General features: G+C 40.8%; 1 protein-coding gene across 1 annotated transcript; it reads left to right on the top strand.

The window, feature by feature from the left end:
- The first annotated feature begins 41766 nt into the window (after positions 1-41766).
- LOC147609853 (fe-S cluster assembly factor HCF101, chloroplastic-like) lies at positions 41767-57883 on the top strand. The gene is made up of 15 exons (XM_086787045.1): positions 41767-42010; positions 42095-42226; positions 46020-46171; positions 46259-46309; positions 46430-46585; positions 46714-46857; positions 47850-47992; positions 48184-48253; positions 48386-48481; positions 55493-55582; positions 55716-55769; positions 56324-56447; positions 56604-56728; positions 56885-57007; positions 57324-57883. The coding sequence occupies exons 1-15, from the start codon at positions 41956-41958 to the stop codon at positions 57537-57539; spliced, it is 1731 nt and encodes a 576-aa protein (XP_086643171.1). The 5' UTR covers positions 41767-41955; the 3' UTR covers positions 57540-57883.
- The last annotated feature ends 14206 nt before the right edge of the window (positions 57884-72089 follow it).

Below are 72089 nucleotides of genomic sequence, written 5' to 3'. Positions count from 1 at the left end.
AAATCCCCATGCAAGAATGCATTCTTTACATCCATCTGATGTAAAGACCATTTCTTTGATGCAACCACTACTATCACAACTCTCATTGTTGCCATCTTGGCAAACTAGGCTGAAAGTTTTCTCATAATCAATGCCATATGTCTGCGCATATCCTTTGGCTACCAATCTAGCCTTGTATCTGCTTATGCTTTCATCACTGTTATGTTTTACTTTGTACACCCACTTGCATCCAATGGCTTTCTTACCTTCAGGCAATTGCACTAAATCCCAAGTCTCATTTCCATATAGTGCATCCATCTCCTCATCCATAGCTTTCTCCCAACACACATTTCCAACAGCCTCATCAATGCATGTGGACTCTACAACCTGTACAACTTTTGCCATGTATGCATAGTGATGTGCCACATAACCATCTAAATTACCTGCATTCTCTAAATTACTTGCATTCTCTTTGAAATGTTAATGCATGGAGGTCTATCACTTAGAGGTACCGCAAAGTCATGCATGACTTTTAGACTAAAGGATCCCATCTATATCTGACAAATTTTGATTTTTGATTTAATTTAAATTTTTTTAACCATTAGCCCGTTAAAAAAAAAAGTTGACATGGCCTTCATCACCATCCCATTGAGCACACTTTTAAGCCAGTACTCACCATTTCCCTTACTCTTATTCATATTTTGCTATGTCTATTTGTAGTGGTTTGTGAATTTTTTGGGATAGCATAATGGCAAGACATAGTGATCTATTTGGCATGCTTATGGTCGAGGATAAGTTGTCCCATGTAGTCATACATGATGATGCGACATGGGCAAGATAGCTTTGGGCCTATGTATGGGGTTCAAAAGTGGGTCCTCTTTAAAGAGCCCATTTGAGACTATCGATGCTTTAAATGCATTGTTAGCTTGAGTTCCTCTTGCACCTCCTTCATAGGATAAAGTTAAGTGGGATGGAAAGGATGCACATGCACATGCATTGATTGCCCTGTCATGCGAAAGGCACATCATCCTGCACCTTAGGTTGTGTCCTTTTGGCCAAACATGCATGGGATGTACTTGCTTCATTGTATCAGGTGTGCAATGAGGCATATGTCACTTATCTTAGAAAATAGTTAGAGACAAAGCACATCACAAAAAATGATTCTGTTGGGTGATTTAGTTTCTTACATCACAAGGATCAAAAAGACCTCAAGGAGTAGCTCACAAACATAGATAGATCATTCCTGACAGTTCACTGGCATCCATAATTCTTGATGGATTATCCAACTCCTTATAGAAATTTACCACCACTACCCCCTACTTGGTTGCCAAGATAAGTGTCAACTTGTACTCCTTTGATGAGTTGGTGTCCTTATTGCTACAAGAGTCTTGAGTAAACCAATTGTCAGGCGTTTTTCTGTAAAGATGTTGTGAGTCCGTGTACATATGGAATGCGTGGTTTGCAAATAAACTTTGCTCTGAATGCCCTGGCAAATGTACAAGCCGGGTGGTTTTGCAGTAAGCTGGTGTATGCACGTGTTTTTTTTCCGGAGCAGATGCTTGAGATATGGAAGTTTTATGGCAACTGTGTGGTGTGCAGATGGTTGCTAAAAGCAGGGCACCGACTGAATTGGTCATGTTTGGTAAGTTGAGATGCTGATGATGGTGGCCGTGGGCAGCTCTTGTACTGGACGTATGGGCGCCACACGTGAAATTGAGGAAAGTAAGGTAATAAAGAAGAAAATGTGGCCATTCTTGAGGCTTTGAAGCTTTAAAGAATAAAATACAAAAAATAATATACGTGGCCAATAAAAAAATGGCCACTTGGAAGTTTTTTTGGGCCGCCACCTCGACATCTAGAAGACGGGAGAGAAGGAAAAGGTGGCCGCTTGGAGCCTGGCGATGAGTGTGCAAAAGGAGTCGGGGTGTTCTGTAGGCGCAGAGGAGGTTGAGGAGCCTGAGAAGAAAGGAAAAGAGGGGGTGTGTGGCCATCACGTAGAGAAGGACTCTTGGGCGCAACAGCACAGGTGACTGGAGCAGCGAAGTTCGTCGCCCCATGAAGAGGGTAATAACGTGCGAAGGAAGCTGAACTACTGGCGTCAAAAGGAGCGGGCTGGCGGACAGCGTGAGTGGGGGGCCCCCCCTTGTGAAGTGCAGAGGAAGTGTTTGAGGTGATGGCGTCAAAGGACAGGATTGGCTGGAGTGGGCGAAGCTGCTGCTGCAGGCTGCACAGAAGGCCGCCAGGGTGTGAGGGTCGAGGAAGAGAAGGCCAGGTGGTCGCGTAGAGTGTAGCTACTGTATAACGACGGGGGGCTTCTCAGGTGAGAGCGCACGTCAAGGGCAGCGGGCAGGAGACAGTCCGCTGAGTAGAAGGAAGGGCTCTGAAGGTTGCTACAGGCGCAAAGGGTCCGCCAAAGAGACGTGTGGGCTGGAGAAGTTGGTGAGGGCATTGACAGGTTGGCGCAGCTGCTGTAAGCGCTGCTTCTTGGTGGATAGGTGTGTCGTGTGCACCGCTGTTTCAAGCAAGGGGAATGAAGATCATGATGAGATATAAAGGTACAGGCTGTTGGAGCCTCGTATAGAGTTTCAGAGTTCTTGTGGACTTGTATGCCGCGTGAAATGCTGTTTTGTAGCAACAAGGGGAAGGAAGACTGTGTTGAGAAATCAATGTAGGGGTTCTTGAAACCTCAAATCTATTGCAAGATTGCAAGGTGGGTGATGCTGTGTGAGCTATGAGAGGGAGTGTGAAATGTGTTAATAACGGAAGTGGTGGCAGTTGTGAACTTGTCTTTGTGTGATTGCTCGCCTGCTGCTGATGTGATCAGGCTGGAGCTCGACAAGCTTCTATCACTATTTTCTGTGTTTGTGTTTGGACAATTGTAAGTTTCCCTCTGTACTCTGCCGATTGAGTTGCAGATTAAGCAATAGAAGTGTCTTGCTTTTCCGATTTGAGCCTGTGGTGTGTGATGGTGGTGGATGGATGAGGGTACAGGAGTAGGGATATGGGGAAAGGTGTGGTCTGCTACTGATTTTCTTTCCAGCTAGAGAAGCTGGTGGTGCCCCTTGTGCTTGTGAGTGTTCCGAAGGTGGTGAGTCGGCGAGCTATAGTGGCCTTCCTGTGTTCTTGAGCTGCCTCACACCAATCAAGCATGATTTCTGGGGATCTCTTTTGCTATGTCACATAGAGAACATAGCTCAATCTGATTGGGAATTTGTGGTCACATGTGCTTATGATACTTCAAAGCACATGGAATGCATGTCAGGGTAGAATTCAAACATTTTTAGTACTTTGATGGTGGTACTTCTAAACAAATTACCTCATACAGAGGGTTGTTTATCTCTTTATGGGATTCATGACAACAGTATTTGATGGTGGTTATACTAAGAACATTACCTCATGTAGATAGTTGTTTATTTCTTTATGGGATGCACCTAAGTGTTGAGAAATGTGGTGCTATTGAGCACAAGGATGAGATAGGTAGTGAATTGAGTAAGTCAATCAAGAACAAAGTCCAATATGAAGCCACATAAGCAAAGGCAGTTATCCCACATTGATGTACAAGCCCAAGGGTGTATCTCCTCATATAAAAGGGTGCCATTTCAAGTAATGAACACATTACTTCCTCTTTTCTAATGTCTCTTTATGTATTCAAGCTAATTCATCTCAGTGTCTAATTATACTTTAGTGCATTTTAATTAGCACACACTCATGATGAGTTTTCTTCATTTCTATCCACCTTAGATTAGTGTTATCTCATAAGTGTAGGATTATTTTATGATTAGGCAAATGTCTTGTCATTAGGAGAGCTTTATCCATGATTCTTAACATAAGGGGGGGCATTGTCATGTGTGCTAATAAGCTTCATATGCCATCAAAGCATTTCTCTTCTTGTTGCAATCAATGGAAGTGTCTTACTCTCAAGGATGTTTTTGTATATACTTGGCATTAAGAAAAACCTCATTTTGGTTTGGTGATTAGATAGGAAACCTTTGTTGTCCAATTGTTTAGTTTGTCGATGAGACAGATACATAGTGCATGATCGTGCAATGGGGATATTACTATCATTATCGGTACATTATGCCATGGCTTATAGAATTGGATATCTATAAGAGGGATACATCAAAAGATGATTTGATAATTGACAATGTAATTATGACCAACACAGACTTGTGGTCATCTGAACTTTAACATTATACTTTGCATGTGACTTGTCATCAGTTAAAGTTCATGTCAAACATGAGTGTGAAGGACGCATACTTGGCAAATTGCAATGCACCTCGTTTCCCAAGGATGGATCAATGAGAGCTACCTGCAAATTGTAGCTTATCCATAATGATGTATGCAATCCTATGATGTAGATCCCATCTATCATGGAGGGTTATCTATACTTTGCTACCTTCATTGATGATACAAATCCCATATAATGGGGGATATCTATACTTTGTTACCTTCATTGATGATGTACATGCCACACATAGGTGTATCCATTGAAGAATAAATTAGATATTTTTGCATGATTTAAAGTTCTCTGGCTATGTGATTGAAAATTTCAGCAGTTTCATAAGCTTTTCATGCTTTGCATAGAGCAAGGTGGGAGTACATGCCACATGAGTTCAATGCATTCTTCAAAAAGAGGGGTATTATACACTAATGTGCTATACGATACATACCTCAGGAAAACACTATGGTCAAATGCAAGAACAGGTCTCTTATGGAGATAGCACGTTGTATGGTTAAAGGTAAGAGCCTACCTCATAAATTTTGGATAGAGTAATCATATGTGTAGCTTATGTTTTAAACAAATGCCCCACCAAAATTTTGAACACTATGACACAATATGAGTCTTAGAATGGAAGGAAGCTAGTGGTGGTGAATCATATGCGTGTGTTTGGTTGTTTAGTGTATGCTCTTATGCCATTGTAACACAACACAAGATAAGATCATGAAATGCATATTTGTGGGATATAGTTTCGAAAGCAAAGGAAATCGTTTGTATCAACCTATGATGGGTAAGATAATAGTCAATCGGGATGTGGTATTTGTTGAATATTTAGTACAACTGTATGTTATTAGAATTTATGTTATTAGAATGCAAATCACAACCCATTGTGGATCCATAGGATGTGTTTGATTTGTTGTTGCCTTTGTTCTAGAGTGGTGCACTAATTATGACCATGTGAATCACCCTATTGAGGCTCAAACATTCCAAATCATCAACCTAATTTTCAGCCCATTTATCAAGTAGATGATGTGGTTGAAGAACAAGCTACTATCATGAAGGCCAAAGAAACTCTAAAATGGCTATCTATGGGGAACAACCAATTGTCTACTCCTATACCTTGTAGAACAAGATGAACTACTGGCAATACACATGGCTATTTTGTTGATCAAGTGCTCACATCTATAGCATGCAATGAGGAGCATGTTTCTTTTGAAAATACTTTAGAAAGTGAGGAGCATATTTCTTTTGAAAGTGAGCATTGGATGGCTGCCATGTAGCCAAAAATTATAGGAAGGAGAGAGTGTGGGAAGTTTTATTTTTTTATAAAAAAATATATGGCAGATCTCTATTCATGGGCATGATGGCTACAAGTCTTTACTTGGGCATCATTACTTTCCTTGTCTAGAAAGTGTACTCCTTGTTGGGTGACCTCCCTATTGAAGGAGGGTTCTTGAGGTTGAGGATTGGGGTTTTTTCTTTATCGTTACCTATGAGGTTTGGATCTCCATAATGGTTTGAGGGGGTGTGATCAAAGCGATGAGGCAAGAGGGTTGTTGAGTGTTGGGGGTTATCTGAGGTGGTATCTTATAAGTGGAGGAGAATGAGGCTTGGGATGTTGATAGGTTTTAAGGTTCCCTCATCCATTAAGGGTGCTGTAAACCATCCCATTGGGAATCTCAAGTGCAATCCTTTTCCACACCAATTAATTACATGGCTACTTACAAGATATAGGTTTAGTTCATAGGTGTTAGCATAGGCTTGTTAACATGGTGTAAGTCTAGGAGGCATGAGGGCCGAAGGAGAGATCCAAAGAGGTCCCTACCAAGTTGCCTATAATTCTAAGAGAAATGGAAAGAAAACCGATATAAAAATGTTAAAAGCATGAGAAAATTATAGAGGGAAATGATGCAATGATTTTTAAAACGCAGTTACTTGTTGGATGCAGTCACTTTGTGGACACCCAATGCGGAAGAAAACTTCTCGGACTCTTAGAGACAGACTTATGGAGATGAAGTTGACTTCCCAAACACATGGAGCAATAGTAGCAGGTGGCTACATCAAATCACCTACACCGACTTATGATGGGGTCGACATGGCCCACATTTTTGGCATCCCATGCTTGTGGAGCATTGATGCCATTATCACTATTTTTATGGTATCTAGAGGCCTATGTTGATGGCCTAGACTGGCGAACTTACCAACACGGATGGTAGCACACTTGAGTACCCATGGACAAGATCCTTAATTGGCATATTCTTGTGGATTCTACAATGGATTGGTGGAATCATCTTCCCACCATCCCCTTGGTCTACCATTAGTTTTATGTGGTTCTACATGATTATATTGTATGACTTGAAATGGCTTGCATTATACCTTCTAGTAGCCACTTATTCACACATTTTCATGATGTTCTTGGCATTGATAGATAATACACCCCCAATTCAATAAAGGGGAAGAGAGGTGTTGATAGGTGTGAACACCCCCTAGCATTTTGGCATTAGCTTGGGTGTGAACACCCCCCCTAGCATTACTAGAATTAGCTTCGGATAATGAGTTGTGGGATTTGGGCATTAAAAGATGTCATATCAAGAAGTGGTTACAAGAGGGCTAGTGGGGAGTTAGGATCTTGTGGAGGTTATGAGAGCCCAATAGTCACATGGGTATCCCAAGAGTCACATAGTTGGATGGCTATATAAAGCCCCTCTTGTATGCAAATTGGAAGAGAGAATACACCATGATTTTTTGCTTGTGTATTTATCTTGTTCTTGATCCATATCTTTTACTCCATGCTCATGTGTACATGTGTACTCCATGGCTATCTGTGTAGAAGCATGTGTTTTCCACCATGTTAGCAAGCCCATGCTAACACTTTGGCATGCCCAGTGAGTCCTAGAATCTCTTTACTACACCTTAATATTTCTTATTTTAGCTTTCCCATTTCACTCCCCTAAATTCTCATTCTAAGGAGGAAGATGTAGAAAGAAGAAGTAGAGAAGATGCAATCCCAACCCATTCTTTCAAAAACTATTGAATCATTCAAGAGGCATAACTCTTCATAGAATCATTGGATTACTTTGCTGTAAAAAGAAAAGTTATAGATCTCAACCTAATCTACAGCTTCTTGTTACCATATTATAGTAGTGATGTGTGTGAACACACTTAGGACCGCCGGGGCACTTTTTCCCTCACTAGGAGGTTTTTTCCCCCGTGCATTGTATATACGCCCATTATCTTCTAGGGCTTGTTATCTTTCATTTTGGCACTCATAATACACTACTGTGTTGTGCTCAAGCTTCCTCATCTTCTTGAAGTTGTGTGTGCATTCCTGCAACCCTAATTCCAACAATTGGTATCAGAGCAGGCTTCCTCCTCCCGGGCAGCATCACCGGCACCTGCCGCTTCATCTCCTCCGATTGCGACGAGGTTTCACGAGCGTCTGCAGGTTAGTATATGTCGTGGGAGAGCCCGTAGGGCTTGGTCGTTTCAGAATTTTGATCTGAAGTCATTTCGCCCTCCGTTTTTGCATTCCAAGTACTGCGCAGGCAAAATCGTCCTACTGTGCAGATTTTCTGTCAAGATTAAAATCTGCAGGACAAGTGCCCATTCGTCTGTTTAGGGCTGTGCTACATAGCACAGGTCGATTTTATACAGGTTTACCTCTTACAGACAGCATTTACATCTAGTAGTACAGTCATTGGCCATGGCTGACAACAATGATGTATTCCGCATGTTGGCTGCTGAGGATAAGTTGGATGGCACCAACTATCCATTGTGGGCATATATGATGCGACATGTATTGGTAGCAAAGGGGTTATGGAACATTGTGCAGGGTATTGATGCACGTCCTATTGTGGCTGGGAATGCTGCAAACACATCAGAAACAGGTACTGTTGATGATGGTGCAGGCACAAGTGCTGTAGCAGCTGTTCGAGAACCACCACTTTCAGCAGAGCAGATTCGTTGGGATGGTAGAGATGCGCAGGCTCATGCCTTGATTGCGCTGTCTGTCAAACGTACCATTATCCCACATATTCGCTCCTGCAGGACTTCTAAGGATGCTTGGGATGTACTTGCCACATTGTATCAGGCAAGAAATGAGGCTCGTGTTGCTTACCTCCGAAAACAGTTGGAGAATGAGCATATGAACGAAGGTGATTCTATGGATAGCTTTTTGACAAAGATCAAGGATTTCAAAGAGCAGCTCATTTCTGCAGATGAAATCCTGTCAGACAGTTCACTTGTGCAGACTGTTTTGAATGGTCTACCAGATTCTTATCAGGGTTTTGCTTCCACTCTTCGCTTGATGATGAAAGGCAATCCCAATGCCTTATCATTTGAGGAGTTAGTTTCTGTTTTGCTGCAAGAAGACCAGTCAAGGCAAAACAGGAATAATATGCGTGTCGCAGATCAAGCTTTCGTTGCTAGTCAGAGAAGCGGGAAAGGTAAAGCTGGCTTTTCTTCTAGTAAGCAGAAATCTGCAAATGCTACGCAACCAAAGAAGGAAGACAAAGATGAGAAGAAGGGTGACAAACAGAAGACATTTTGCAAGTACTGTAAGGGAAATGATCATGTCATCAAAGCGTGTCCTAAGCTGGCTGCGAAAGAGGCTAAGAAGAAAGAGGCTGGTATGGCTGTTGCAGATGCCTCTCCTTCTAACAATGAATCTGCTAATGTTGTGCTAGATACAGAATGGGCATTCAATGCGCAGTGCAGTTATGACCCATCTTTGCATGACACATGTATGTCTGCAGTAGATTCAGATGTATGGTACTTTGACAGTGGTGCCACTAAGCATATCACCTCGCAGCGCAGTTTATTCACTTTCCTTGAGTCTGCTCCCACAGGGAATACTGTCACTTGTGCCAATAACTCCTCTTATCCCGTTAAAGGAGTTGGACAGATTGTGCTGAATGTTGCAAATGGCAACACCTTTACACTTTTTGATGCATTGTATGTGCCAGGGATCAAAAAGAATCTGCTGTCAGTCTCCGCATTTGCCAAAACAGGTTTGGTTGTAAAATTTGTGGATGACAGATGTACTGTTCATGATCTCTCTTGTGGTGACATCATTGTAGCATCTGGTTCACTATGTCGAGGGCTGTATAAGCTCAATATGGATGGCAAATGTGTAGAGGATTCAGCATGTGCTATTATGGATACGCAGGCTATTTCAAATGCAAAACTGTGGCATGCACGTTTTGGTCATCTGAATTTTGCAAGTTTGCTGCGCCTGCAGAAATCTGAAATGGTGTCTTTTTTGCCTAAGCTTGAGGCACCTGTCAAGCATGTTTGTGAGGGCTGCATATTGGGTAAAATGCAGCGTGCTTCCTTTCCCAAAGATGGATCAGTGAGAGCTGAACGCAGATTGCAGCTTGTTCACAGTGATGTTTGTGGACCCATGCAAACTCCATCATTTGGAAACTACCTTTACTTCGTGACTTTCATTGATGATTTTACCAGGCATGCATGGGTATATCCTTTGAAGGCAAAGTCCGAAGTGTTTTTGTGCTTCAAACAGTTTTTGGTTATGGCTGAAAATGTGTCAGAAAGTAAGATGGGCACCCTCCGTTCAGATCGAGGGGGGGAGTATATGTCTTCAGAATTTAATGCATTTCTGGCTGAGCGTGGGATAAAACACCAATGTACAGTGCCGTATACACCACAGCAAAATGGTGTGGCTGAGAGAAAAAACAGGTCTCTCATGGAAATGGCAAGATGTATGGTTAAGAGTCAAAGTCTACCACATGGTTTTTGGCTTGAGGCTGTCATGTGTGCCACTTATGTACTAAACAGGTGTCCCACCAAAGCATTACAGGTTGTCACTCCATATGAGGCTTGGCATGGCCGCAAGCCATCTGTTGGCCATTTACGTGTTTTTGGTTGCCTGGCATATGCATTAGTGCCTGTGCAACATCGCAGAAAATTGGATGACAAAGCTGTCAAATGTATTTTTGTTGGATATAGTGCTGAGAGCAAAGGCTATCGTTTGTATCATCCACAGACAAAGCGCATTTTGGTTAGCCGTGATGTTGTATTTGTGGAAGATGCAGTTCAGCCCTTGGTTTCATGTACTAAGGAGACAGATATCAGCTCACGTGATGTCTATGATACATTGTTGCCTCTTTTCAGTGGTGCACAGTCAAGTGCAATACCTCATGAGGCAGTTTTTCAGCCTATGCAGGTTTTAAATGATGGCACAGATCAGCCTATATCTGATGCAGATGTGCATGATGCACTTGAGGATGAGAGACAAGAGATTGAGGGCTCTAGGAATATGCCTAGATGGCTGGTGCAGACTTTGCGTGACAGCAAGTTGGATGCCCCTTTGTCTAGTCGCACTCGTTCTGGCTCTCATGGTGCCTCTTATGCGTCAGATTGTTATGCATTGGCTGTTTCTAGTATGTGCGATGAAAGTGAGCCTGTTTCATTTGATGAGGCACAAAGTTCAGAAAATTGGATAGCTGCTATGCAAGCAGAATACGATGCTATTATGAAGAATGGTACATGGTCTTTATGTGACTTGCCCCCTGGCAAGAAGGCCATTGGCACTAAGTGGGTATACAAATTGAAGCGTAAGCCTGATGGCACAGTGGATCGCCATAAGGCTAGGCTTGTTGCAAAAGGTTATGCTCAAGAGAAGGGCATTGATTTTGATGAGACTTTTGCTCCCACATGTCGTATGACCACTGTTCGTAGCATCTGTGCATTAGCAGCTCATAATGGTTGGAATGTACATCAGCTGGACATAAAGACTGCGTTCTTAAATGGAGATTTGCATGAGGAGGTGTATGTATCGCAGCCTCGTGGTTTTGTTCAAAGAGGGCAGGAAAACAAAGTGTGCAGGTTAAAAAAGGCTTTATATGGTTTAAAGCAAGCTCCACGAGCTTGGTATGAAAAAATACATGCATATTTGACTGCACATGGGTTTCAAAATAGTCCAACAGAAAGCACTTTGTATGTTAAACGTGTGGATGGTGTACATCTAATCATTGCTCTCTATGTCGATGACATGCTGCTCACAGGACCAAATGAGAGTCATATTGCTGATTTTAAGGCTGATTTGAATGCCTCTTTTGAGATGTCAGATTTGGGGCATTTGCATCATTATTTGGGGATACAATTTAAGCAGTGTGATGGAGGTATTGCTTTGTGTCAGACAAAGTATATTGAAACATTGTTGCGGAGATTTGGCCTTGAAGACTGCAAGCCTATTGCTACTCCAATGGAGACAGGTTTGAAGTTGAGTCTTCATGATGCTGGAGATCACTTTGATGTCACACTCTATCAGACAGCTGTTGGTTGCCTCATTTATGTATGCATTACGAGGCCAGACATTCAGTTTGCAGTCTCACAGGTGAGCAGATTTATGCATAGCCCAGGCATTAAGCATTGGCAGGCAGTGAAGCGTATCTTTCGCTATTTGAGTGGTACTCGGCATCTTGGGTTGTTTTATCCCAAGGGGGGATCATTGCCGCCAGATTTACATGTTTTTTCAGATTCTGACTGGGCTGGTTGTTATGACACACGCGTGTCCACGAGTGGTTTTTGCTTCATGCTTGGAAGCTCATGCATATCATGGTTGAGCAAGAAGCAGCCTACTGTGGCCACTTCTAGTTGTGAAGCTGAGTACAGGGCAGCTTTCACAGCTACGGTTGAGTGTGTGTGGCTCAGACGCCTTATGGCTGATTTGGGTGTTGGGCAGCCATCTGCCACCACCATCTTCACTGACAGTCAGAGCGCATTGGCAGTTGCGCGGAACCCAGTGTTCCATGCTCGTACGAAGCACATTGAGGTGCACTACCATTATGTCAGGGAGAGACTCTCTGCAGGAGAGATCAGTTTGGCTTATGTGCCAACACAGGATAACCTTGCAGACCTTTTCACAAAGGCTCTGCCTCGTGAGAAGTTCGAAGCTTTTCGCAAAGCTTTGGGCTTACTCCCTTTTGTGGATTCGTCCACATAGCTAGACACTTCCCTATACATGAGTGCTAGCTCTTGTTCACCGCATCACTCCAGGGGGGATTTGTTACCATATTATAGTAGTGATGTGTGTGAACACACTTAGGACCGCCGGGGCACTTTTTCCCTCACTAGGAGGTTTTTTCCCCCGTGCATTGTATATACGCCCATTATCTTCTAGGGCTTGTTATCTTTCATTTTGGCACTCATAATACACTACTGTGTTGTGCTCAAGCTTCCTCATCTTCTTGAAGTTGTGTGTGCATTCCTGCAACCCTAATTCCAACACTTCTCTTAGATGTTAGGTGAAAAATATGCCTCCATTTCTTGATTTTTTTTTTTGCAAGAAGGTATAGTTAAAGGGACACAGTTCTGTAATTGTTTTCAAAACTGGGCAGCATTGCAAAGGTCATAACTCTTCATAGAAGTTGCGGATCGCTATGCTATAAAAAGAAAAGTTAAAGCTCTCAACCTAATCTATAATGTCTCTTCATAATCAGGTTCAAATTTCATATTATTTTTGTCCTATATTCCAGTGTAAGTAACATAGGTCATTATACAATACAATTGAATTTTTTATTTATTGATTTTTCTCATGCTTTTTGATGGGCGCTTTCTTCCCTTCCACTTGACATCTCAAGATGATTCAAGTATGATATCTTTCCATTCATGCTCTCTCATTTCTTCTTATTAGGGAGTCATACACCCATCCAACACAGATTACCACCAATAAAAATGGGGAAAAGCAGAAAGACATATAGTTTTTGTGGAGAAACTATTAGAACTTTAGAGAAAAAGTATGTTTTGTTTGATTCTCATATTTAATGCAGAGTTGTTTAATGTGGATGACTACATCCACATCCACATCCACATCCACAAAGAGGAAGAGGAGGACAAAGTTAGCCAAGAAAGCCAAGGAGAATTCTTGGATGCGCCTAACCTTGTGCAAGACATTCCTCAATGTGATGAGGGGACGATGAGGTTGCTTACTTGCAAGTTAAGGATCCTAATGATAAGGGTCTAACAGTGATTACATATGATTGATTTGTATGTGGTCATGTTTTGTATAAGGTTGATGTATGTCAAAAAGTCTGCCATGTAGGATATATTCTGATGGTTGCTTTATGTTGCACATGTTGATGCATATGATGGCATTAATGCACATGTTTTCTTGAGGTTATGCCACAATGAGATGATGTGGCTAATGTAGATTTTGTTTCATACAAATGGTGCATCCTAAAATCTCTTAAGTTGTTCACATGCTTTGCTCACAACATTAAAATGAAAGTTAAATGATAAAGTGAGGTTGGAGCTAAGCTACTTGTAAATCCAAGAAGAGATGAAGCTAGCTACCTGTAAATTCACTAAGTTTAGAGCTAGAGGAGAGGCCCAAAGAAGTCTCTATCGAGCTGCCTCTAAATCCAGTGAGGATTAAAGCTAAGATGCCCATAATTCTAAGAAGGTATGGAGCTAGTTGCCTATTAAAACACTAAGCTAAGCAAGACCTAGAGCTAAGTGATGAAAACTAAGCTACTTTATTTTTTGCCATTTGAATTTACCATCGTCAATGCTAGGTTTTCTGCTAACTTATTTGGTGTGTAAGAGAGGCTGCAAAGGATGAGAAAGAGAGAGAGTTCACCATCATCAATGCTAGGATTTCTGCTAGCTTCTTTGTTGTGTAAGAGAGAGGTTGTAAAGAGATGAGAAAGAGAGAGAATTGGAGATGAGAGAGAATTGGAGATGAGAGATGAGAGAGAGAGAGAGAGAGCATTGCACACACACACACACACACACTCATAAATCCTTGAAGAATAACATGAACAACAACCTCCTAAATGGAGAATGATCACCTTCTTACAAAAAAAAAGAGTGAGATTATATTTTATATATTTGAAAAACCAGTAAAATTAATGACTGAGTCACATATTTATCTTGCATTGGATAGAGAATATGTGAATAATCATTAGTGCTAAGAAGAGGTAAAAGCTTTGACATTTTTTGGCTTACTTAAAGAACCGTTCCTTTAAAAAACAAATGCTAGAAGAGACCACGTCATCATAAAGAGAAACAAATGCTAGAAGAGACCACGTCATAAGGAGAAACAACTCAAAATCTAACCCCAATTAATTAAAATTTAACATAATTGATGAAATGGGTAATGAAGGGCCACCTCTTCCACACACTTAGGTGCTTCTCGTGAGCTCTACCAACCATTTCCCTCACCATCTTCAGCTTGCCCACATTGTTATATAGTTGGCTTATGTTGCCCACCTTAAATGTGTGGGCTCAGATAAGAATAAATTACTAGTGTGTGTGTTGTTTTAATGATGTAGCCATGTCCATTAAGGATGAGTTAGGGATCCATGATATTGGTGTTGTCTATGTTACACGCTATCATGTCACAAGCCAAAATGTTGTATGCACTTCCTGTTCTACCAAAAGTATGGTAGGACCACCCATTCAATGGGATATTCTAAGGGTCCTCCATCTAGGATCCATAGTGAAGTGTGTTGACCTCGCCACCAAGATCTCCTAATAATCTTTGTAGGTAATAAAAACACGTAAACCTTTCTTTGTCAACCTAGTTTATGCTATGTTTATGGTTTCACCTTAACAGAATGATGTTTTTTAAAGGACCCAAAAAGCAGTGTATATTTCATTATACCCTATGTTTAATCCTTAGGCGACTCCTCGTCCTCATCCTATTCCTTCCTTGGAATTTCTCCCTCACTCACCTTTTCTCCATCCTTTACCCCCATCCTTTACCCAGTGGTTAACATATCCTCCTCCTTTCCCCTCCAAACATTCTACCTAAAAGTCATCTTAGAGACACATAAAGGGAAATCCAAACCAACAGAGAAAGGAGCCTTATCTTTCTTATGCATGTGGCATATCAAAAGTGACACACAAAGGGAAACATGAGTTAGTGTTAGTGAGGTTTTGTAAAGCAATAACGAAAACTAAGAGAGAGGGTTTCGAACATACAAAGGGGCATCTAACCAAAATAAAAAAATTAATTAAAAAAAGCCACGTAATTTTCTCCCTGAAAGAGGTTACATCAATGTTGCCTCATCTCATGAGAGATCTTGCCATTGTGGAGTCTACCACTATCATGTGCCTTTCAACTAGCCATGGTGTCTCTACAAGCCAAGCCGCACATGGGGATATGCCTAGCAGCCATGTCAACAAAGAAGAATTTTGGGAAGGGGTCCCATGGTGGTGATGGGTGAGTGGTTACCCAAGGGGATTACCAATCTTCAAGCACTTATAATGTAAATACCATTATAATTGTTTAGGGTATGAAAACATGTAGATAAGAATCAAGGCATCACTAGCATGATGATGGGCATCAAATGCATCACTATCACGATGGGCATTGAATGTATAAAGGGGAGGAAGGAGAGGAGGAAGGGCATGCACACCAAGGCATGATGGAATTAAGGCATGTATATGAAGATAAGGGGCAAGGAAATTTTTTAAAAATCCTCATGATCTTGAAAAGAGACCATTTTTTTAACTCATTAAGGACAATATGGGTATCAAGGCATGTATATGGGTTTCAATGAAAGTTGGGTATCAAGGCATGTAGATGGACAAGATGGGCATCAAGTTATTACTAGTAACAAGGAGGAGGAGATGGAGGAGGAGGGGTATGGGAAGAAGCTCCTCACATACATCTCTAATAATTTTCCAAATGGCTTGAAAATAGGCCTCATTGATGCAACCTACTTTCAAGGCACTTGGGAGTATTCTAGGGAGTATGTGAAGCTCCTTATATACCCCCCTACTAAAAGCACTAAAGTGCCTTATAAACACGTTGAATTATATATACATGCATACATACATAAACACATACATATATAAGATATCAAAATATTTTTAATTGAAAAACTCTAATGCCCCAAAGATTGTTAAATTATTTTTTTATTTGATTTAGTTACAAAGTTGACCACATTCTAATAAGTTATAACACTATTTTAGTAAATGGCTTGAAAAGAGGCCTCAAAAATGCACTTTTTAGGGGGGAGGGGGTGGGGGGATGAGGGAGTATGTGAAGCTCTCAAAAATCCCCCAAGTTCCTTGAAAAGGTGTCATGTCAACACGGTCTCTTTTCAGGCCACTTTAGTAAAATATTAAAGTGTCATCACATTCTCATACAATATCAGAATGTGGTCAAATTTCCACTCAAATCAAACAGAACAATCATTCTTGGCCCATTGGCATCATTATTTTTCAAATTAAAAAATTATTATCTTAAAATTAGATTTTTTTAATATATTATATTCTCTTTACAACATGTTTTCTATTCAAGGTCTCTATGCATGCCTACGGATCTCTATGAGCCCTATGCATGGAGTGCTCTATGTTGCATGCATAGGGTTCTCCATGAGCTCTATGCATGCAACATAGAGCACTCTATGGATGCAACATAGAGCACTCCATGCATAGGGCTCATGGAGAACCCTATGCATGCAACATAGAGCACTCCATGCATAGGGCTCATAGAGATCCGTAGGCTCTATGCATGCATAGAGGCTCTACCTTATGGATAGAGAACTCTATGCATATATAGAGTGATCTATGCACTCTACCTTATGGATAGAACTCTCTATGCATGCATAGAGTGCTCTATGCATGCATAGGGCTCTCCATGAGCTCTATGCATACATATGGCTCTCTATGAGATTTCTACATGCATAAAGTGCTCTATGCATGGATATAGCTCTATATGTATGCATGAGGCTCTCTATGAGCTCTATGCATAGAGCTTATAGAGGGATCTACCACCATAGTGTAGGGCCCTCTATTGATAGAGAGTATTACCTTATGGTAGATCCCTCTATGCATTGAGGGATCTACCTTATATGGATAGATCTCTCTATGCTCTATACATGCTCTATGATGCATAGAGCATGCATAAAGCACTCTATGCAAAAGAATGTGGCACTTCAAAATCAAGCCAATTGCAACTCACAACAAAATCGGTTAAGGGAAATCTACACCAATAGGAACAACATTGCATTGAAGTAAATTTTGACACTTCTCATGGAAAAAATAATGGAAGAAATTCTTTAAAATCTTTCTTGGATGAATCTAGTCAAATAGCAAGAGAAATGAGGAATTAAAATTATGGGTTATCAAGAATGAACATTTGCAACGTATTGAATGAAGCATGTAATATCTTATTTTTTCATTGGGATATAAAAAGTCTTGAAAATTTCATAGATGTATACAGAATTTAAGAGATTGTTTTTGGAACTATACTCTCAAGTGAATTGAATGATACAATTGATCTAATGAAACTATAGTGGAAAGCTAGAAATAGAATTCTTTCATAGTTGGATGGTGTAAGGCTTTGGAAATACTTTCTCAAAGGAATGGTATATAGGACATCATATGACATGATGATGCACACATGTATATGAATGCACAACGGGTTTATAAACACAATAGGATGCATGAGATAGATGCGAGCATAGGAAATCTGTAATAAAATGTCACAAGAATAAGTCAAAAAGCCACACTTTTCATAAGAGAAGAAGAGTTATAATATGAGCTAGCTATCAAGCTCATTAGATTGCTAAAATTTAAAACATGTTCTACATCAATAACACTTAGTCACATGGATGACTGTACATAAATCACTTTGATAATGCATATATGCAAATGGAAAAAGAAAAACATATATAGAGAAGGATGCTTGCAATAATTTATTCCACACTAACACTTAAATCTATATCAACACTCATATCTACATTGGTGAATGCACATCTCTAATTTGTTAAGAAGAAGAAGAAGAGAGGAAGTTTCTTTTCTTCCTCTTCATTGCATCAATAAAAGGAGAAGAAGCATTTCTTCCTTCTCTCTTCTTCTTGTTCTTCTTCCTTCTCCCTTCTTCTTTCTCTTGTACGTTAGAAAAAAACAAAGAAGAGAAAGATGATGTTCTTCTTCTTATTCTTCTTTATCTTTTTGTTATGTATAAGAAAAAAAAGATCAAGAATAAGTTCCTCTTCTTCTTCTGGATATAAAAAGAAGAAGAAGAATATGAATATAAGGGAGAAGAAAAAAATGTCCTTCTCCTTCTTCTTCTTCTTCCTCTTCCTCACATAAGTAAGAAGACGAAGAAGAAGAGGAAGGAAGAGAGAGAGAGAGAGAGAGAGAGAGAGAGAGAGAGAGAGAGAGAGAGAGGGTTTGTTTATTTACCTTACTTGATGGCGCTTGCTTGAGTTTGTGCTTTGATATTTAATTTGCTTGATGGCTCTTATTACATGTGTGGTATTAATCTTTACTTTCTTGCTCTAGCAGAAAAGAAAAAACCATAAAAGATAAATTTAAAAATCTTAAACAAATACTAAAACCGGATTAGCTTAGTTGTTTTCCATTCTTAAGCTAATACCTACATTGCCTTTCCTTGTTGCCCCAACCCACATTTAGTAAAATCACATAGGTGCTACCTTCAACATTTTACACTAGGACTTCTCACTTCAGACAAGGCCAAGTTATGTTTGTAAAGGTGTGTCCTTGTTCCCCATCCAACATTTAGTAAAATCGTGTAGGTGCTTTCCTTCTTTCCCCAATCCACATTTTGTAAAATCATGTAGGTTGTACCTTCAACATTTTACACTAGTACTAATGACTTCGTACAATGCCAAGCTATGTATGTAAAGGTAAGGAACATATAAGAACTAATGACTTCGTACAATGCCAAGCTATGTATGTAAAGGTAAGGAACATATAAGAACTAAGGGGGAAAAGCTAAGGCAAAGCTCGAGTTTCATTCCGAGATCCAAAATTGTCAATTTAATTGTGTTTTTCTTGTTATTTCTTCAATTTTTCTTGCATTTCTATTTCCCCCTCTAGTTACCTTTTAAAACCCCTTAATTTTCACTCCTTTTGACACCCTAGACCTTAAATTTCGTGCATTTTTAAGCTTTTTGTTGTTATCCTTTTTAAAAAAAAATTGTAAATAAATAAATAAATAAATTGGCTTTGATTAATTCAAATTTGGTGAAGCTAGTCGCATAATCAAGTTCAACACCCTCTAAAACCCCCAATTTAATATATTGCATGCCTAGTTTGGGATAAACAGACACAAAACTAGTGAGATTAATCATCATGATACTTTTATAGAAACCTGTAGTAGTGATTATTATTATTAGCAATAATTATATGTCATTAATCTATAATAAGTAGGAGAAGATGTGTTATTATTATTAGCAATAATTATATGTCATTAATCTATAATAAGTAGGAGAAGATGTGTTAGTGGATGAAAATTGAGCATTTTCATCAAAGAAGATAGTTGCAAATCTGCGAGCACATATGATGGGTTAAGCGGTGCTGAAAAGTCAAACCGACCCACATGTCACGCTACCTCAAAATACAAAATAAAATTTTTTTTTAACAAACTTGCCTATTATAGGTTTAGGCCATTATAGTCAGTTTGGTGCACTTTACACAAAACCCCCTGTTTAGAACCGTCTGAAACTGACTTTAGACAAGTTTCTCTAACACCCAAAAAAATAAAAAAATAAAAAATAGGCCACTCAGTTCCTTTGCCCCTGACAAATCATAAGCCACATGCACTGACGGTCTGGATGTGTATTAGAGGCCTATTTAAATGATAGTGGATCTATCAAGCTAGGTGCGTACCAACCTACACTAGGCTCAGGACCTTCAGTCGCGGAACCCAATTTAGCATTGTACAAGGGCCTGCAATCAGGGCTAGTGATACCTCGTCTGACTTCGAGTTAATGGAAGGATCCCCAATCCCAAGTAGTGAGAAGCCTAACCAGGCCTCACCAACCCAACCAACTACCAGTCTTTTTGACTGTGTAGCTACCTCAGAGGTCTGTCCTCAACTACTACCTTTGAACCAAATCTTACTACATATTGGCCACATGATATAGGAGTTGAAGTAAACTCCAAAAGGACACTTGGTGTAGTATCATCGTCATTACAACCATGCATCTGCTACAATTGTGACCATTGACCCACCCCTTGCACAAATTCTTATGCCTTACGCGGTAGAACATTAGAACAAGTGCAGGAAGTAAAGGCACTAATATAGTCTACTAGAGCTAAAGAAGAAGAGACTTTGCAGTTGGCCCAACAATGATTAAATTAGCAGCCCAAATGGCTCCTTATACCCAAAGCCAGTCCCAAACTAAAACCACACAAGTAGTTCCCAACATCCTAGATAAAAGCAATAATATCGTATCCACCTCAAGGAAAGAACTAGGCATGCAAGTTTTGGACCAATGTCTTCTTATAGAAGACTGGAAGAAACCCTGGTGGATTTAGGCATAGCTCAAAACTACGGTATTAGTTGGGAAGAGATTGTTCAGTGGGGACACAACACAGGAGGAATGATTGTAGATGATTTATGATTACATCCACAGGATGACCGAACATGAAAGGATCCAAAGACTTGTGATACAAGTTGGGACATCCAAAACAAGAGCACCCACAATGGGCAAAATGATAACACCCCCTATGAGCATGACGAATCCTACTTTTACAGTATCACCCAGCTATACCATGGACCCGCCCACATCTTCTATCCCACAAGGCCATGCAAGGACTCAAGAGCATACTAGCATGAGCTTCACATTCTTAGATCCTAGAGCTGTCCCTACCCAAGACACTGCCAGTACACTACCTCATCCAATGGTAAGCACCGCACCACCAACTATGGCACCTATGTGACTGACACATCATTATTACCCTTGAGCTACATGCCCACGGTTACCATGGTAACCACCACCACCTTACATATAAACCCCCTCATGCCAGGCATATCTAGTATTGAGTATCCCATCAGAAACCAACCAATCACCCAAGTTGCATCTTTCAGCATGCCACCTGCAACCTGTAATTGTTGTGGCATAGATCATTAGATCAAAGATTGCTCAATGAAAGTGGTAGTTGTAAATCAGAAAAATGGTCTACCATCACACCTCTCAACATTGGAGTGGGTGATCAAACTCAGAGATAAATTTTGAGAAACCCTAACCCATCTGTGAATGCAATAATGAGACTCGTGGCTCAAAACACACCTGTTATGAAAAGAAAATAAAAAGCCAGGCTACTTTAGTAGTAGCAAGATCCAAAAAGAAGAGGGACTATAGAATAAATAAATCCATAAAAGGGGGGCAAATGAGTGAACTTGGGAACACCTGACAAACCAGTCTACATGAATGATATTGATGAGGATTCTGATTCAATGAACACACGAGCTAGTTCTAAGAAAACTAGAGACATTCAAACAAAAACCAAGTAGACCAAAAAGGAAAGGATACAAACCCTCAAGAAAACAAACAAATAGAAACTTGGTTCATACCCGAACCCTATAAGAGAATTGGAATAACTTCATGAGATCATGGATTTGGTCACACATACTCAAGAGGAGTTAGAACCAAGACCAAATCAAGACCCTGTAAGAGAATTGGAAAAACTTTATGAGATCAGGGATATGGTCACACATACTTATACAAGGAGTTAGAACCAGGACTAAAACAATTAAACATCTCTGACACTGTTCATCCAAACAACCTAAAGCTTGCCGCCGTAACCCACAAACCATTGGATACACCTAGTGTCATCCTTGAGGTCAATGAGAACTCACCAGTCCCAAGCATGGATTCTGAACTCTTAAGGAGGGTGGAGATTCCAATCTCACCAACACCCTCATATGCTAGAGAGGTGACGGGTACTCCATTGAACATCCCTAAGTTGATGGATTTCATGGACAATCACTACACATCTGTGTTTGAGACCCTCAACTCTTTGTTGCATTGAAAGCTCTTCTTAATAGGGAACTTAATGTTGGGCTACCACCCTTTGTAGACATACGTAAACAACATCCTTCCTATGAGGCTACAACACAGCCTCAAATGGATGAAAACACCAGGTCAAAATACCATTGAACAAACTAGGACAATACTTTGAGAGTGACGAGACTAATGCAACCATGTCTGTCTCACTACTAAGGGAATCATAGTAATGGGAGTCCTAGACAGTGGTGCATGAGTAAGTTTAATCACCAAAAAGTGTTGGGAAAAGATGTGTAAACCTCGTCTTGAAGTGTCTGACATTGTTGTCAAGGTGGGAGATGAAAAAATTTCCAACCTATTAGTATGTTATGAGATCTTAGGATCAAGCTATTGAAACATCGAGTGAACCATACCTTCATCTCGTGATGGATTTCTCCAAACAACCAGAATCTTATGAGATGAAACTAGGAAGACCATTTATGCATGAAGCTAAGCTAAAATAGTCCATAATTGTTCAAGGAACCATGTCTACTTGTAGTTCAATGATTCAATCCTTAGAGTAGACCTTATGACTGGTCATGTACGTCATGTGGGTAGTGATGACTTTTCAAAAATCAATCGGATACCACCATCAATCTATTCTATTTCATTATAATATTATTTCACATCCAAGATGGACACCAATATGAGTTAGGGGGACCATCCCAATCGCGAAAGTCATAGATGAAGGTGATGATTTAAATTGATTCAAATGATGGTCACCATAGACACTTGGGGAAGGTGGGGATCAACATGGCTAACACCCGAAGGAACTCCCCAAAGTTGTACCATTGCGAATGATGAGTGCCATGTACTCAAACAACAATCAAAGAGTATAGTGAGATTGAATCCACTAATTCCTACACTTCTAACTATTACACCTCTGGTGAGGAGTCTAAAAATGAGATGGAAACAGAACCAAAGCCAACACAGGTGAGTGAAACCAAACCAAGAAAATTTGAGATAAGTGAAACTGAAATAGAATCATATGAAGAATTTTCTCACCAAACCAAACTAACACTTAAGAAACAAGATAAACAATAAGATAAACACGTATAGAAGGTTGCAAGAAAGAATAACCATGGCCCAATGGCTACAGTAAATTGGTGCTACAGACATTCATTAAAAGTTTAGACAATTAGAAAGAAGAGTTACAAAAAGTCATGTATTGTAGGCCACCCCCAATTGATATAGCCCAGGTGGAAGTCTCTAGCCAACCCAAACTTAGTCTTTTGGCCCGAAGGAACAAAAACCATGTGTTAGGCCAAAAGGAACGACAAGCTAAGACTAAGGCTGTCAAGACACCTGAGGAAGAGAAAGAACAAGAACCTAACTTGCGCTCGGTACTAGAGCATTATAAATCATAGGGGTGGAAGCATATTAATGTGCTACACTTTTTTGTGTGCGGGATAGGTGCTAGTTAGCATGACTTTTTATAATGATTTTTTGATCCAAAGATGACCCACAATGCAAAATTTCCTATCCTTGAGGGGGTTCAGTGTACGTAAACCCTCTATAGCACGTGCGTTCAAGGCCTATTAAAAAAAATCCTTATTTGTAAATTTTTCATGAATAAAATGCACCCTTTTTCTATTCAATCTGTGAATACCCCCTTTAAATGGTACCCTTCTGTATGTAAAAAATGTGTAAAATAAGGATTTTAAAAATCCATTCTGTTAAACTCATGTGCTATGTTTACATATTTATGAGTGACCCCCCCGAGTTCCTATCATGCTATACTTCATTAGAAAGCTCTTGAAGAAGAGAATCTTTATGTATAATCTCTAAAAAATTCTAATTTTATTTGCAAAATTTTTACCACATTCCCATTTTCTATGTTAGCACTACTAAAAAGCACTTCTAAAAACCTAAAAAAGCTTAGCATGTTAACATTCTTACACCCATAGGGGATCGTAAGTTAGTGTTTGATAATGCAAAACAAGGACCTGCAAATGAGGAAAGTGGAGTCTATGATGGATCTGTTGAAGTGAAGGAGGTAGACTTGGTAGAATCTAGTGAAGATTCTATACGAGTTTGCTAAAGACCTCACCAAGGAAAAGGAAGTTTAGCTCGTTTCTCTCCTTAAGGAGTATAGGGATTGCTTTGCATTGACATACCATGACATGAAGGGAGTTCTTGAAGAGGTGGTATAACACACCATCCCCATGGTACTCGATGCTAAACCAATCCAACATTGACTCTATCCAATAAATCCCAAATATGTAAGCATTGTCAAGGAAGAGATTGATAAACTCATTGAGCGTGGATTCATCTACAAGATTAAACACTCAGAATGGGTCTCACCCATTGTGGTTGTGCCCAAGAAGAATGGAAAACTAAAGAGTGTGTGTCGATCTCAAGAAAGTGAATGCTACCATGTGCAAGGATCTTATCCCCTGTCATATTCAGAACATTTGCTTGACCGCATTGTAGAGAAGGAGGCTTATAGCTTTTTAGATGGATACTCAAGCTACAATCAAATTTTAATTGCACCTGAGGACCAAGCCAAAATAGCTTTTGTCACTAAGCATGGTGTGTATGTTACAGAGTTATACCATTTGGTCTAACCACTGCACCAGCCACATTTCAAAGACTTATTAATGCTGCTTTTAAGGACTTCTTAAGAAAGCTTCTTGAAGCTTTCTTGTATGTTTTTTGCATTCATTTGTCTTGGAAAGAGCACCTAGCATTCCTAAAAAGGGTTTTTGAAAGGTGTCGATTTAATCGCATATCATTAAACCCTTATAAATGCCAATTTTGGGTGAAGCACATAGTTATTCTTAGGCATATATTGTCCAAAAATTGGATTTCCTCCACTAACAAACTACAAGGGAGTCCAAAGATTCATAGGTCATGTTGCCTGCTACTATCGGTTTATTCTTTTGTATGCAGAAATAGCTCATTCTTTTGCCTGCTACTATCAGTTTATTCTTTTGTATGCAGAAATAGCTCATTCTTTTGTACAAGTTATTGACTGTATTTGTAAGGACCAAGGAGTGTCAACAAGCTTATGATGACACACTAAAGCAAGCCTTGTCAAGTGCTCCAATCTTGGATCACCTAACTGGGATTTAATATTCTATGTACACATTGATACCTCTCCAGATGATGATTTCTAATGTGGTTGATATGATTTTTAATTCTGTTTGAGAACTGATGAGTTGATTTGGATTCTGATTGAAAAATGATGATCCCTGAAAATTGGTTGAAATGTAATAAGCTGAGCGAAACCACAATGAGGATGAATGGGACGAGTCCCTTTGATGATATTCATAACTAGAATGATGATAATGATTTCAGCAAATCACTATAAGTTGGACTATCCCATGAGTTTTACAAGTCTCGAGTGGATGAGGTTGAAATAAATTATACCACCACTAAGCATGAAGGGTTAGCAATGGTTTATGCTATAAAGAAATTTTAACATTACCTTCTTGTTAACAAATGTTTTTTCTATGTCGATCATCAAGCCTTTTTGTATCTGGTGAGCAAACCATGCTCCACAAGAAGGATCACAAGGTGGTTGTGTTAATTCTTCTTGAGTTTGATTTTATAGTAGTTGTGAGGCCTAGTAAGAAACATATCATGGTAGATCATCTATCCCACATACCTAATGGTGAAGCACCAATTGGAGTTGATGATGAGTTACCAGATGCTACACTATTCAAGGTAGAGGCTATTCCAAAGTGGAACAAGAAAATCATTCGCTTTTTAGCTAGTGGTTTTCCAGAAGGAAAGGAACTGAGCAAATATTTAGCAAGAAAGTTTATAAAAGAGAGTGAGCCTTACCAACTTGCCAGAACTCTTTATAGAGAAGAGGTAAGGATAACATTCTGAAATACCTCATGATCATGGAACAAGTATGCTAGGGGGTAGTAGGTGGACATTTTGCAACAAAAATCATAGCCAGGAAAATACTCTACTCGGGGTACTGGTGGCCAACACTTTTTAAGAACTATGCACTATTTATAAAAGGTTGATGAGTGCCAACATTGTGCCAAGCCACACAAGAAAGACATGATGCCATGACATCCTGTCACAATCGATTAGCCTTTTGAAAAATGGGGCTTAGATTTCATTGGCCTTATTAGTCCTGCTGCATGTGGCACACAAGTACGCTTCATCATTGTTGCCACAGATTATGTAATCAGATGGGCTAAAGCAAGAGCTTTATGAAAATTGGATGCCATGGCAACAACTAAGTTTCTCTATGAGAACATCATTACCCACTTTGGATGTCCATTTGAGCTAGTGAGAAATCAAGGTAAGCATTTCATCAACGACGTTATCAAAAATCTCACTAGCACATTCATGATTGCACATCGCAAGTCAATGCCATATTACCCATAGGCAAATGGCCAAGCAGAGAGCACCAACAAGGTTCTTATTTTGATATTGACAAAGACTGTTGAGGCTTGAAGCATCGATTGGGAGTTTAAGCTCATTGCAGCTTTATGGTCCTATTGCACATCATACAAATTTGCAATTGGTTACACGTCATTTAAGATGTTATATGGACTTGAGACACCAATGCCTTGGGATTTCATGCATATCTTGAATTTATGACCTTTTGGTGTATCTACCTTGACTCCTTGATATAAGATAATGGTAGTAGCTCTTGTTAACCCTAAGAATGGGATAACAAATAGGCACACAATATAAATATGACTTAGAATTATACACAAGGATAGGGATTACATTTACAAGGTGAGGGCCATGCCCTTTTATGTCTAGAAGAGTTGCTCATGATTGTTTCCTTCATGGGAAGCCTCATTGTCATCTCCTTCTTTGTTGACCATCATGTTGCCCTCCTCGGCCCCTTCTTACGATAGCAATACTTAGCCATGTGTCTTCATTAGTGGTACATGACTTTGCTCTTGGCTTCTTCTTTGTACTTTGGTCCTAATATTGAGAAGAAGACTTTCACTTCTCTCCTAGTTGTCGATGTAACCTTGTTTTTGTGCCTTTGTTATTCCTCCATAAGAGCCACTTCTATTCCTACAAATGTTGGCCTTTGCGAGTAGCCACCAATGACCCATACTCTTCAAATGTCATGCATGATTGGTTTTTCCATCCACTGGTGTACCAATGCTTGCAAGTTGATTCATTATGCCTTTCATCTTGTAAACATGTTTCAAGGCCAAAAAACTAAATCTTTAGACTTCTCTAGGGTTTTTTCATTTAGCCCCAAAAGTTTTTCCAATTTATCCTAAGTTTCTTTTGATGTATTCAAGTCAACAGTGTGATGTAGATTGAATCTCCTTAACCCAATTATGGTTAAACCTTTTTCATCTTTTTCCACCCTTACATTCTTCAATTCTTTGTCCATGCCTCTCTCTCCCACACTTCTATGCCTCATAGATTCTTCCTCAATGGCATATACTTGACTTTCACGTTCACTTGTCAACTGTCAAAGCCATTACCATTGAATTTTTAATTGAGGTAGGACATTGTCCATGATTATATGTAATGAACAAGGGAGGTCTTAGCAATTAGAGTGTCCATAGTGTTTAATCCATTTACAATGAGAGGTTACTGCAAGTTGATTCATTATGCATTTCTTCTTGTTAAAATGTGTGGAAACCCGAGGCCAAAAAAATGAATCTTTAAGCTTATCTTAGGTTTTTTTTTCATTTAGACCCAAAAGTTTTTCCAATTCATTCCAAGCTTCTTTTGATGTTTTCAAGTCAGCAATGTGAAGTATGATTGAATATCCTAAACCCAATTATGGATGAGACTTTTTCTTCTCTTCCTACCCATTTCTTCATCCATGATACACTTCCCTCTCCCACTTACTACACCTCATAGATTCTTCCTCAATAAGATATACTTGACTTTCCATTTATAGTTTGTAGAGGCTATGGGGAGATCGACCGAACTCTAAGACAGCCCACCAGAGCATGGGCAGCGAGTCGAGCGAGCCGGGGAGAGGGCACCTAGGAATAGTTTCGCGAGGGCGGTCGTGTATGTGTGGGCACGTGGGCCACCATATATACCCGACAATGGGGAACCTTACCCTCACTCCCTCTATGGATAGGTGGTGATCCAAAGCTCTCCTCCTCCATCGTCGCGAAAGAGTTGCCACACCATAGTGTAACATTGGTATCAAAGTGTTGGTTCTCATCTTCGCCGCGTGAATGAAAGCCGAAACTGCAAAGGTCAATCAACCTTATCAAGATTTTTTTTTGTGTGGTGGAGGGGGCATCACTTTATCTATTCTACATGAGCTAAGTCGACTGTGTGGTGGAGGGGGCATCACTTTATCTATGCTGAGTCAACTGTGTGGGTCGAGGACTGGAGTTATGCCATAGCTCTATATGTGGAGGATCTTGAAGCTTGGGGGTTGGAGCCACCAAGGGCATCATGTCAAAGCAGCAAGAAGAAGCCAGTAGCCATACGTCTTTCTCTCTCCACACGGCTACTAGACATTGTGGGAATGTAGAGAAGAAGTGTGTGGGCTTCTTTGTTTGTGTGGATAGCATAAACCCTAAACCCTAAATCCTAAAACCCTAAAACCTAAACCCTAAACCCTAAAAGGGAAACAAGTGCGTTGGTAGTAATGCCAAGGAAGAGCAGGCATCGCACGTCCTCAACAAGGGCACACCACTTTCACAAGCTCACTACCGCCATAACCAACACAGCTCGCACATGAAGGCTTTCCAACAACAGAGGTGTAGCACCAATAGGTAACGGTCGTCCATCTCAACAATGATAAGGTAGTCCGTCACACCATCATGTGAGGGAGGCCATGCAAGAGAGCTTGTAGAGAAGAAATTGCCAAGTCACCTAGCTCTCTCTCTCTCTCTCTCTCTCTCTCTCTCTCTCTCTCTCTCTCTCTCTCGGGCATGTGCAGCAACCTAGAGAGGCACACAGGACCCTCTCTCTCTCTCTCTCTCTCTCTCTCTCACACACACACACACACACACACAGAGACATGCACACACCATTGTTTTCTCTTGTTAAGGCCATTGCCCTAATAGGGTATTAATTGTTGCAAAGAAATAAAGAGATAAAGAAAGAAAAAGATAGGTTTCTATTAAAGCTTCCTCTACATGGGAAATGAGAGAGAGAGAGAGAGAGAGAGAGAGAGAGAGAGAGAGAGAGAGAGAGAGAGAGATTAACACACCCATGAACATAATAACCCCCCTAGCATAGCATGCTCACTGACTCAATGAACTTAATTAATTAAGGCAAAACAAGAATTAATGAATGCATAATTGGGGCATAAGCATATGATCATATTATCATCTCCTTTCCATCATACAAGATACAATAGGTGGGGTGCTTCATATAGCAATGGATGAGTGACTCTTAGGCTACCCCACTAGCCCACTCTCTAGTGTAACCCCCCAAGCATGTGGGCGCTCCCCACTCTCCTATGTAACCTCTAAAGTGGATTAATTGCAAAGAAAGAAGGAGAAGGGGTTTCCATTAAAGCTTCCTCTCATGGGTGAGAGAGAGAGAGAGATTACATGCTCATGAACATAATACTTAATGAACTTAAGTAATTAAGGCATAACAAGAATTAATGAACACGCATAATTTGGGCATAAGCGCTATGCTTACATTGGTTTCACCAATTGCTAGCTTCTCTAATCATTGCATTCTCTAATTGCTAGCTTCTCTAAAAACGAGCACAAAGCAATCGCTCTGGTTTTCCAATCACAACTTCTTCAGTCGGTAGGTTGAATCACCTGATTGTACTTTTCCAATCGGTCGACTTAACCTTTTCAATCAGTGCGATTATACTTTTCCAATCATCTGATTCAACGTTTCCAATCGGTGATTGTACTTTTCTGATTGTGCAATTCTTGTTTTCCAATCATTCAATCGGTGGCCTTCAATCGTCCGATCGGCTGTCTCCACTAATTCGTCATCTCCAATCTTTTGATTGGTGACTTTTCAATCAATCGATTGTACATCTCTGATCGTTCATTTCTGCAATCGTCCAATTTCAACTTCTCCAATTGGCAACCCAAGAGTCCAATCGGTAATTTCTCTAGGACTTCAATCAATGATTTCTCTAGGACTTCAATCAATGATTTCTCTCGTAGTTTAATTGGTGATTCTTCATCTCCCCAATCGTCTAATTGAAGCCCCCAATTGTCTAACTGGAGACTCCAATCGACGATTCGATTGATAATTTCTAGCAACTTTCTAGAGAGTTCAACAACAACAGCTCTGCTAACATCTGTTCAAGGTTTCTTTTAGTATCTTTTCTTCTCCAATTCTCGAGTAACCATTGTCAAATGATTTGTTTAGTATTATTTCTAAAAAGAGAATAAATTAGATGAGTCAAATTACTCCCTTTGGAGTTTTATGGTTAGAAACGTCCTTGTTTTGCAAAGGGCTTATAGAGTCATGGCAGTGATCCTTATAGGGGTCAGGACCAATAGATCCATTATTAAGCTCCTCAAACTACTACTGACCAACGAAGATGGGATTTATATAATACTCAATCTTTGGCATTAATTACCTTGTCAGTTAAAAGATTTATTGTTCCACACACTCACTCTAATAAAACATCCATTCTTGCTTGGAACACTCAGACTAGAAATTATGTATCATGCTAAAAAGTACAAGGATTTCCTTTCTTAGAAGACAACTTGATAATAAAAATATGCAAGAAAATGGGTCCATGAATGAACATTGAACAAAATTATAGGACTTGAGAGAGACACTTCTCAATGTTGATGAAGTCATTCCTGAAAAGGACATGATTGACATCATCCTTAACTCTTTACCTGAATCTTATTCGAGTTTTAATACCCCCCCCTCTGTGGCTTTCTTTAAGTGGCAATGTAGCCCCTCTTACCTATCAAGAGCTTGTTAGCTTACTTTTTTGCAAGAGGAACAATCCAGAAATGATGTTTCTAAGAGTTCTAGTAGTGAGATCAGGCTCTAGCAAGGGCAAGAAATTTCAGCGGAAGACTACTTCTAACAAAACTTCTATCAGCTAAGGGTGGTTCCAAATAGCCAAAGAAGGTGATTTGCTGGTATTACAAGAAGCTCGGCCATGCAATTGAAAATTGCATCAAAATAAGGAAAAGAAGAAAAAGGAATCCAACAAAGGTTCTAGCTGTTCTTCTTCTGACAATCAGAGTCCTAAGAAAGAGGACTCTGCTAATATCATTATCCCACCAAGACTTCTCACAGTAATGGCTATTTGCAGTTATAATCCTGAGAGCAGGGTACATATCTCAGTGTAACTGTTTCTAATAGTTGGTTTCTTGACAATGTTATTCTAAGAACATAACTTCTTAACAAAGTTATGTGCTAACAATGCCTCTTACTCCATCAAAGATATTGGTGAGAGAGTTCTCACTACTACAAGTGGGATCTTTAACTTCAAAATGCCCTTTTTGTTCTAGAAATTTAAAAGAATCTACTTTTTGTGCCTACTCTAGCAAGGGGGGTCTTAATGTTGAATTTACAAATAATAAATGCATTGTCCATTAACAGAGAAGAGGACAAACAGATTGTGCTTACTGTGGATCCTTAATAAGTGGTTTATACAAATTGGACATGTATGACAAGTGTGATGTTGCTTCTCTAGTAGACACTTCTAATACAATTAAAGATGCCCAATTATGGCATGATAGGTCTGGACACACTTCTATTAGTGGTTTAATGCTTTTGCAACAACATGGGATGTTAGAGGAGATCTTCCTCAACTTGATCCGCCACCAAGATATGTTTATGAAGAATGCATCCTTGGAAAACTTTCTTGCCAACCTTTCCCAAAGAATACAATAGATAGAGCTAATGACAAATTACAGTGCATATGTAATGATGTGTATGGTCCAATGCGGACTACTTTGTGTTGAAATATACAAGTGAATAGGGTGTGTGTGGGAACAAGCTCTTGGATAGAGGCTGTAAAAGAGGAGATGTAATTGTGAAAGAACCTGTGAAAAGGTTAGAAGAATTTACTGGGAGAGAATAATGGGTAGCATGAGGGAATTTAGGAGTGTGGAGATATTCTGGGAGATATTCAGGGAAAAGAGAAGAGGTGGAGAGAATCAGGCAAAAGGTGGAGATATTCTGGGAGTGAATCATGGAGAAATCAATGGGATTTGATGCTTGATGTAAACTCTATAAATTGAGGCATAGCCCTAATGAGAATTTGCTGGTTTTTGAGTATCCATGCCTACATTAATCTATTTGCTAATTATTCTCACTAATTACGTCTTAATCATTTGCTAATCACTTTGTTAATTATGTTGATTCTAGTGTTTGATCCACCATAGCTCATCATTATGCTCAAATTTCAACATGGTATCAGAGCCATGCCTAGAATTAATCAGATTTATGAGCCCATTAGTGAATTAATTAGGATTAGTAGGTAATTAGCAAAAAAATCAATTTTTAGTGAGTTTTTCATCTTCCCCTTCACCCCCAGTCAGTGGAGGACTCCATTCTCTTTGCACACATAACATTAGGCTAAGCCCTTTTAGGCACTTATAGTAGACTCATAGGGCTATACTCAACTCAATTTTTGTGGGCCAATTCAGCGCAGAAATGCAGATTTTCGCAGAATGAAGGGCACCGTTTTTCTGAGGTATTTTTGCCATTGCTACTTGCTCAAATCAAATTGCTTCAATTCCTCCTAGCCCAAGGTGTAATCAAGCATGCTCTACAAGCTGGTGAAGACAGAAATCAATTTCATCAAGTCTACAGTGAGATCCAAGCTCTTCATCAAATCTGCAGGTGACTTTGGTAAAACAGAGATTAAGCTTTCATTATTTGGTCAAATCTTCTGTTTCTTGGCTTAATCCTCTACTGGACTCATTGCTATTACTGCCTTTGAAAGCATTTGAGCTCATTTGAAGTGGAAGACACCAGATCTGGGCTCCCCGCATACTCTGTTTTTTGCACACAAACCAGAGCATTAATTTGCTAATCAGTGATTAATCAGTGCTAATCACTATATTTTGGTGCAATTGAGGGTTCAAATTAACCATTAGGTATCTGATACAAATCCCTATAACTTCAGATTGCAAATCGGAGTTGGTTTGATACTCCAACCATCCCATACAAATTGGTTACCCTTGATTTAATGTAATTTTTGGGAAAATTGTGCTGATAAAATTGTGAAAATCATCATTTTGCATTTAACCTTTTGGTTAATGCCTGTAAATCTCACTCAAATTCAAGATTATTCACAGCCAGAGTTGCATTTGGAATGTGCATGAGAATGAATGCTATACGCATTATGTATTGGGCACATTTTATCAGTGTAAAAATGGGAACAGACACTACCCTTGTCCAGATTAAGGCAAGAGGTAAGACCTCCCGCATAAATTTGGGTTTGCATTGCATAATGATACAAAATAAACATAAAAAGCCCAAAGGAACTGTCAGCAAAACATTGAAACATGTTGCTCACATGGAGCAAAAAGACCTGACGGACGAGCTCATGGCCCCAACCATGAAAGAAGAAGAATATCTCTTCCCAAGAAGAGGATCCACACCAAGAAGAAAAGCCAAAGGAAGACATGGATACGAGAAGAGAAGCTGCCACGAGAAGAGAAGCTGCCCCAAGAAGACTGAAAGAAGAGACAGACGCGTGGAGAGATGCTGCCACGAGAAGAAGACTGAAGACAAGAGAAGATGTGAGGCTCCAAAGAGTGAGGAGCCATGTGAAAATCTCTGAGAGAGAGAGAGAGAGAGAGACCCCACAACCCAATGTAACCTGCCCCAATAAAGTAAAACCACCTCTGAGCCACCGATGATGTAGGCCAAGTGGTAGATGTATGTGTGAGCACTTTAGTCAAGGTCGCGGGCACTTATAGTAGCCTTGGACACATAGAGAGAGAGAGTGTCAAGGACTATGGAGTTTAGGGACTTGAGGCACTGGTCGCGGACTGTCAAGTAAAACCACCTCTGAGCCACCGATGATGTAGGCCAAGTGGTAGATGTATGTGTGAGCACTTTAGTCAAGGTCGCGGGCACTTATAGTAGCCTTGGACACATAGAGAGAGAGAGTGTCAAGGACTATGGAGTTTAGGGACTTGAGGCACTGGTCGCGGACTGTCAAGTAAGAAAGAAACTTGATACAGGGTCCAGGTGTGCTGAGATAACTTGAGGGGAGGAGTAGACACTGGTCGCGGACTGCCAAGTAAGGGGAGGCAAACTTGGTATAGGGTCTAGGTGTACTAGGAGTATTCACTTGAGGGGAGGTGTTGAAATATACAAGTGAATAGGGTGTGTGTGGGAACAAGCTCTTGGATAGAGGCTGTAAAAGAGGAGATGTAATTGTGAAAGAACTTGTGAAAAGGTTAGAAGAATCTACTGGGAGAGAATAATGGGTAGCATGAGGGAATTTAGGAGTGTGGAGATATTCTGGGAGATATTCAGGGAAAAGAGAAGAGGTGGAGAGAATCAGGCAAAAGGTGGAGATATTCTGGGAGTGAATCATGGAGAAATCAATGGGATTTGATGCTTGATGTAAACTCTATAAATTGAGGCATAGCCCTAATGAGAATTTGCTGGTTTTTGAGTATCCATGCCTACATTAATCTATTTGCTAATTATTCTTACTAATTACGTCTTAATCATTTACTAATCACTTTGTTAATTATGTTGATTCTAGTGTTTGATCCACCATAGCTCATCATTATGCTCAAATTTCAACACTTTGTTAGGAGGAAATTTATACTTTGTTACATTCATTGATGACTACAACAAGTACAGCTAGTCTTACCCTATGAAGGGAAAATCATAGGTATTTTCTCATTTTCAACACTGTTGCTATGGTTGAAAATGAAATTGACTTAAAAATCAAACTCTCCATTCAAATAGAGGGGGGAATGAATTCAAAGATTTTTGTGCACAAAAAGGCATTAAGCATAAGTGTACAACTCCTTATATACCACAACAAAATGGTATTGTTGAGAGACAAAATAGGACTCTCATGGAGATGATTCAATGCATGGTTAAATGTCAACAACTTTCACATAAGTTTTGGATAAAATTTGTTCTATGTGCTTTACATGTGGCCCATTAAAGCTTTGAAGACTATCACTCCTGAGGCTGGGTTCAATAAAAAACAGTTCTATGTGCTTTACATGTGTCCCATTAAAGCTTTGAAGACTATCACTCCTTATGAGCCTTGGTTCAATCGAAAACCTAAGGTTGAACACATGTGTGTTTTTGGTTGTTTGGCATATGCACATGTGCCAGCACAAAGCAGAATTAAGCTTGATGGCAAGGTAGTGAAATGCATTTTATTAGTTATAGTGAAAGCAAAGGTTATCATCGCTACAATCCTCGTAGAGGATTTTGTCTATCCAATGATGGAAATCAAGAAGCATGCCTATGCCAATTCTCCAAACATATTTGATTCGTTATTACTAGTGCTATATTTTGTTGATTCTCAATAGATTTTGCCTACTAATCCTTGTTTATTGCAAGGGGAATGCTCAAGGAATTGATGCACCAACTTCAGATCCGCTGGAAGTGCAGTAAATGTTGAAAGATTCGGCAATCAATGAATCTAGGGTTATACCTAAATGGGTTAGAAGCACCTTACAGGATAGCAAATTGTCTAGAGTAGAACCAGATCCGGTGCTCAAACCACTTCTTCAATAGATATAACTAAATTTGCATACTTAGTTCTTTACATGATGCAGATGAACCTAGGTCTTTTGAAGAAGCTCCAGAAGATCCAATTTGGGTGAAAGCTATGCAAGATGAAATTCATTCCATTCACAAAAATGCTAGTTGGGATCTAGTGGATCTACCACTTGGCAAGAAAGCTATTGGTACTAAGTGGGTTTTTTAAAATCAAGAGAGAGACAAATGGATCTGTTGTGACATATTCAAGGCCAGACTTGTTGCAAAAGGTTATACCCAGCATAAATGGATTGACTATAATGGAACTTTTACTCCCACTTCTCATATAACCACTATCCTTTGATAGTCCAACAAGGATGGAAAGTGTACCAATTGGTGACTTGCAGGAAGAAGTTAAAAAAAAAGCGTTCTTGAATGGTGACATGTAGGAAGAAGTTTATGTGAGTCAACTAGCTGAATTTGCCAAACTGGTCAAAAATAGAAGGTATGTAAGCTTTATATGGTTTGAAACAAGCTCTTAGAAACAAGCTCTTATAACTTGGTACTAGAAGATTCATGCCTATCTGACTAGACATGGATTTCAAAATAATCAAATGGAAAACACTTTTTTATGTGGAAAAGGACAAGTAGGATTTGCTTGTTGTCATTCTCTATGTATATGACATGTTAATGATAGGCACCAATGAGGATTTCATTACAGCTTTCAAAGGTGACCATGCCTCAAATTTTGAGATGTTAGATCTTGGTCTTTTGCACTACTACTTAGGTATGCAGTTTATACGATAAGATGATGGTATAGTCATTAAGAGGGTCACTTCTACATCGATGGAACCTGGTGTAAAACTTAGTCTTCAAAGGATGCCGATGAACCACTCGACATAACCACTTATGATCAAGCTCTTAGATGCCTAATCTATTTATGCAACTCATGGCCAGACATCCAGTATGGTTTGTCACAACTTTCAAAGTTCATGCATTGCCTAGACACTAATTATTGATAAAATAGACCGTTAAACGTATGTTCAAATTCTTGCATTGCCTAGACACTAATCATTGATAAAATAGACCGTTAAACGTATGTTCAAATTCTTGCAAGGCACTCAAGATCTTGGATTCCAAGGGGGGTAATTTAGAACTGCAGGCCTTCAATGATTTCGATAGGGTAGGCAATTAAGATACACAACAGTCCACATCTAGAAACAACCAATTGTGGTAACCTTGTCCTATGAAGCTGAATACATAGTAACATTCACTATGACAGTTGAATGTGTATGGTTGAGAAGATTGATGGAGGATCTTTATGTCCCTTCAAAGATCCAATTCTCACTTAGACTCAAAGCGTAATGGAAATTGCAAAGAATCCTATATTTCATGCCAAGACCAAGTACATTGAAGTGCATTATCACTATGTTAGAGAGAGACATGTTGGAGAGATCAATTGCAATACTGTTTTACAGGTATATATTTTATCATATTTTTGATGAATTAATAATCGAAGAAAATTATGCTTGATTTAATGTGTGCAGGAATCGGCTTAATGGAATGTGCAAATGTGCACAAGATTATTATATGTGAAAATGTGCACAAAGTTATTCTATGTAACAAGGCCCACTAGCAATTATATTTGGGTAAAGGTTTTTATATGTACAAATCTTAGGGATTTTGATATGATTAAAAAATATGTAAAGCAATACCCCAAAAGTGGGAAAAGAAAGCCCAATTTGTACGCTCATCTATTCTTAGCTCCTTGGGCTAGTTTTATGAATAAAATTCTCTAAATACTCAAATAGTGGAGGTGGAGATACACACTTGAGGGGGGAGATTGCACCCAATCTTGTTTACTGCATGGTATTCTCTATCCTTTACTTTTGATGGTGATGTTATTCTAATTCTTTTGCCTTGTGTTATGCTAAGCTATTTAATTATCAATTTTAATTCAAGTCTTTGTTTCAATTATGATATAATTTGTGAGATTTTTAATTAATTCTTCAAGAAGTGCAAAAGGGTCCCGTGATGACAGTGGTATAAGAGCATGCTTGAAGAAGGCATGGGTGTACATTCTTGAAGAAGGTGAAGCTCACAAGAAACCAAAGGGTAAAGGGGAGAAAACTTAGAAGACCTTTGGGCCAAAGATTTAAATGGTTATAGGATTTGTATAGACCCTTGGTGGATGGAGATTAGAATCAAAGGCTAGAAATTAATGTCACCCTTCTTCTAAAAACTAGTAATTAATGTCACCCTTCTTTTAAAAACTAGTACTGTGGAAGAGAAACCACGTTTAGTTTCTCAAAAGTGGTTTTGAGAATTTGAATATGGTTTGATGATCGATGTGAAGAGTAAGGCATAATAAAAATTCTCCTGCTTTTGGAATTCACGACGGTGGCCCCAGGATAGGATTTCTATAATCAAGGGTTCAAGCTTTTCCTTCTTTTCTTGAGTTACTAAGGGCAGAAATTTATTTTGATTGAACTAGAGAAAAAGGTTTGATTAAGCTTGTGTTTATTTTTTTAATTAGCAATTGTTGGGCCTTGCAATTGTGGCATCAAGGGACCACCCAATCAGCAAAGAGCAGTCCATGGGTTTTTTTTATTTTTTATTTTTTCCCTTTCTCTCTAGAAGTTTAATAAACGGTTTAAAATTAAAGTTTTAGTATATATATATCTCTCTCTCTCTCCACCTCTCGGCGGCAGCAGCGGCCTGGTTATGCTTTCAATCCCTTTTCTCTTCCTCGAATCGGATAGCACGGATGCATTGGTGACCTCCTAAAACCCCCAAACCCATCTCTCCCTTCTTAAAAGCCTGCTATCCAATCGTCTCTTCCTCATGAACGGTGGTAGTTCTCTCTCTCTCCATCGACATTGTTTCATGAAGCTTTTTGTTTTCCAACAAAAGACAACAATTCAGAAAGAAATTCAAAAACTCAAATTTTTTAGAGGACGGAATTGAACCCATCATTTCGTGTGACTGATTTATAAGTTAAAACTCTCCGTCTTAATTTAGTTGCAATGGCTGCTTTACCCATTCCGCCCACAGTATAAGAACAAATCTTAGCACTTCAAGAACAAATTGCTAGTGAACGAGAACTCCGACGCAAATTAGAGCATCAAGTCAAATGTGCCAAACACAAACGTGATTCTTCCAATTCTTCCGACTCAAATGAGGAGGAAAGTGATCATGTTAGACACACTATTAAAGCTACCTTGTGTGCTCAAAATGCTCGGAAAGACTCACGAATCAACCGAAAGGCATTCGCTTTCCAAAATTATGATGGCAAGAAGGATGCTCAAGTTCTTATTGCATGGATTAGCCCACTAGATGATTATTTCTCTGGTGAAAAGTTCTCAGAAAAGGATAAAATTAAATGTGCTTGTAATCACTTGATTGAAAGTGCTGCCTTATGGTGGAATGTGATAAAACAAGGTGAACATAGACCTTCAACATGGAAAAAGTTTCAAAAACTCTTAAAGAAACATTTCCTACCTTCACAATACAAAGCTAAGACTCGACAACGATGGTCTACCTTCAGATAGCTTAACACAAAAAATATATCAACTTATGTGGACAGGTTTTGGCAAACTTTAATACAAATGCAGGTAATCGAGAAGGTTCTCACCAAGGATCAGAGAAGTAAATTCATAGCAGGTTTGAAACCTACAATTCGATCTGAGGTAAATATGTTTCGACCACATTCTCTTAGCTCAGCTATTTCTCTAGCTTTGAATTGTGAAAAGAAAATTGATTTTTCTAAGAAAACAATGACTCCCCAAACCTCGGCATCAACATCTTTGAACCCTAAAACCTCTCCCAAATCATTTGACACATCTTTTTAATGACCATAACATAGGTATTAACACTAAGATAGATGATTCTCAAAAAGCTAATAAACATGCTCCAAGAAGTGTTACAGGTGTAACGAGATTGGACACATCGCATCAAATTATCCACGGAAGTCAAAATTTATTTCATTAGGACTCAATATGATCGATGAAGACGAAGAAGAAGAAGAATACCATGAGACGACTACTCACACTCTTGAGGTAACATATTTATTGCATTTGATTATTTCACACTTTTTTGGTAAACTCAAGGAGAGTTTTTATGCATCAAAAGTAGAACTTCTCGAAGGAACTGGCCCTTCCATCTTGAATTATACTTTATGATTTTTTCACTATATATTAGTCTTGTGGTATGGGACACGAGATTAATCTTGTGAAGGATTCCGATGTATACTTATCTCTACATCTGTGTGGGATAATTTATGGTGGTATGGGACACTAGAATTTATTACACATAGAAGACCTTGGTATAATGTATTTTGTTAGGGAACATGTTGAGATATCGACCTCATCTAGTGAGGCGGTGGACACTGATGACTCGCTTGGGGGATAGGCCCCACACTTACACCACTGGCATGGTTGGTGAGATCATGGGTGATATGCGGCCAGTGGGATGACAGGCTGTGTGACAGCCATTCTAGAGACTGGCATAGTTATAGCGCCAGCTCATTTAGTTGGGTTAACACTATAGAGAACCCTAGTATGTATTTGGTTGAGTACCTTTTCATATGTGTACTCTTATCCTTTATGGTGTGTTGAGTGTTGTGTGAAAAAGAAGAAGATTTTCAGCCTCTCACCTTGTGTGTTCTCTTTTAGGGTTTTGTGAGTGTGTGTGTGCTTTGCAAGAGCTCAAGCTCTCTTCTCCCCTGCATCTTTTCATGGTATCAGAGCCTGGTTCATGCTAAGGGCTGAGCTGAAAGCAAGAGAAGCATAGGAAGCGGTACGAGGGTAAGAGCTTCATCTACTCTTCCCTATTTGTGTTGGCGACTACACCCTTCTTGTCGGGAGCTCTACGGGAGGCACCGGCAAACAATCTCTGATTGAGGAGCTTTCTTCGCGGGAGTAAAGCTATAGGGCAACTAAACTGTCATATTGGACTTATTTTTTAAGGCCGAAAATGCGTTTCGGGCGCGTTTGGACCTCCGTTTTTCAGAGAGCAGGTGATTTCGAGCACTGCGGGTAAGTCATCGATTCTCTGCAGAACTCTATTTTAAGAACTGCAGAAAGACATATTGGTTGTGCAGACATTGTGTGTGCTGCAAGGAGGTCAACAGTTGCCATTGGATGTATGTATGCACATTGAGGTCACTGGTTGTGACATTTAAGTGTAATACAGTACCGCTACAGAAAATACAGCAGTTTGTGCAGGACAAACCAGAGTGCTATTTCTGGTAAATTTGTGTGTCTGGCAAGATGTCAAATGATGACATAAACCATATTGTTGCTGAGAAGCTTGACAAGAACAACTTCCATGCTTGGAGGTTCAGGTTGACAAATTTCCTGATGAAAAAGGGTTATATAGAAGGTGAGCATGAAGAGGCACCGGAGATACCGGAGATCAATCCGACTGCTGCATATATGAAAGAGTTCAAGGATTGGAACTAAGGAGCCATAAAAGTTATGTATTGGCTCTCTATCAGTATACAGGACACCATGATTGGGCACATACATGATGCCAAGTCCCCCAAGGAGGCATGGGACACCTTGGTAAAACTCTATGAAACGAATACCAAGGCATGAATGAGATTTTGAGCTGCACTCAAAGGTGGGTAGAGAGTTGTGAAAAATAGATTAGTTGAGTGATTAGGACTTAATTATAAATAACTAATAGAGATGATTAGATGCTCTAAGTTAATAAGGGGATGGTGGAGACTCTAATATCATGTGGAAATCCAAGACGTGAGCAAGCTATGGAGTGTAGAAATGGATTAAACTCGTGATTTTAGCATAAAAGAGTACTAATGATAATTAGTGATTAGATTAGCAAAATGACAAGGCAATGATATGAGATGAACATACACAAATTGCATTAGATGGGTGCGTCTCAAATATGATGAGAATACATCATCATTAGCCACTAATTTCTAAGTTATAAAAGGTCGATTATTACCTCTTGCTCAATGTCTTCTTTTGGCAAAGTGCTGGTCACCATCGGACATAACGATATTGGCAGAAACAGTGTCTTCATACTCCTGCTCACGGTTACCGAGAACAATCCTACAAGAATTAATGACATTCTCAAGAGAAAGTTCCTTGTTGAACATCGAAGACAACTCCGGGGCACATCAATGGCAATTGGAGGCGTTGGCGGGCAAGTGTAAAACGAGCAGGGGCGGCCCTCGTGGAGGATGGGGTTTCATCCACAATCACAAATGGCCACGTGGCAATTCCACTGGCTCTCGTCTTGTGTGTGTGAGGAGCACGCGCTCACAGGCCAGTGTGATTTGCTACCATTGCGATGCCAATTGGGATTCCACAAACAATAGCCACCTCGCTACGCTCACCTTGGTTCTAAACTACGCGCAGCACAAGAAGTGCTAGTTGTGAGAAAGAAAAGCCAACAGCTATGGACCTTCTCACCAAGTCTGCACAGGCAAGCCTCTTCAGTGGCTCCTGTGCCGGTAAGTCTCTCTTGCACAGCTTCTAGAGAGCTCTAGAACCTTCCAGAAAGCTCTGTAGAATCTAACACATTCGTCTTTCTCCAGTAAAAGGTGAACACTCGGGGAGGCTCTCCTCAAAGCAGCGTTTGAAGTGTGGCCCGCATTGGCGCCATCTGCACCAAAAGGCTGATGTGAAGAATGGCCTCTCCATCTCTTGCAACGCTGCGTCGAACACAGGTGCGACATCCTATCACATTTCCTCAAATGCTATTTTTTGGGTCTCTCCGTTTTGTGACATTTCCTCAAAGTAGGGCACTGGTCCTCTTGATTTCTGAAAGCCATTAATCTCTGAATTAAGAATCCTAAGTCTCAACACGCTCATTAAAATTCTCACCCCATTAATCTCTGAATTAAGAATCCTAAGTCTCAACACGCCCATTAAAATTCTCACCCCACCCACACACACTGCTAGAGGATGAGGGGGATGATGTGGGAGGGGGAGGAGATGGGGATGACACCCCCCCGCCCTCCCTTCTTCTCCCGGTGGCTTCCTGCTCCCCGAACCCCCAAATCCCGGCCGGAACGGGGCAAGGTGGAGCTGAGCTCCATTTCGAGCCTGGAATTTGCGTGCCAGGGGGTCTCCTTCCCTACTCAGAAAAGACAAAAAGTTCCCAATATCATGGGCTAGGTATGGCCTAGATTTACTTAGATTAGGAATTATTTACTCTTGGGGCTGATGATTAGTAGAGCCAAGTTCAGTCACCACTTTTTTCTTGTCCACAACTTGGGCATAAATGCATCCTTTACAGTTCGCCAACAATCTCTTCTGAGAAGAGAATCACATGTGATGACAGCCAAGCACATCAATACAGAAACACAATTCTAAGCAATGGCCATTAAGGTGCCATTGAAATATGTCGTAAAGGATCCACATGTCAAAGTTCATGATGCTCAAAGCATGGGGTGGACGACAGCATATCTGCATGCATGCAACACACTTCTAACCATATAACTCCCCCACAGCCTTCAAGAAGATTCCAATCTACAGTTAAAACTAGTGCAAGGCCACTGAAATCATTCCACGTGTTATACTACACAGTCTAAACCATGGCTACACTTTATGGAAGGTGATGGGATATATAGGCTTGCATTTGTTGAGTCCAGTTTGGGGTTAGAGCACAACCAACGAGGTTGGATGAAGGGAGTTCTCACACAGATATCATGCTTTTTTGTCTGACTGTCAAGAAGTCAATTGCTTTTTCTTATGGCTGGTGAGAGAATTTAAAATGTGCAGTTGATGTTGCCATGTCGATGCATGAGATTTCTGAGAAGGTGCCTTTATTACATCTCATTCATGGGTAGCAGTTTGTTTTTGGCACAGCTGCCTGTTCTACTTGAGGCATCTTATTCATGTCTTTGCTCATTTCGCACTGCCTTGGAAGAGTTTTGTCTAGCCGCAGGGGCCTTTATAAATTGGCATAAGTTTGTCGGATTTTGGGTCAGTGACCTTGAGAGGATTGATTGGGGCACAGATGTTGGCTTCACATGGATTCAGAGAGGATACACTGCCATATATTTTGGATGCCAAGTCGGGATAGACATTACACCTGGCCCATAGTTTGCCCGTGTACTCATGAGAATAAGGAAAAATCTCCTCCATTGGAGCTCCAGGAAGCTCAATCTGGCCTCCAGAGCCCTGGTGGTAAACTAGGTGTTGCTTGCCACAGCTTGGTATGTGACTTCTTGTGGGTGTTATGACCGTAGATGCATTAGACAGTTGCGGAGGGTGATCTGCAACTTCTTATGGTTAGGAATTGAAGATGATGATGAGCTAGGTGGTTGCGGAGGGTGATCTGCAACTTCTTATGGTCAGGAATTGAAGATGATGATGAGCTAGGTGGCCAAAAGAGTATGAACGATGTCACTGCATGTGGTCTTCCAGATATGCCACTCCGTGATACTAGCAATAATCTCCTGGGTGGTGTCAATAATCAGCGGAGGTGGTGTGTATCATAACTGAGGGATATCCTGAAGCAAACATCTCTAAGCTATGCCCCATATGGACAAGAATAGCAAGATGTGCATCACTGCAAAAGAAGTTGTGGGCTAGACTGAGTCAACCATGCAATAGCACCGCAAGTAATATAGATAGGATCACTCCACAATCTGCCCAAGAGCTGGGCTATAGACACCCAAATCCTGTGCGCTCCTTTGCATTCCCATAAGCAAATAATTATACAACTGTCTCAGATATAGTTGGGCATCTAGGACAATAGGGCGTGCCAAAAATAGATCTCCACTGGTCTCACCATGTAGAAACAGCCCAAAAGAAGTAGGAAATCTGGCTCCTTCTGTATGAGTGCTAGAGTCTTTGCTAGAATCTCCTCTGAATGGGGGGTGTAATGTCATACACCTTCCAGTAAGGCCTAAGAGTGGGAACTCTTTAGGTCTGTCCAAGCATGAGAAACTTGGCGTCACGCACAGTGTAGTTAAAAGAAAGGTATGTTCCTCATAGGGTTAGTCACATCAGTTCATTCCCACTCTGCAATGTAGATATTTGATAGGGCATCCCACCATATAGCCATAGGCACCACGAGGCATGAGTAACCATCACCGTCCAGACTGAATGGAATAGAAGGCAACACCCTCTTCCTCCTCTGACTTCGAGAATCTCAACACCTGAAGGAGCATGCCTATCCCAGAAAAAAACCTCAACCATAATGATGATACTCATGTAAATATGTACCGATCGAGTGGTTAGGTATAGTTGCATCAATCTGTGCAATCCGTCGCTGACTCCCTCTGAGATGCTGGGTAGATGCCTGTCTCTCATCATCTAGAAGACACTTAAAATTCTACCAGTCTCCTGTTCAGCCAGGAATGCACTCAGTTCAGCAGAGAAAAAGGTGATCCACACATGGTGCATCAGTGTATACATTCAGGACAGGTCAGGTCCTATTTATGTCAATTTCCGTAATAAAGCAAATACACCAAAATATGGAGGCCCCCGCAGTGGGTTATTGGGATCCAATCTTGTGTTGGTGCATTCTTTTCTTATCTCTCTATTCAAAGTGAATTTAGAGTAAAAGTGCATTCAGATAGTCTAAAGAGGCCAAGGAGTGCAAATGGTAGTAATGGCAACACGAGAGTGACAATTGAGCAAGAGAAACCCACAGCAGTTACGTGATGAAATCTGGTGGAAAATGCGAGAAATGGACGGCTATTGAAGTTTATGGGTGGTGGGCTAAGAGATGGGGCTCTATAGATAAACCCAAGGAGGTTTTTCAAAGGAGAAAAAATAAGAAAAAAGACATAACCAAGTTGCAATGAGTGAACATAACTCACACCTTTAAAAAGGGGTCCCAGGCCTCATTTTATAATTCAGTCTTTTCAGGAGTAGGAAGAGCACTTGGAGCAGCCAGCATCCCATGTCCTTGCTAGTGGAAGGTGGTAGCCGAAGTTGGTGCTGGTGATGGTTTGGGGTTCCAAAGATGAAGATTAGGATGTTTCTTTTTCCCACCAAATAGCTTCTACATGAAGACCACTCTTATATGCTCGCATGAAGATCGCAGCTATATGCTCACATGAACTTGACAGTAGGGTCACATAGTTGGTAACCCTTCATTTTTACACTGTACCCAAGTGGATAAAAATATTATTTTGGGGCTGAAGTTTGGTTCTTTTGGCATCACTGAAAACCCACAAGTGTGCTTTGAAAGGATTCGTATCAGCTTTGCCTGATGTTGGGTCATGCTGTTCATTGTCTCAGTAAGCAGAATGTGCTCTGAGAAAAACCCACAATAGAGTTACTTTGCATGAAAGAAGTGTAAATGTTCTTGGCTGGCTTATCTTGAAAAGCATTGTTCTTATGGTTGGACCCTTTGGCATCCCTCCCCAATGGCTTACTTCACATATTTACTAATATGTGAACTAAGCCATTTCTTATGGTTGGACCCTTTGGCATCCCTCCCCAATGGGTCACTTCACATATTTACTAATATGGTTTTAGCTTATCTTGTTTTTATGGCAGCCCTAGCCAGCCCTCCACTGGAAAAAACAGTATCGACTGTAGAGAAAGATGTTTTAGGGGCATTGGCCACTATTATAGATCCTGATTTTGGGATGGACATCGTTGCATGTGGTTTTGTCAAAGATATGGAAATTGAGGCAACAGCTGGCCGGGTGTGTATACTGTCTCTCTACCTAAAGCCAAGCTACCATGACATTCCTTGCACTTTGATGGACTCTCATGGGATCTTTGTGTTGCAGGTTTCATTCAGGTTGGAGTTGACAACCCCCGCTTGCCCTGTGAAAGACATGGTACGTTTGGCCTCATATTGCAAAGCTGGACTATGTATATGTTACAAGCCCTTTTGATTGTTAATCTCTTCTGTATTTTCTGATACTCACTTTTCTTGTGTGGCTACTTGATATCTTTAGTTTGAGCAGCAAGCAAGAGAAAGAGTAACAGCCTTACCATGGGTAAAGGAGGTGTCCATCACTATGTCAGCTCAACCAGCTAAGCCCCTTGTTGCAGATAATGTGCCACAATGCCTTCAGAATGTCTCAAACATAATTGCTGTATCAAGCTGCAAGGTGAATGGATGCGTTCTTTTATGAGAGGCACTGATTGTGTACAACAATAGATTCAAATTATTGTGCCTGTTTCAGCGACTGGTGTTTATGTCCTGTCACAAACTTATGGAAGTGTTTGTGGATGGCAGGGTGGGGTGGGTAAATCAACTGTGGCTGTCAATCTTGCATACTCTCTTGTTGGGATGGGGGCACGAGTTGGAATCTTTGATGCAGATGTGTATGGACCCAGCCTGCCAACAATGGTCTCACCTGAGCTACGTGTGCTGCAAATGGCAAGTTTAGATTTCTTGCCTCCATTCCAACAGTATATAAACTCTGCTCCCTTAAGTTTTTTAAGGGTCCCTGGCCCAACCCTATCTTATGTGAGGGCTCTTTTTAGCTTTTTGGCCCATTAATGGAGTAGCTTTGTGGGAACAAACTCATGCATTTCATTACTCAGACATACACAGAGTATGCCACACCTAGTTGTAAAGAGTAGATAAAAAATGTAAACCTTGTTATGAAAAACGATACTCTCTCAAACAACCTTACAATTCATTGTAGTAGCCTTCATGACTGTTCATCGAAACCCTTGTTAAGTTTTGACCTTCTTAGTTGTTGGTTGTTTGTGCTGCCTTCCTCCCCTCCTTGATGAGGGGTCTCACCTATGACTAGAACAAATTCTGCTGCCATCAATTGTTCTCCAGTTACACCCACTTTCATGGTTGGCTACTTTCTCCTTACTGCTCTCACACCTTCTCTCATGGGAAACGGTAGCCTGGGAGATTGATGTGCAGCCCTCCTCTTGACTGCAAGGAGGATGCTACTGGATCAGATCAATCACAGATGTGTGACTGATATCCCCAATTCTTGGGACTTGATCACATTTTGGGATTTTAGATGCCAGGTAATCAGCCTCACAGCCTGGCAGATTTGGCAGACATGCTGTTGAGAGACCATGGACTGGCCAGTCACCTCTCCTGGCAGAGTGTTTCAGCACCTGTACTGGTCTGGTGTGGCTCGTCCCCCCACCCCACATATGTGACTTGTATTCGGGGTTGTTTAGATGTCTTTAGACTGATGTTTGTTGAAGATAGCTGATTGTTCTGGTTTTAGTGGGTTCTTTTGGTAATATAAATAAGCACGGTTGATCATTGGTTACAGACAAGAAATCTTAGGCATTTTAAATAGAACCTTGTAAATGTTGCCTGAAAATGTTGTTGAGCTTAATTTTGCTTGTCCAAAAAATCCAAGAGTGAAATGAATGCAACCTTTAACCTTGCAGGATGCAGAAACAAAAACCATAATCCCAACAGAATATCTTGGTGTGAAGCTTGTTTCCTTTGGATTCGCTGGACAAGGTAGTGCCATCATGCGTGGTCCAATGGTTTCAGGGGTTATCAATCAACTTCTCACAACCACGGAATGGTAAGCAGCTATTGTGGTTCAGACCATTGTTAGCATGGTTCTGGGTTCCATGAATATCATGCTCTAGATCCACAGGCGAATCACTGATGTAAACCTTAGGAAGAATTTTAGGAAATTCTGTGAACAAAGCTGGTAGTGTTTTCTCCTTTTCTTTATGTCCTCTTTGATCATTTATACCTTTTTTTCACTAGGGGGGAGCTTGATTACTTGGTAGTCGACATGCCTCCAGGAACAGGTGACATACAGCTTACTTTGTGTCAGGTGAGTTTGGCATGTCTTTTGAACCATGGTGATTATTGGAAACATGAAAGTTCCAAAGTTAGTACATAAAAATGCATGCACATTAGAATGTGCCATCCTTAAGCATTCTGAATATACTGTTGTGATTCACAGGTTGTGCCTATAACAGCTGCTGTGATTGTAACAACCCCACAAAAGCTAGCTTTCATTGATGTTGCCAAAGGTGTGAGGATGTTTTCAAAGCTGAAGGTGAGAAATTGATTACAAATTACGTGTTTCAACAGAAAGAAGTTGATTACAAATTACGTGTTTCAATTTCTGTTGGCATAGGTTGTGCATGTGGGATTTTGAAAGTGCTAGCACGGCTTTCTTATCCATGTTTTAGGGTAAGGAAAAGTGATGGAGCAGGCAAGTTGTTAACCAGAACCACTAATCTTGGAAAACCAAAACATGACCCAGCAGGAAAGAGGTGAAGTTAACCCTCAGTGTAACGGTCGCAACAGGGAGAAGTCTAACTGCAGATGAGCATTGAGCTGAGCCAAAACACCGAAGCGGAGACTGCAAATCATACACACCGCAAACATAGGTGTCTCAGTAGAGTGGTGAAGACCATGGAAGACTAGCTCATTCCTACACAACCGTCGCTTCCAAAGAACTATATGCTAAAGCATGGTTAACTAGACCTGGGCTGCAGGGCCCACACTCACCTGTCTACGAAGCAACCAATGAGTCCAAGAAAGTTGACCCTGAAATTCAGTCTCTGCCTAAGAAGACGCCTTGCGCCGGCAGAGTCAAATGCTTAGACAATTCCAAAAATAGTGAAAATTTGGTTCAAGGGCAGCATGGCAGCAACTCAAGTCTTAGCAAGTGAAGCCCACAGGTGAATCAGCAGTTCACGCTTGTAGCTTGTTTTTCCTAATGCTGCACTTAAAGGAGGGATTTTTAATTGTAATGGTGCCTAGTTACCCTACATTGACTGAAGGGCTAATGTGCTGCCAAGTGTCTCCCTTATGCCAGATTGCCTTTCTGTCATCTGGCAATGCATTACATTGCTCCGGTGCACTCATGTACACACGCTCATGCTGGACATGTTGTCCTCCACTAGGCAAGCAACATTCTTTGACCGTCTAATAATGACCAAATCAAAGAACCAAAAATCCATAACAACAGTTGCCAGCCTGTGGCTCTACAGGACAGGGGTCGATTCCCCCAAAGCCACAGGTGCCAAGAAGAGTCACCTGCAACTTGATTGGAGAGGGGACGATGTGCCATTTGTGGTTGTTGAAGCCGACCACCTAGACCCTTTGCTTTGGAGTGCGGCAATCCTACTCTGAGGGGGGCCTGTGCAGCCCTGGATGCCAACCTCAAAGGCAAGAGGCAAGGTACCATCTCTGACAGCAAAGTTGCGAATGGAATGTCGTGTAAAGAGAATATTGCTTCCCACTGAGAGAGAGAGTGGGGGGGTGCAGGCTAACAGGGGGGTACCCCAATCCAGAGGAATGGCTGAGTTGATGTCGAGGATAAGCTTCCGCCGCCCTCCTGGGAGCCCAGAGAGGCACTTGGTCTGGCTGGAGGGGGGGAAGATGGACCGTCCACAAAGGACTGGGCCGGACTGGCGCTCATATGGCCCCACAGATTGTGAGTGCGAACCCCAAGCAGAAGAGTGGTGGCAGATCATGGGCTGTCGACATAACTCCTTGTTGGTGGAAGGAGTCGTCTGAAAAAGAGTTGGTCAGAGGAAGGCCGAGACTCAGAGAAGGCTGGCTGCAAATTTTTCCTCAAAAGAGGAGCCAATCCTTTGTGAAGCTCCATCTAGGGATCGGACACCAAGGACCACCAAGATTGGTGGTGCGCGAAGATATGCGGGCAAGGAGGAAATCCTTCCATGGCTCAGGCCATGGATGATCAACTTGCCCTGCTCTGTACGAGGAGTCAAATGACTACTCTCAATGCAACCTTGGCACGGGCGGTCCTGCCATCACCCCCTACCCAAAGAAATTTCCTGATAAACCGTTGTACCTTGCCTCTGCAATAACGTGAAATGATGTGCCACATTGTGGCCAAGAGAACCTGGTTGGCCATCACCACCCTCCCAGCCAAAGAATGCTAATAGGAAAGCTTCCTCCGAATGCTCAGAACAAGTGGGCAATCCACTGCTCGGGGGTGATGTCTATGCTCACCTGGCACCAAAGACACCGCATGGGGTGGCGCATGGAATCCACTGAAAACCCTCAACTAGATGCCAAGCCAGGGTGGGGGAGGGACCCACCCAAAAACCTCAAGACTTGTGCCAATTGATCTTTGCCCTTGAAGCTAGGCAAAACTCCTCAATTGCTACTGCAAGCTGTCGCAAATTTCCTTGGTTTCCAAAAAGGAAGGCCACAATGTTTTCCAGGAGCTCCTCCAAAGTCCTAATGGGCAGCTGCGGACCCTGAAGACCTGTATCTAGTGCCTTGAGAAAGTCGCTCATGGCCTTCACCACAAACAAGAAGAGAAAGTGGCCCAGGGTGTTGGAAATGAGAGGGTTACTTAATGGTTGGCAAATGGATTAAGCAGTAAGCTTGGATTTTTCAACACACACAAAGTTATTAATTAGCACTAAGCATAATGAGATTAACCATAATGAATGAGACTAAGCACAATGATTAATTCATAAAGACGAGAGCATAGTTTCCGCTAAGAATCACATAGGATTATATAACCAAAGAGGTTACACCACATAGTACTCTCTACACACTAGAGTGAGTGAGACCTAGCTGAATTTATAGGGCTCCTTGAGCTAGGTGCCTAGATTCACTTTCTTCTCCACCTTTCCTAAATCTACTCCACCTCTCCTAACAATAGGGAGGTGCCTTGATCAGTGGAGATTCATGCCACCTAGGAGAGCCACCCAGCCCTTGATGTGTCACCATTCTAGCCTAATACCAAAACCTTAGACCAAGAGCTTTATCTAATAATCCACAAAGGAGGCACCATAAGGTATCGATGTAGATCACCTAAACTAACACCCTGTCTTGATCTACATACGTATCGCGCATGATGTTTAGATCAGAGAACACACACAGAGTGTAAAATGAAAGTTCCCACTGGCTATAGAGAATGTTGTATTTAAAGTACCACCACAAAGGAGTAATGCCACATAGGCTGTAATCACCAAGTACAAGATCATATAGACCATAATGTTGACATAGTCGATAAAGTGGATGCATAGTGGTTGATGATTGTTCTGTTCGAGTCTCAGAACGAGCCTGTTCGTTTCTGACCCCGGCTCGAAAAACAAAAACAAAAATTGTTAAAGTAGCTGAGGATGCCCCAAATGGAGCTTGCGAGTTGAGCCACCCATTATATAGGCCCCAAGAGCATGCTGCAACTAGTGCCGATGAAGAGCCTTTGCATGACACATGCTCTCACTATCTTTGACAAAGATCCCACCAAGAAAAGTTTGCACAACACGTGCACTCATCATCAAGTTGATACCACAAGGTTTTCACAACACAAAGACAGCATGTTCCACACCAAAATTACCACAAAGGTAAACACACAACAAAGTGATTCACGACTTGGCTGAGGGAAATTTCACAACTGGATACCATACAAATGGTTGCAACTGCAGTCACCCTTGTAGCCCATATGTTTGGACTCCTCAGGTTTAACAGGGGCATCACACCGACTTTGTTATTTGAGCACCATCACGAACAGCTTGGATGCTGGTGTCACTTGCTGCTGAAGCTACATTGCAAGTGACATCAGCAGGATACAGCAGAGATCGTCACCTCAAGAGTCTGTGCTGCCCACAATGCCTAGCTTCTAGCCAGAGAGCCATCGAGCCCTTGATGTGTCAACATTATAGCCTAATACTAGAGCCTTTGACCAAGACCTTCATCTAATAAACTACTGAGGATTAATGTGACTTTACACCATAAGATATGGATATAGATCACCTAAATTAACAAGGGGGCAGCCTTGGCACACTGATCTGGAGACGGGAAAGCACTCTCCCCTGGTGCCTTGTTATATAGGAACCTCGCTTTAGGTGGAGGAGTAGAGAGCCAAGACCCCCTGCACCCATGTGCCCGAAAATCCCATCCTGAGCATGGTGCTTTCGAGGAAAGCCCAGTCCACCCTGTTGTAGGCTTTCTCAAGGTTTATTCGGAGTCTCGCCAAGTCCTCTTGGTGGAACTTGGCTGAGGCTCTCACCTCCCAGAAAGTGAAGGTGTTATCCAGGATTATCCTGTCCTGAATGAAACCTGTCTACGTGCCATTGATAAGTCTGGAAGGATTGGCTGGAGGAGCCTGCTGATGGCTTTGGCAAGGATTTTGTAGGCAGTGCCTAGGAGTGTGATGTGTCTCCACTAGTGCACCGCAATCCCCCCCCACCCCTCTCTCTCTCTTTGGGGATGAGATGAATCAGCCTCTCTAAAAGTAGAGGGAAACCGGAAGGCCATCCTCGTATGGATACTTCCTGTGGGGAAGAGCCTGAAGAGAGTCCTCTTGGTGGAACTTGGCTGAGGCTCTTACCTCCCAGAAAGTGAAGGTGTTATCATCCAGGATTATCCTGTCCTGAATGAAACCTATCTACGTGCCATGGATAAGTCTGGAAGGATTGGCTGGAGGAGCCTGCTGATGGCTTTGGGGAGGGTTTTGTAGGCAGTGCCTAGGAGTGTGATGTGTCTTCACTGGCGTGCCTCAATCCCCTCCCCCCCCCCCCTCTCTCTCTCTCTCTCTCTCTCTCTCTCTCTCTCTCTCTCTTTGGGGATGAGATGAATCATTCTCTCTAAAAGTTGCTCAAACATGTCTCGAGTTGCCACGATCCCAAGCCCTGCATCACTCTCAAGTAGTAGGAAGTTGATGCTACTATACATAGTAGAGGGCCATATGGGCCTGTCCAAATCTCCTCCCTTGTACATAACTTGAGGATTTGACTGTCTAGCCTACCTATACCAGGGATCTCCAAGTAGCAAGATTCTCTCATCCTACCAATCAAGTGTACATTACCAGTCTACCTTGCCAGATTTTTTAGGTATATTGAGTGGACATGAAAGTTGCGAAGTATTGCGGGCATTTGGGATCTTCGTTGAGCACGATTTATATTTTTTTTGAGCATTTGGATTTTTTTTCTCAAGTTGGGGGGGGACTCACCGTACGATATCGTACGGTACCGTATCATACGAACCATACGGTACGAACCTATTCGTACCGGTACAAGAAACAACCATGGAATCAGGCTCTCTAAAAGTTGCTTGAACATGTCTCGAGTTGCCATGATCTCATTGAAGACTCTCTAAAAGTCTTCATGAAATCCCAGTGCCACAAGAAGAGGGAAACCAGAAGGCCATCCTCACTTGGATACTTCCTGTGGGGAAGAGCCTGAAGACCTTCCCCCAACTCATCAGTTGAGAAAAAAAGTACTCATGGTTGTCGGCACGACTGCCCGTGTGCTGCCATATGCTCTGGTATGTCTTGTTGCACTATGGAGAGTCAAAGTCCGCAGTGAGGAGCAAACCATAAAAGTGTGAGGCAATGGCCTAAATTCAGAGTGGGTTGGAGTCCACCGTCCTGTCGGGGCCAATGAGGCTGCCTACTGTTTCACCGATGGTGGTCCTTTCCCCCGCTTGGGTCTAGAAGGAGGCTCACCTCTAGAAGCAATGTAGAGGCAGCAGCCATCTGTGCTCTGACCCAAGAACTATCAGGGGTTTGCTCCTGGGGTGCTGTAGCGAGGCAAGATTGCAGTGAAGGCCTCTCTCTTGCTCATGAAAAGACTAGCCATCTTAAGGATCTGATTGATCCCCTGGAGAGCCCTGTCCAAGTCAAGGGCTGCAGCTCTTGGGTGAAAAGCAAAGGTATCCCATACCTCCTCGATGCTCTGGCAAATCTCAAGGTCCTGGATAAGGAAAGGGATCGAGGAGGTCTACTAGCTGTGTGGTATGGGATGTGCATGCTTTGTGGGCACGTGCTTGCCAGGGTTGTGCTGGTGTCTAGCTCGGTGGGTGGCTTACCACCATGTGTGGTTTGGAGCCTAAGGTTGGGTTGCAAGTGCTAGCCAAACCCTTATATTTTCCATTCATCGTTTTGTGATCTAGTAATGATATGCTGTGGTGTTGACTATTGGACGAGCTTCTAGGATGGTAAACTGTGAGAGTTGGTTTTGGGCGAGTACACAAGTAAGTGGAACCTTATGTCAGTGTGTTTCAAGACTAGAAGCCTATAAATAGCAAGTCTAGATTAATAATTAGGGCATTTGATACCCAGCTGGGGGGGCAGGTCATAGTCAATCAGTATAGGCAGTCTTTTGGTCAAGAATTCAATCCATTTTGGAAGGCCAAAGGCCATGGAAGTTGTACAGACATACCCAGCTATGAGTTCATCTCTCTCTCCTCTCTGTTGTATAATCATTGTGTTTGCACTAGTGTTCCAAATCAGTAGGCTTAGGGCTGGATCAAGTTAAGACAAGGCTTCCGCATGCAATAGGAGGTGCCAGGAGGGCCACGCCGGTGGTGGTGTGTGTAGATGATTATGAGTGTGAGCATGAGGAATCGGGATTATACACAGGAGCAGTGTATGGACTCTGAGAAGTGGGAGTGTACATGCTTCAGGATTTCTCAGACATAGGGGCAGTGTCTCTCGAGGGTTTGGCATGTCGGATCATGGTGGTCTGGAAACAGTTGGACATCATAATTGGCAAGTGTTGAAATCAAGAGGGGGACACAGATTTGATAGGGTCTTGTTTTATAATTTCTTCACTGGCAGATTGGGGATGCAAACCCAGAGCTGGGAGATGTGAGGTGGTAACACCTTTGTTATTGGAGCATCTCAAGGGGGATGATATCAGGTTGTTATGCGGTTTCGCATGGATCAGTCATAGGAAAATGGGTTTGTCCTCGGTGGAAGTCCGCCTGGCAAACAGTATTCACAGAGGACTGGAGTTTTCCATCATGACCTATGTGGGTGCTCAGATACAGATAGCTCGAAGTTGGAGTTAGCATGGAAAACCTCCTGGAGCATGGTATTGCTCATATGGTTTTGTCCTCAAAGAGTTGAACAGTACTCAAAGAGGGAAGAAGCTACGGCCAGACCTTGAAACAGGTGCGGTGCCTGTAACAGGCCGTGCCTGCAAGAGATTAAATTATTTACTAACAATTGGAAAATAGACTGAAAGATCATAAATTTAAAAAACACAACCTGCGCTGCATACCACAATGGGGACCAGAAGAATGTATTTTTCAGACAATTTTCATTTTCTGACTACAGTAGCTTGTGCAGGTTCCATGCGTAGCTGTGGTAGAAAACATGTGCCATTTTGATGCTGATGGAAAGCGCTATTACCCATTTGGGAGGGGCTCTGGACGGCAAGTAAGTTGCTTCTTCAATTAGGTCAACACTCTTTCTATTGGATTTCATTACAATAATGTGATCATTGTGCTTGTTTCTGGTACATTTCTATCCCCTATGATTTTCATGTAGCTTGAAATGCAATGCTGACCAGGTGGTCGATAAGTTCGGGATTCCCAACTTGTATGAACTGCCAATCAGGCCCACTGTAAGTAATCTCAGTTCTGCCTCCTTTTTTGTCAGAAGTTGATTGAAATCTTATTAATAGGTTTCTGATGGTCTCCCCAAACTTTACCTCCATGTCTGACAAGCTCTGATACAGATAACTCCAGAAGAAAGCATACATGGCCTCCTAGTGGGGATCCAAGTGGAAGCACTTAAGTGCATCTGTCGACCACTCTTAACTGTGTGATTGGTAGAGGGAGGGGTGTAGCTCTGATCATCCTCTGCATCCTCCATTTGTCTCAATGAAATTACCACCCGCACTCCAATGTATTTCAATGACTTGTAGGGGTAAACCAATACTTAAATATTTAGCCCCTCTCAAGGTCGTGTATGGCTGATTCATTCTATGCGATTCTTCTTTGGACTCCACGCACCTTGCTGTCAACCTATCTCTCTGTGTCTGTGGTGGGAGGCCTTTGGATCGAGTGAGTGCCTTGGAAAGACTGTTATGAAGATGAGCATGTACAACTCTCGGAGCTACTGGTCCTTTTATTCAGAACTGGTCCAGAGCTGATTTCTCAAATAATGGATTTGCAGCTTTCAGCATCTGGAGATGGTGGGCAACCTGAAGTTGTGAGTAATCCTGTTGGCGATGTAGCAAAGATATTCTCAGATATTGGAGTTTGTGTTGTCCAGCAGTGTGCCAAGCTTAGACAGCAAGGTAAGTTTGTTACTTTCTTGCCAGATTTATTCATAAATTGGGGTAAGTTTGTTATTTGCTTGCCAGATTTATTCATGAATTGTCAACAATGTAGTTAGAACAATCTAAGCTAGTTTCATCTCAAGACTACTCAAAACAACGTAATGCTTCATACAGTTGCGACAGCAGTCATTTATGACAAGAGTATCAGAGCCTTCAGAGTGAGGGTGCCTGGAACTTCTGAGGAGTTTCTGTTACATCCAGCCACTGTCCGTCGAAACGACCGTTCAGCTCAGAGCATTGTAAGCCCAACTGCTGAGCTCTAAACCACATCTTCTTTAGCTTATTCATGTGCATCCTCCACATGATGTGCTGTCCTTGAAATTCTGACCTACCTATTTTGTACATGTGAGGTGCCTTAACCTTTACTGTTTGTTTCTTTTTCCCCATGGTATAAGGATGAGTGGACAGGTGAGCAGCGTCTGAAACATGCTGATGTTCCGGAGAACATTGAGCCTGAGTCTGTCCGACCAATGGGCAACTATGCAGTGTCTATTAGCTGGCCAGATGGCTTCAATCAGGTAAGATTTCACCACATCGCTGTTCTGTGTGTCTGCTTCCATGAATAGAGCTGCCCATGAAAGGGAAAAATCCCTGCTGTAGCTTTGTTTTTGGGGACGCGAGCAGTCTTGCTCAGCCCATCCTTGAGCTTCATCTCTAGGCACCCATTCTTGAGTTTAGGGCACATGTGCTAGCAGCCTTATCCCATTAGTGGGCATAGAAAACAACTTGAACAAGCTTCTACACTGTTGTTTTATTACCATATACCATCACAAAAATATGTATGAAAGTGAGGTTGTTTTTCTACATACTTGACAATGTTTGCATTTGAAACAGGTTGCACCATTTGATCAGCTTCAAAGTATAGAGAGGCTTGTTGATGAACCAGAGCCTTTGCCCGAAAGCAGTGTTTCCAACTGCCAGGTTAAACCAGTTGCAGGTCCTCAAAACAGACAAGATATAGCAGGTACCCCCCTCTCTGGTGCAGCAGCCATCTTACAGCATGCCAAAGCTCTCAAAGAGAGAAGTGCCGGTTTGAACGCTGCCAAGTAACTATACATGCACTACTCTTTGCCCCTCAGTCAGGTAGGAGGAGAGAATTGTACAATATATATATATATTTTCCCAGATCCAAATTGAAGTGTTTTTTTTTTTGTTGGGAAGATATTTTTTTATTTTTATTTTATTTTTTATATTAGTGCCGAAATGGACAGACCCCATGCCTCATGGCATGCGGGAGGAGGGGGCGGCTATTGAACCTGTGTAGGGCAATAGCCCTTACCGCTGTCCTCCAAATTGAAGTGTTAAAGTAGTTCTTATTATGGGTGGTATGTTCCGTACAAAAAATGGGTTAATGTATTAAAAACCGGAGAAATATATATTATGAAAACGAAAAAGGCAACCTTCTACACTCTGAAAGTAAAGCTTAACCCTTTGGGAAAAAAGCACATGTAACATAAATTACCTTATAAGAAAGTGTAATTTATAACCTCATGGTAGTTATCCACAAGACATTAAACCATCAACTCCATCATGCACAATATGGACTAGATACTATGACATCCCCACTAGCATCATTAGTGCCCAATAGTGGGGTTTAATTCCCACCACTCACCTAATCTATAATAGAAGATGGTTGTAAGTGAGTATTAACCACTCGATTGGTTAATATGGTTTCGTCCGCCGAATCTACCGTAAGGTGCTTTCCCAAACAGGCACTTAACTTTTGTAAGACAAGTATAGGAGCTTTACCATGCTCTAAATGTCAAATAGGGAAAATATACGAACTTAGTGTACATAGTTGTTTAAGACTAGTAATAGAGGCATGACCATTTTTATGTTTGGTATGTTTGGTATCTAGTGTGAAAACTAGGCACTAGAATACAAGTCGTTTTTAACAATAAGCAATACACAATCATTCCTTTGTGAGCTCTCTTTTTTCTCTCTTCTTGCTTGCTTGCATGCTACATTGAATCTTGCTTGCTTGATGGATGTATGTTAGATAGGTTTGATTGAATGTTTTCATCTTCCATTAGCTTCTTCTTTTCTCGTCCTTTGCGAGATAACCATTATGAAGAGCATCTTTTCTTGCCTCCATTTAGGCATTGAGAGCTCTCCCTTCATTCTTTTGGCTAGAAGCATTCCGGTGTGCAAACAGAGTGAGGATAATACGGATGAGCTGGTTCACCCATAACGGGAAGTTGCATTTATGGCTCAAAGGAGCAAGAGGAGGAGGACAAGGATTCTTAAGGTTCACTTCCACACTTCCACAGGAAGTGGTCAGACCGTCTTAGATGTCATAATGTTTCAAACTTTTGGTGGCGATCTTGAGGTGGGTTTATTCCAAGCAAATCATGGCCATCAAGTAGTCCAACAATTACAATCTTATGATAAACGAGGCATGTATCTCTTGCTATACCACCAGGGACAAATGTTTTATCATACATGTAACAACAAGCGCACACAGTGCAAGCAAGAGTATCGCTTTCCATAGGAGACCATTATAAGTTTTAGTTCTTCTTTGTTTAGATGAAAAATAGGAAACACATGGAGGGGTAAGGAGCCGATTTCATGGACTACCTTATACAAAGAAAAACACAAGGACATTCGTAGAACGTGTTCTCGGTTGTTGCAACAAGCTTGTAGCCTCAAAGCCAGGTCGACGAAGGATAAGTATCATTGAAAACCGTAGAACCTAATCCCATATAAGGTAAGAGATCTCATAATCTAAAATAGAGGGTTTTACCTAACCACCTAATTACGTTCCAATGCCACGTGAATATGTAGAAGACATGATGAGGATGGTATTTGAAATGGGAAGGGGGTTGCGACCAACATAGCATCTAGAGGCTTAGAGTTGGGCAAAACTTCAACAATCGATATCTCAAGGATTATGACCAAATTTGATAGAACTAGAGATCCCATTTAATATCAAATGGAGATCCCATTTAATATCTAGAGAAGTTTGATCAAATTTGTGAGGCCATGAGACAGATTGATGATCCCACCAAGATCTGCTCATTCGAACTTTGCCTTTAAGGCAAAGTAGGCAGGTGGTTTAGGTCACTAAATTCACTTGAAAAGGCAAGCTACGAGGTCTTAAGACAGACTTCTACAGTGGGATTCTCACCCAATGGAGCTAGATGGAGCTTGATTTCACAGATCTATAACCTCAAACATGAAGAGGGGGAACCATGTGGCACTATGTTACTAGAACATAGTATCTCTACACGAGATACAACCGTAGTGAAAGACTGGATGATCTATTGCTCATCGATCAATTTATGATTGGTCTTAAGAGTAAGAGATTGCAAGACCTTCTTTATAGGTCTAGGCACCACATCTTTGATGAGTGCTATCCTGAGGCAATAGGCCTAGTGGATAATTTGCAAGATACGGATGTGTAAGTTATCCACCCAAACCAAGAGATAGGGGATGCATCATCCTAATCCTTATCGTCGGCAGCCAAGGGTTCTCAACTAGCACCAACTTGGCCTAAACCATTTAGGCATGGAGTAGTAGGGCAAGTCCCAAGGACAACCCTAAGTTCAACCCAAGCCAACACCTCAAGCACAACACTTACATCTATTTCCATGAAGAGATATGGTTTGGGGTGCAATTTGGTGCCGGAACCATATAAGTATAGAGTGTCCTATGATGTCAACCCAAGCCAACACCTCAAGCACGACACCCACATCTATCCTACGAAGACATATGGCTTGGTGTGCAATTTGCCGTCAGAACCATACAAGTACATAGTGTCCTATGTTGAGGCCTAGACAACAACATTTTTGTGCTCATTGTCGTTGGTAGGAGAACCTTGACACATCTCATTGTTGGTACTAAGGAAGCTGTCATCATAACCTATGCTCTGTGCGTGCCAAAGAAACCACTAGCCTTGCTAGCCCCACCAGTCAATCCTCAACATGCACAAGCTCTAGGCTACATATCAAGACCCCTTACCGAGAGGTATGTACAAACCACCACCAATGCCATACCCACCTTTGGTACTACCATCCTAGCTAGTTCCTCCTAGAACCACACTAGTACAACAATACTTGGTGACATTACGAGCAGACTCATAGAGTCTAGAATAGGATAGCTATGAGTCATATGAGTCATATGAGAAATATGATTCATACGGATATCTAGAGGAACCTCCAACCATTGGCTATACCTTTTTGTTCGAGGGACCTCAACAATACGGATATCTAGAGCAACCTCCAACCATTGACTATACATCTTTGTTCGAGGAACCTCAACAATATGGAACTGTCATGTGCATGCACATATACATGGTGATCCCAAGGCTGATCCTTGAAGGGCAACAAGATAAAGAACTAGAATAGAACCGGTTTTGGACTTGACTCTAGAGCTATAGTAGCTAGGCATGGACAGGAAGGCGATGGTGATACTCAGGAGGCTGTCAGCCAGTATTCATGAGGAGATATCTCTGTCGGCTAGAGCAGGTTGGGGGCTTTGTCTAGGGGACTTGGACGATAACAGGTCGGCCAGCCCACCGAGGTCCTCAAGGCCTATAAATAGGGTAGGCTATGCTTCTTGTCATTCATTCAATCCCCAGTGGGGACGAAGTCATATATTAGACATTAGATTAGGTGTTTTCACCTTTTTGATAGCAGCCTCTATGGCGTGCAAGGTTCGTACACCTTTTTGTACTATAGAATATACTGAAACTCAACTATCTCTCTCTCTTCTCTCCATCTCTCTTGCTTGCATTTTGCATCAGGTTGTTCTAGGATGGTGTTTAGGGCTAAAAGAAGACTTACTGAGCTTTTGCATGTGACATTGGTATGAGAGCATTAGGCTCAGCAAGGTTTAACACTGATTCAGTCCCAGATGAAGGTGCATAGTCCAAGGAAAGGGACACAAGACATGGAAGAAGTTCCTAGGAGGTTGGTTGGTGGTATTCCACAAGACCCACGAGGAATGGTAGTCCTATCAAGTGCCGCTTGGGGCACACCATGAAAGGCTTTTAGGTAGTGGTTCCAAGGGAGGATGATCCTCCGAGGGGTGGAGGATTATCCTCGGATGACGATCCTCCAAGGGGTGGAGTGAGAGTGCCAGACTCAATACTCAGGAAAAGAAGACCAGAGAAAGTGTTCAAGGATAGGGCATGAAGGGATAGGAGACAGGATGGAACAAATGCATATATCTTCTAAAGAGAATGTGGGGGAGAGGGAGAGCTTCAAACCCTAGCAAGCAAACACACACACAAGAGAGAGCAAGACACAAGAGAGAGATGGATAGCTGAATTTTCTTCTATCTTCTTCTTCTCTACTCAACCAACATAACATAAAGATAAGAGTACACACTATATGGGTTAGTAACATACAAGAGTCGGTCCATAATGTAAACCCGACTAAATGAGCTGGTGCTATAGCTATGCCAGTCTCTAGTAATCCAAAATGGTTGTCACACAGCTTGTCATCCCACTAGTCGCATATCACCCATAATCTCACCAACCATGCCAGTGGTGTAGATGCGGAAGCTATCACCAAGGCGGATCATCAATGTCCATAGCACTAGTTAAGCTCGATATCTCAACACTACCCCTCGAGCTCAACTCCACACACTGCACTCCAAGTAAGCTCCTAAACCTATGGAGCTTCTTTGTGCCCAATGTCTTCGTGAAGATGTCAGCTACCTGATCCTCTATGCTGACATATACCAGATCTACATCTCCTCCTAGAACCTTCTCCCTCACAAAGTGATAATACACCTCAATGTGCTATGTTCTAGCATGATATACTGGGTTACTGGCCAACTGTATGATGCTCATGTTGTCACAATATATGACAACTGCCCTATCCACAGTAGCTTTTGAAATAAGCTACCTCACAAGGTACCATATAGCAGCACCCCTGTACTTTGCCTTTGTACTCGACAAGGCAACTGTTGGATGCTTCTTACTGCTCCAACTCATAGTAGCGCTCCCAAATGAGAACGTAAAACCACTGGTAGATCTCCTGTTTGCAATACTACCAGCCCAATCAGCATCTGTGTACCCATGCAACTGTATCTCTGTACCAGCCTCATAGAAAAGTCCATAATCAACTGTGGACTTTATGTACCTGAGGATCCGTCTAGCCGCATCCAAGTGTGGCTTCATAGGGGCTTGCATAAACTGACTCACAAGTCCAACATCATAGCTCAAGCCTAGCCTTGTAATGGTCATGCAGATCAAGCTACCCACTATGTGCCTGTATGTAGTCGGGTCCTCTAAAACCTCACCTGTATCTGTGGAAAGCTTTGTGTTTTGCTCCAATGGCACTGAAACAGGCTTACAGCCTGTCATACCATCTTGGACAACATGTCCAAGCCATACTGTCTCTGTAAAATAGCAAAATGCCATGAGGTGATCTCACCACCTCTATGCCCAAGAAATACCACAGCTCACCCAAATCCTTCATCTCAAACTTTTGCTTCAAAAGCATCCTAACATCATGTATGTCTGCATCAGTATCACCAATGATAATCAATTCATCCACATAGATGACTAATAGCATGATCCCTCTATCTTACTTTTTTTCATATAGTGAAAAATCTGCATTGGATATTTGAAATCCAATGGTAACAAGATACTCCCCGATCTTGTTTGACCATGCTCTAGGTGCCTGCTTCAAGCCATACAAGGCTTTGCGTAACCTGCCACAAAATCTGAATGTGCATCACTCTCATAACCTGGTGGTTGCATCATGTACACTTCTTCTTGTAAATCACCATGCAAGAAAGTATTCTTTACATCCATTTGATGTAAAGACCAACCCTTCGTTTTGTAGCCATAGCAATGACAGCTCTCACGGTTGCCATTCTTGCAACCGGGCTGAATGTCTCCTCATAGTCTATGCCATAAGTCTACGCATAGCCCTTGGCAACCAATCTTGCCTTGTACCTGCTCACTTGTACCTGCTCACTGAATCGTCAGCATTGTGCTTGACTTTATACACCCACTTACATCCAATTGCCTTCTTTTCCTTAGGCAAAGACACTAACTTCCATGTTGCATTTGCTTCCAATTCTGCCATCTCCTCATCCATGGCATTTTCCCATTTCTTATTTCCAATTGCCTGCTCAAAGCAAGTGGGCTCAACCTCCTGTATTGCTTTTACCATGTAAGCATAATGATGGGCTGTATATCCATCATATCTCAACCTGTAATAGGGTATCTAACCCTCATAGACCTGTGTACACCTGGATCACTGCCAGGTGTTCTCAAAACAACACTGGTTCTCCTTACACCAGGAGTAACCACAGATGGAATGCCAAGCTTCTCATCAAGGCCCTGCTCAGAGCCACTAGAGTCACCATCCACATATGAGTGGCCTGTTGATAGATCAGGCGGCACAAAAGGTTGATCTACCTTTTCCTTCCCTTTCCATGATACATGTGTACCTGCATCATTCCTCAACCTGCTTGACCATGGGCTAACATTGTATCCATTGCTCGAGGACTCCCCAGGTCCACTCAGCACCTATGATTGCTGCTCTACATGTGGTGCAACATCAGAACTTCTTACATTTGCATCTTCTGTTGCCTTCACTACTGGTGCATACTAGCTACTCATCTCATCAAAGACAATATCTTTGCTTACTCACATCTCACGAGTGGTAGGGTTATAGCATCTATAACCTTTTTGCTCCATAGCATAACCAATGAAGATGCATTTCTCTGCCTTTGGATCCAACTTTGTTCTCACATGTACATATGCAATACACCCAAACTTCTTACATTTGCATCTTCTGTTGCCTTCACTACTGGTGCATACTAGCTACTCATCTCATCAAAGACAATATCTTTGCTTACTCACATCTCACGAGTGGTAGGGTTATAGCATCTATAACCTTTTTGCTCCATAGCATAACCAATGAAGATGCATTTCTCTGCCTTTGGATCCAACTTTGTACATATGCAATACACCCAAACACTTTCAAGTGAGACACATCTGGTCTTATGCCTGTAAAATTCTGTTCAGGAGTCATACCATAAACAGCTGCAGTGAGTGTGTACACAGCAGTTGCTACTGTTTCTGCCAAAAAATAATGTGGCATATTCTTTTCAACCATCAAGGCACATGCCACTTCTGCAATGTGCCTGCTTTCTGCAACACCATTCTGTTGTTGCGGAGTGTACCTGCACGTAAATTGCCTCTTGATTCCCTGCTTTCTCAAGAAATCGCTGAACTCATTGGAGAAATATTCTCCCCCACCAGGGTTAGAGGCGCCAGAATCCACATACCATATATCTTGAAATCGCTGAACTCATTGGAGAAATATTCTCCCCCACCAGGGTTAGAGGTGCCAGAATCCACATACCATATATCTTGAAATCCTGACACATCCCCTGTTATGGAAATAAGCATGTGCTACATCACAAATAGCTGCTCACTTCTATCATCACCTCCATGTTTGCTAGATGATGCATAGTTGCCTTGCTCTGCAACTTCCCACTTTTAATGTCATTTTACTTTTTGTAGCAGTCCTTTTCCATGTGTCTTGGTTTGCCACAGTAATAGCACTCTATGCTATTTGCATTTTGATTTCTTTGCCAACTACATCGGCCTCTTTGGCTCCCCCTGCCTCTAGAGTGGCCTCTTCCACCTGTGTATAATTGCTGCTGTGAATCATTGGATTGTTGTTGTTGTCTAGAATTTTGATTTCCTTGTCGGCCACTACCTTGGTATCGACCACCACGGCCTCTACCTGAAATAGAGTAGAAGGCCTGTTTCGATGTGTTCTTGCTTTGTGAAGAAGAATCCTCACCTAAAGCCTTTTCTTCTATGATCGGCATAGATATTAAGTCCCGAAAGTCGGGAATATTCTCTCTAACTACAATGGAGGTCTTGAATGGCTTGTACTCTTTGCCAAGCCCATTCAAACAGACACTCACCAAATCATCATCCTCCACTGATACATTGATAGACCCAAGGGATTCAACAATGGCCTTGATCTTTAAGGCATATTCATTGATGGACATGCTTTTCTTTTCCACACTATGCAACTCTTGCTTTAACTGCAACTTCCTTGCCTTTGTGTTAGTCTGGAACATGTGAACCAGATTCTACCATGCAACTGCTGGAGTGTTTGCATCCTGTATGTGTCCTATCATAGTGTCTGTGACACTAATTGAAAGCGAGTACATGACTTTTCTTGCACCCTGATTTCAATCCTTCAATGCCTTTATATCTGCAGGAGTGGCATTTTCCTCAGATAACTCTAGAGGCTTCTTATTATCTCCTTCTACATAATCCCAAAATCCTTTATCCATTAAGAAATTGGTCATTCTGACCTTCCAGGCATGGAAGTTATTCTTATCCAACTTCTCACTAACAATCTGATTAATTCCATCAGACATGTTTTCTTGTAGTAATCAAATAACTTGCAAATAGACAACTTCTGTATGCAACATGTAATACAGCAATATCTCCTGTAACTACAGCAACGGTACTTCAGCACAGCCTATGGGTCACCAAATGTGACCAGAGTACATGTACATACACCCAGTATCAACAATACATGTGCAAACCCTGTCTGCATTTCCAAAATGCACTGCTGCACTACAATAACTAGATTTCAAGTAGAAACAGTTCTCTACCAGAACTTCCAAAAAACTGTCGAAAATACCCTGCAGTGACAAAACGAGGCCCCTAACGTGCCCGAAACACGAATCTAGCTAAAAAAATGAGGTCCAATAGGACAATATTTCTGCCCTCCTGTAGCTCCGCTCTTGACAACTCCTCAATCCGAGATGTGTAGCTCCCAGAGCTACTGAGGGGGTGTTGTACCTAAACCAAGAAGGGAAAAGAGATAATGGTGCTCTTACCCGTCTAGTACCACTTCCTTCCTTGCTTGTTCTTGCCTCTTGCTTGCCTCCTTAGCTCTCTCACACGAACCAGGCTCTGATACCATAAAGAGAATGTGGGGGAGAGGGAGAGCTTCAAACCCTACCAAGTAAACACACACACGAGAGAGCAAGACACAAGAGAGAGATGGATAGCTAATTTTTCTTCTATCTTCTTGTTCTCTACTCAACCAACATAACATAAAGATAAGAGTACACACTATATGGGTTAGTACTCAACTACTACAACATACAAGGGTCGGTCCATAATGTGAACCTGACTAAATGAGTTGGCGCTATAGCTATGCCAGTTTCTAGTAATCCAAAATGGTTGTCACACAGCCTGTCATCCCACTGGCCGCATATCACCCATAATCTCATCAACCATGCCAGTGGTGTAGATGCGGAAGCTATCACCAAGGCGGGTCATCAATGTCCGTCGTAGCACTAGTTGAGCTCGATATCTCAACATCTTCATCAAATTTGGAGTGGATTTGGAGACCGGGTAGGGTTTTTAGTGAAAAGATTGCCAGGAGAGGAATGATGGCAGGAATAGACAATGGGATGATGACATTCATCCAAGAACAGAAGTTGGAATCCCATCATCAAGTTTAGCAGAGAGGGATGTCATGTGCATGCACATATACATACTGATCCCATGACTGATCCTTGAAGGGAAACAAGATAAAGAACCAGTTTTGGACTTCAGTGTGGAGCTATAGTAGGTAGGCAAGGGTAGGAATGTAGTGTGGGAATACCTAGGAGGATGTCGACCGGTATTCATGACAAGATACCCCGCACCGCATTGCCGAGTGTCCTCATAGAGCCACCATCACACCTAGTGCTCCAACTCCATCCCTAAATCCAATGACGAACCCCAATGTCATTCCATATAAAGGCACATGTTAGAAGTGTGGATTCGAACATACCTTCAAAGATTGTCCAAACAGAGTGACAATCACCCTAGTGTGACAGGAGCATCACAACTTCAACGAGACTTAACCTATTAAGTGTACAAGTTGGACTTATTCATATAGTCCTCCTCAATGCTATCACAAGGCTCCAGACCAAGTCGAGGGAAGTTGCAAAGGAAACATTAAAGGGAACAAAGAAACAAAAAGCTCAAGCTTCAACTTCGAAGCTAGCAGTCCAAGGGATAAAGGTGCAAGCCCCACCAAAGGCTTCATCGTCCCCTATGAACTAGAGCCAGAGGTCCAAAAGAAGAAGTCCTTCAAGAGTACGTGGAAAAAGCTATTCTTGTTTAATAAAGACATAAATACCCAAGAAGTGAAAGGATGCTGACACTTCTTGGGAGGGAAGATTATACCCAATACTTGTCTTTAGTGTGGTGAAGTATATTTTTCAAGTGTTTTACGTTCATCTTCTTATGTTGATTTAATTTCTCTCTATTCAATTTATTTATTATTCTGAGAATTTGGTTTAAGTTTGTACTTGGAAAAGATCCCTGTTTTAGTGGTATCAGAGCTTGGGCAAGTACAAAGGACATCTCTTGAAGGTTTTAAATCAAAACATATTTTTGAAGCAATTCCAAATTCAAAGCTATGCCTAACTCCTTGTAGATTTGATTTAATTAATTTCAAAAAGATGATGAAAATAGTTTAAAAACCTAGATTTGATTTAATTAATTTCAAAAAGGTTATGAAAATAGTTTAAAAACCTTATAAGCCTTTGTCAAATTCCAATAGTCAAATTTCAACCGTGAAGGATACAAGTAGCTTGAAAAAAACAAAAACAAAAAGGATGTAACGTTTAGGTATTGGCTTATTCTTAAACTTATTTAGGCCTCTTGAAAACGGGCCATCCTTTTATATATAACGGAGCAAGCCTTCAAAATAACAAAAATTGAGAAAAGCTTGAGTAATTGTTTGGCTAAGAAAGCAAGAAGCCTATAATGGAAGGCTTGGATGTTTCTTTCTTTTTCCCAACAAAAGCAAGGCATCATCTCACTCACAATGAATTGGGGAAAACAATAATTGATTTAAATCCTACATAAATTTGGATTTAATTTCAAATCAGGATTGCTTAATTAGCAATAGGATGATCTTGGCGGCATGCAGGCTATCATTACAAACGACCTTGTCCTTCCTATGCTCAAGGTAATCGCAGATGAGTATGCAAATGCTGCAAATTTAAATTTTTCTTGGCATTCTCCATCCATGCCATCCTCGTGTTACTATCTACTTAAGCTTAATAAGCTTAAGATTATATAAGTTTTAAAAGCTTATAAGTTATAAGCTAAAGAGCTTATAGTTTTAGAAGTGAATATCACTTTTGGGGGCTCTAAAATTTCCAAGAAAAAAAATCAAATCAAAATTTGGGATTCTTTTTAATGTTTTCAATATAGTAGAATTTTATGTAAGGGTAATTTTATAGTGAGTTAAGGTCTAATATATAAATATATATAGCTACTTTTGCTCATTTTAAGCATTGGAGCATAAGTTACTTAATATGTATAAAGACCTATTAACCTAGTTTCTAGTCTAGCTAAAACGATTTATGTAGATATATTCCACTTTAAGCCTTTTAAGTCGAATTTCAAGTTACAAGAGGAAATTGAAAGTGGAAATTTATGCCATAGATTTTGTCCATTGCTAGAAAAAAAAATACTTAATCTGACAACAGTCCAGCCTGTGGCAAGTTAAATTATAGGGGGACAAACCCAATGAGTTAAGGTCTAAAATATAAATACATATAGCTATTTTTGCCCATTTAACATAAGTCAATATATATAAAGATCTATTAACCTCTTTTCTAGTCTAGGTCTCTTTCTAAAAATATTTATGTAGATATATTCCACTTTAAGCCTTTCAAAACGAATTTCAGATTATAAGAGAAAATTGAAAGTGAAAATTTATGCCATAGTTTTTGCTCATTTTGCTAGAAAGGAAAATACTTAATCTGACATCAGTCCAACTTGTGGGCAAGTTAAATTATAGGGGCACAAACCCTGTGAGAACTATTCAAGGATGAACTAATGATATTCCAAAGTTTATGACATGATAATAAAAGATGTGTTAGAAATTATTATTCTGCCCTTTTTTTCTTACATGTGAGTTCGCATGGAACTATGCTACATGATCATAACTCCTTCTTTGAAAGGTTGTACAAACCCAAAGTCCTACCTAGTTTAGAGACCTTCTTTATGGCCTTAAGTATATGACCTTTCCCCAGTAATGTCGTTTGACATTAACTCACCTACGAATTGAATTTTAATTTTAAGTCTTAGAGAGAGAAATACAATAAATAGTTAAATTCATGTCTTCATTTTATTAACTTAATCAAGGTTGTTGTATTGATGCCAATCATTCATTATATCATGGTTTATAATATGTTCAAATTCTGGAATGTATTGAAAGTTAATCCATCTATTGTTTATTTACAATCTAACACCCACTCAAAAACCTTCTAATTAAGACCGAAAATAGTTGTAAGAGACTGCATCAACAAATCCTCATGGATTCTCTATTCTAAAAATTGGGAAGTTTTGAACGCCAAACTTCATTTGTCTATATAGCATTATGACCTGGACATCTCCACATGTCCCTTATCCACCTTCGGAACTCATACAAGTCATGTCAGAGTGTAGCCGACTACCCTATTTATCCAAATGGACTGGCGCTCTACAGATCTTCAGTAATCAACAAGATGATGAATGGTCGAAGATCTGGACACGTGACCACGAAGAATGTTTCGTCATGATACCCATCAGCAACACCAGAGAGTTCACTCCGAATATCCGTTTTTATCATATCATGGAACACATAAATATCACTCGAGGATATCTAGCATAGAGGACGACCCAACAATATCTGATGAGAAATTTCTTACTCATCTTTATTACCTTAAATATAAGTTACCACCCGAGAAAGTTATTGCATCTAATCACATTCATAATACTAGAGGATTGTAAGACTTATTATTCAACTTGTTATAGTTAACATTTTTATTTATTTTCAATTCTATTTTTCTTTAATAGCAAACAACTCATTAACTTAAGGTAATTTTCTCCTATCCTGATATCAATGATCAGTTTATATTTTACTTTATGATGTCAAGTTTCACTTGAATTATTGTTTCTAATACTATTGCAATAACAACTCTAAATTCTAACCTTAGTTGTTATTTTTCTCTTTTCTTCAATATTTGATTTTTAATTAATAAGTTTATAATTCATATGCATAGAAAGTATAGAGATTCACATGTTCTTGGAGTGTTAAGATTGTTTTTGCTAGATAATTTCAACCACATTACAACAATGAGATATGTATTATCTACCATTCTTCTCATAAAAAATATTTGTTATTTCTTAAGTTTTAGCTATGGTATATTTACCTCAACGTCCCACAATACAAGAATAGATTGACTCTCTTTACGAGTTCTTATATAAAGAACAGGAACTTCAAGAGGAATTTTAGAAGAAACTTTTGAAACGATTGAGCAGAAGCAATAAGAAAGAAATAAGGAAAGTTAATGAAATCAAGAAATAGACACTTATAGCTCCATTAATAACAAAAAATCCAAGAAATTTGTTGTTACTTGTTACAAATATCGTCAAAAAGGACATTATGCTAAAGACTGACTGACAAAAAAGAAGAAAAAGTTCTTATCTACACTCGAAAGCGATGATAAACATCTTAAGCAATAGGTATCATCATCAATATGCTATCAAACGATGGTGGTATGTGCACTTCATTTCATAAATTTTCACATTTGTTTTCGCATTTATTTTATCATCTCTACAATATAAAGACCTAAATAGTAAACCCTAGTGAACTATAGATCAAACATTAAGATTAGATCAAATTAAAAAAATTGAAGAACTATTTAGATCCCATATTAGTGCTTCTACTTAGACATTCAAGAAAATAATTTAAAATTTCTTTAAGACCATCTTTACTTTTATAATAAAAATTTAAAAAACAAATTCATTAACATCTCATTCATTTCTCACTTTGTAAGTAAGAATACATTTTAGCATCCATACTTTAAATATTTTTCACACTTTAGGTATTAATTATTAATATCCCAATTACAAATTTAAATTTAATTAAATAAATTTAAGATGAAGAAAATTTGTGTCAAAATTTAAGTTTCAACAGAAACTGACCACTTTGTCTCAAACTAATATTATGAAGAAGTGATATATGGAATTAATCTCGTGATATGGGACATTAGATTCAATTTATGTACTTAAGCCTAGACACATTTATGTACTTAAGCCTAGACACATTTATGTACTTAAGCCTAGACACATTTATGTACTTAAGCCTAGACACATTTATGTACTTAAGTCTAGACACATTTATGTCTTTTATCTTCTTTTACCATCTTATAGACACATTTATGTCTTTTATCTTCTTTTACCATCTTATGACTATATATGGAATGCGCCTTCATGGTAGGTTGGTGAGATTGAGGATCTTTGATCTCGTAAGCCGGTATGGCTGGGAGGTATGGCTGGGACATGATGGCGGATTTGGCACACGAGCAATTATCGAGAAGGTTTCTCTTTTAGTATTTTAGCATTAGTAGGACATCCAATGATTTTGGTATTTTGGTTGTGGTATTTACTATGAGATATTTTTGTATTTTGTTAGCCGCCAATTTTGTTATACATGGGCGTGGACCTATTAATTTGGTTACATGTGAACTAGCCCTTGGGGGTTTATATGTATTTTTTCCTTCCTTAGTGATTTGGATAGCAAGGATTTATGTAAGCTTTTG

Source organism: Cibotium barometz, chromosome 50 (assembly GCF_041138505.1).
Source record: "Cibotium barometz isolate CiBa-2024 chromosome 50, ASM4113850v1, whole genome shotgun sequence".
Taxonomy (NCBI): domain Eukaryota; kingdom Viridiplantae; phylum Streptophyta; class Polypodiopsida; order Cyatheales; family Cibotiaceae; genus Cibotium; species Cibotium barometz.
Note: the sequence above shows the minus strand (reverse complement) of the source record. Positions and strands in the feature narration are given on the sequence as shown.

What these genes read in the sequence shown, in the direction of transcription:
- LOC147609853 (XM_086787045.1), top strand. Translation starts at nt 41,956, where the DNA reads ATGGACCTTCTCACCAAGTCTGCACAGGCAAGCCTCTTCAGTGGCTCC. An exon ending in TTGCTGTATCAAGCTGCAAG is followed by an intron (nt 46,586 to 46,713) that starts GTGAATGGATGC and finishes TGTGGATGGCAG; the next exon opens with GGTGGGGTGGGTAAATCAAC. An exon ending in CTTCTCACAACCACGGAATG is followed by an intron (nt 47,993 to 48,183) that starts GTAAGCAGCTAT and finishes TTTTTTCACTAG; the next exon opens with GGGGGAGCTTGATTACTTGG.